Source organism: Ornithorhynchus anatinus, chromosome 6, assembly GCF_004115215.2.
Source record: "Ornithorhynchus anatinus isolate Pmale09 chromosome 6, mOrnAna1.pri.v4, whole genome shotgun sequence".
In the NCBI taxonomy this organism is placed as follows: domain Eukaryota; kingdom Metazoa; phylum Chordata; class Mammalia; order Monotremata; family Ornithorhynchidae; genus Ornithorhynchus; species Ornithorhynchus anatinus.
Window position 1 is genome coordinate 31,439,828 of NC_041733.1, and position 72,089 is coordinate 31,511,916.

At 41.8% G+C, this 72,089-nt stretch overlaps 1 long non-coding RNA gene and 2 other non-coding genes across 3 annotated transcripts; 2 read left to right on the plus strand and 1 right to left on the minus strand.

Annotated features, from left to right (window-relative positions):
• Window positions 1-20,529: 20,529 nt before the first annotated feature.
• LOC114813110 lies at window positions 20,530-20,667 on the plus strand. Its single transcript, XR_003760721.1, has one exon. It is a non-coding gene; the product is annotated as a small nucleolar RNA SNORA7 (small nucleolar RNA).
• A 13,491-nt stretch (window positions 20,668-34,158) lies between these two features.
• LOC120638457 lies at window positions 34,159-45,077 on the plus strand. The gene is made up of 4 exons (XR_005660129.1): window positions 34,159-34,189; window positions 43,386-43,485; window positions 44,417-44,473; window positions 44,858-45,077. It is a non-coding gene; the product is annotated as an uncharacterized LOC120638457 (long non-coding RNA).
• On the minus strand, window positions 44,484-44,622 carry LOC114813083. The gene has a single exon (XR_003760694.1). It is a non-coding gene; the product is annotated as a small nucleolar RNA SNORA7 (small nucleolar RNA).
• Window positions 45,078-72,089: the final 27,012 nt, after the last annotated feature.

Sequence of the window (72,089 nt, forward strand, 5' to 3'; positions counted from 1 at the left end):
ATGGGGATTAAGACTGTGAGCCCCACATGGGACAACCTGATCACCATGTAATCTCCCCAGCGCTTAGAAAAGTGCTTTGCACATAGTAAGCACTTAACAAATACTATCATTATTATTATTATCATTATTATTAGTCCTAGAAAATCTACATAATTGTGACCTTCGAGAGTTCCTGAGGCTCCTTAAAAACTTAACTGGATCTGAAATGATTACTTTGTATCTATGTTAGTGCCTAACACAGTGCTTGACATTTAGTAAAGGTTTAATGCTTGTAAGTAACTAACCTACCACTTGGACTGAGTTAGGAGCTGAGCAAATTCAGGTTTACCACGTGTCCTCAGGGTGTGTGGTATTGGACTGATTTTTCAAAAATTGGATTAGGAACCTGTAAGATTATTACTTAAATTACCTCATCTTTAAAATGGGGATTAAGATTGTGAGCCCAGGGGGGCAGGGACTGTGTCCAATCTGATTAGTTTGAATCACCCACCATGCTAAGAACAGTACTTGACACATAGTAAGTACTTAATAAATGCCACTATTATTATTGTCACAGCACAGAGCCACCTCTTCACAAAATTGTTCCCACCCATTCTTTTGTAAATCAGTACAATCATATAGTCTATTCCATCCCCTCCCTTCACGTAATTACAGTATTTATAAATATATGTTGACTGTCTTCTTTTTCTATTCCATTTTCCTTATTAGACTGTAAACTTCTTGAGGGCAGAGGCCATGTCTATTCTTTTCAGTATAACCTTAACATCTTGTACAGCGTTATGAGCCCCAGGTGGGACAGATTGTGTCCAACCTGATTTACTTGCATCTATCCAGCGTGGCTCAGTGGCAAGAGCCCGGGCTTGGGAGTCAGAGGTCGTGGGCTCTAATCCCGGCTCTGCCGCTTGCCCAGCTGTGTGACGTTGGGCAAATCATTTAACTTCTCTGTGCCTCAGTTCCCTCATCTGTAAAATGGGGATTAAGACTGTGAGCCCCACGTGGGACAACCTGATCACCTTGTATCCCCCAGCGCTTAGAACAGTGCTTGTCACATAGTAAGTGCTTAACAGATACCATAATAATAATAATAATAATAATAATAATGATGATGATGATAACAACAGTAATGGGGCAGAGGCAGTCTCATTACAAAGGCTAGCTATGGAACCTGTCATATAGGCGTAGCCATAATTCCTCAACTTCTCATCTGAATACCTTACTTACCGACCCCAGTCATGGACTGCGTGAGGCCTTTTATGAATCTGTGTTTCAGTCCAGCTACCACCCACTTTTCAGTTCCCGCCTTTAAATCGTCCTCCTTCTCTGATTTTTGATTTTCAGGTTTCTTCGGTTTCCAATCTTCCACCTCATTTCTAGCAATCTATCGATGACCACATCAAGAAACAAACGCGTTACTCCTGGTATCGGCTCCTGTGCTGTCTGGGTAAGTCCCTGAAACAACCCCATCGGGGATAAAGCAGTGGCCAAATAATAATAATAAAAAGAATGTCAGAGCATGGTGAATGTGAACTCGAGATATTTATTCTCTTCTTGTGGTAACTGGACACTCTGGGGTTGAACTCACACTTTCAAATTATTTGCCTAAGCCAACAGTGCTTGATTAATTTTCAAAATTATTCAGGACAATTCACTGTGGAAACTTCTAGGTAGACAAAATAATATTTAATTAAAAATTCTTACAACCATCTCAGAATAAAGGATCTAATGACAGCACTGATTTATTTCAAGATTTGGATGGTCATTTGATTGCTGATGAGACAGCAGGGACATTCAGTAATACCCAATAGTACTAATAGTATTTATTAAGCACTTACTGTGTGCAGAGCACTGAAATGATAATAATAATAATGAGAAGCAGCTGCTTAGAGAAGCAGCATGGCTCAGTGGAAAGAGCCCGGGCTTGGGAGTCAGAGGTCATGGGTTCGAATCCCGGCTCTGCCACTCATCAGCTGTGGGACTGTGGGCAAGTCACTTCACTTCTCCGTGCCGCAGTTACCTCATCTGTAAAATGGGGATTAACTGTGACCCTCATGTGGGACAACCTGATTACCCCGTATCTACCTCAGTGATTAGAAGAGTGCTCTGTACATAGTAAGAACTTAACAAATACCAACATTATTATTATTAATAATAATAGTATTTGTTAAGCACTTACTATGTGTCAAGCTCTCTTCTAAGCACTGGTAGATACAAGGTAATCAGGTTGCCTCACGTGGGGCTCACAGTCTTAATCCCCATTTTACAAATGAGGTAACTGAGGTACAGAAAATTAAGTGACTTGCTCAAGGTCTCCCATCAGAGAGGTGTCGGGGCCGGGATTAGAACCCATGTCCTCTGATTCCCAAGTCTGTGCTCTTTCTACTGTACTAAGTGTTGGAAAAAATCACCAGGTGAAATAACTAGGTGCCCGAGCAGGCCTATTTCAGAATGCTCTGCTCTTCCATAATAGGGCAGATGCCAAAAAATTATTCTGCCTTACAAATTCAAAACTGGTTCATGGGAACTTTAATCTTGTGGTGCAGTCAACCATACTCTAAGACCAAGTTAGCAACTCAGCAGGTTGCACACCGGAATCCTAATGTTCTCCTTACAAAATGCATTTTGGCCTTGTTTAGAATTTTCAGCATATTTTTTTCAAAATGGTATTTGTTAAACACTTACTATGTGCCAGGCACTGTACTAAGTGCTTGTGTTGATAGATATTACTCAGGTTGAACACAGGCCATGTCTCACACTGGGCTCACAGTCTTTACCCCCATTTTATCCAAGAAGTAACTTGAGGCACAGAGAAGGTAGTGATTTACCCAAGGTCACACAGTAGTCAAGTGGCGGAGTCTGGAATAGAGCTCAGTCCTTCTGACTTCCAGGCTCCTGTTCTATCTACTAGGCCACACTGCTTCTCTAATGCACAGATTCTCTAATCTGGAGTAGGATTTGGCTAATGAAAAGTACCTGTAAGTGGAAATTCCTTTGGGAATTACTAGCATCGGCAAAGAGTTTATGTAAGGCTAACACTTGCACTTATCCTGCAGCTTTATTGATAGAAGGATGGGTTCTGCTACCATCTAGTAAGTTGATTGGTCTTATGATGTTGCTAACATCCCAGAGAACGTCTTTTCACCTGCCTCCTCTCTGAATGTTCAAAAAGTACATCATATACTAAAGACAAATGATGAGATGAAGTATTGTGCAACAGTAAATATTGAGAGAACCTCCTGTGGTTTCTAGAGATGTTATGCTAGGTAACTATTTTTTTTTTAATCGATCCAGGGATGGGGAAGTTTTGAAGGAAGATTGGCTGAAAAGATTATGCTGCTCAGTCTGGAAATGCAAAGGCTAAGTGGAGGTATAACCGGTGTATGCAAAAATCATGAAGAGACGGCAAAGCAAAAACCAAATTGTTGCTCGCTAAATCCCACATCCACAGGACAAGGGGATCATAGGAGCTAATGGCCCAGGGACAATGGGGCTGTTGACCTCCATGCCTTTTTGAGCTGGATTCTCACACTTGCTCATCCCAGCTTTCTTTTCCACACCTAAGAAGTTTCGATTAGGGCTGAAATGATCCCAAATGGTGACTTTCTGGCCAACTGACCCTTTGAAGCCTTTTTTCTTCCAGTCTTCATGCCTTCCCCCTAAAATCCCCGTCCCCTGTTGCCCCCTTACACAAAATGAAAAGTTGGCACCCGTAGCACCCATTGCAAGGGGAAAAAGAAATGAAGGAAAAAAATTCTTCACACATTGGGTGGAAAAATGAAGGGAATGTGTTACCCCTGGCAGTTGTGCAAGTAAAAATTAACAGCATTTTCAAGGTCGGTTAGGATAAATGTTTGAATGAGCCGATCATAATGGCTTATTAGAGGCCAAATTTGGGATGTCAGATGGCACATTCCCTGAACTCTAAAATGGAACTCAAGGAGAGTAATCAGAATACATTTCCTCCAATTATCCCATTGCCACTGGCAGAAACAGAGTGCTGGGCTGGATGGACTATTGGTCTGACCTACTAATGGTTTTCTCATGTTCTTACGGTCTTATGAGGACGAAGTTAGCAGTAAAGAATAAAATAAAAAATACGATTCCTGAAATTGTCTAAAACTGATCTATCATCAAAATCTTGACTCTTTGAAAAGAGTCGTCTGGGAGGTAGACTGAGGTGCATCCATGTAGAAAATAGAGGCAGAGATGAGAATAGTGATTTTCCAAGCGCTGTATTGGTGAGAAGGACACTAATAGATATATAGATGGGTGACGAGGTGCTATCAGAGACAGTGTGGTGAAGAGATGAGAGGGAAAAAAAGGCATTGTAAAAGATTTGAAGGAAAGAAATAGCTGGATCCATAGGGTGAGAGGGAGATGACAAGGAAAAGATGGAGTTAGAACAAATCCACAAAAATAAGTGGCTATTCTCTTTTCTGTCATGGTCGATTAACGTTTCTGTGAGAGAACAACTCAAGAAGACTCTCAACAGAGACAACTATTTGTTAGCTCTTTGGTCCTTACCTTGCTAACTTAAGGTCTCTTTGTATAAGGTGATTAATAATAATAATAATAATGGTGATGGTATTTGTTAAGCACTTACAATGTTCCAGGCACTGTTCTAAGCGCTGGGGTGGATACAAACAAATCGGGGTGGACACAGTCCCTGGCCTAAATTGGGCTCACACTCTCAATCCCTGTTTTACAGATGAGGTAACTGAGGCATGTCACTTAACTTCTCTGTGCCTCAGTTGCTTCATTTGTAAAATGGGGCTTGAGACTGACCTCCAGGTGGGACAAGGGACTGTGTCCAACCCGATTTGCTTGTATCCACCTCAGCGCTTAGCACGGTACCTGGCACATAGTAAGTGCTTAAATACTATTATTATTATAGAGGACTCTACTGTTACCACTACTAGATTTCTTCTTTATCCATACTGTAACTGAGCTGGGGCAGGCTATTACCACTGAGATGGGGTGACACAATGTCAGTCAGTCAGTCAATCATATTTATTGAGCACTTACTGGGTGCAGAACACTGTACTAAGCACTTGGGAGAGTACAATATAAAAAAAGACAGATTTCCTGCCCACACTGAATGTCTCAAAGACCCTTTGCTACCTGGCCCTGGGGACCAATTTAAACCTCTAATATCCATATAAAATGGCTCATGGGTCATGATTTGCCCTCACCTGACCTATTTATCCACTCCTCAAGTTCTTCCAGCTTCCACAATCCATATTTCTTTCCTCTTTTACTTATCCATCTAGTCTCTGCCTCATAGAGAAGTATTTGAGAGTACAAAGTCTAATACACACATTCCCCACTTGAGGTAAAGTCAAGCTATTACTCCATTTTGTCCCAGCAACAATTGAGCTAATATTTAATATGCTCTGACTGCTTCACCAATCAATTGGATTATAACACAATATGAAATTACCTTGTTAATTTTTATAAAGTATCCTCCACAAAGAATGATGAAAATCCTTTATCATCATCTTATTTTATTAGCTTTTAATTTTCAGTTTTCCATCAAATGATCATAAAAATGATTCTCCTTTTTCTAACTGCCCCACATAAGATAAATAATGGCTTTTTCAAAAGGAGGAAAGGTTTTCTTCTTCATTGCATAGGAAATGTAAAGGTTATTCAAATCCATGAGAAGCAGATTGGCCTAGCAGAAAGAGCACAGGCCTGAGAAGCATCAAGGCCTAGTGGAGTCAGGATGACCTGGGGTCTATTTCCAGCTCTGCCACTGGTCTGCTGTGTGACCTTGGGCAAGTCACTTCACTCTTCTGTGCCTCAGTTACCTCATCTGCAAAATGGGGATTAAGACTGTGAGCCCGATGGACTCACAATGGACTGTGTCCAACCTGATTTAGTTGTATCTACCCCAGCGCTTAACATAGTGCCTGCCACATAGTAAGACTTAACAGATGTCATTTACAACAAAATTCGGTTTCATGTCATCGGTTAGAATAAATGCAATAGAGTTCAAGTTTCTCCTGAAAGAGAACAACCATTTCGTTTAAAAAGAAACTCTGGTTAGGATTCTGTGAGTTTAAATCTCCCATAGCAAGGCTGTAGCTGCTTATCTTTTCATCCTGAGTGCAGGGGCAAGAAAGAGGCGACAGTGTTACTTGAGTGGGAGGGCAGGAGAAGGGGCTGGGGTTGGGGGAGAATAGGGGCAGGGTTAGGGACACGTTTAGAGGAGTTAACAGGCTAGAATCTGCGTATTTTCAGCCCTTTGGGAAACTCTCAATAAATATGACTGACTGAATGAATAAAGAGCACAAGATAAGCTGTGATTTGAAGTCTATCTAAACATCCGGCAGACTATTACATCGGCACCGAAGGCATTTTATGCAGGTGTAGACTTTATGAAAAAGGTGCCAGCAAACAATTCTGTCATGTTCCTTTAGGAAAACAATTTACCACTTGGGATAAAAATGAAAGCGTATCGTACTGTTAACAACTCACTGTGTTCGGAATGACTTTCCAACTTCTGTATGATGACTGATCTTATTTTGGATCATGTTGAAATTTAAAGTTAGGCCTTGGATTCCCTTCACTCTACTGACTCTGAACTCTCTAAGGTGACTACTGACTTCCTTGCAGCCAAGGCTTTCTATGGGCATTTGGCAAGGTTCGGTTCTGGGTCCCTTATTCTCCTCATTCTAGAAGCAGCATGGCTTAGTGGAAAGGGCACAGACTTGAGAGTCAGAGGACGTGGGTTCTAATCCCGGCTCTGCCACTTGTCTGCTGTGGGGCCTTGGGTTAGCCACTTCACTTCTCTGTGCCTCAGTTACCTCATCCATAAAATGGGGATTAAGACTGCGAACCCCATGTGGGACAACCTGATCACCTTGAATCAGGTGCTTGACACATAGTAAGTGCTAAAAATTACCATAATTTTATTATTATTATTATCTTTACCCTCTTGGTGAACTCACCCACTCACATAGTGTCAAGTCTCTAATCTCCCTCTACCTCTCTCTCTAACCCTGGTCTCTTATCTCTCCTACAATTCAGCATTATGCTGCTGAAATAACAATTCAAATAAAAACAATTCAAAATTCAGAAACTCCAGCAGTTTTATTAATTCACTATCATTGCTTCAAACTCCATTACCTGCTCTAAAGTCAGGAGATTTGCCAGAATTTTAAAAAGAGCGTATTAGTTTCGTGCGATAGCTTTCCAACATTAACATAAAATGAATAAGCATTGACAGGACAATTAGATTAATTCACCCCTTATAGCTCACTTGTTCTAAGCTGACTCATCAAAAATGGTGTTAAACTGTTCAGTTATACAATGAATCTATAAAAAGCTGACATAAGATATTAGATTCAGTTTTTTTTATGAAGCATTGTGTTTTAACATTATTAAAGTGCACAGCTAAAATATTATTCATGAAAGGATTTATATTAATTTAGAGTGATCATTCATGCAATAGCATCATTAAACTTACAAAATATGTGTAACAACTTTAAGGGTTTTGCTCCTAACTTGGCTTGTTTCAAGAATCTACCAACTGTAGCTTAATCCTGAGAAGTCCATTAGCATAGAATAAGTGGTTGTTAATTCAACTGAAACAAGATCTTTGTTTAATATTAAAAAAAACACAACAGTTGTCCATACGAGGATCGGTTAGAGAGAATAATGTCACTAGGATATTTTCCTATGCTGCCTTAACACTCGTCATCACAGCTAAAAGAAAATGTTTCAATAATCAGTGGGCAGGGACTGTCTCTATCTGTTGACGATTTGAATATTTCAAGTGCTTAGTACAGTGCTCTGCACATGCTAAGCGCTCAATAAATACTACTGAATGAATGAATAAATAATCTTCATCAGCTATAAAAGCAGCCACAATGAAACTGCCTTCTGGAGAATAAAAAAACTCTTATCAAATAGCTTTTTGCAAAATATACTTCATGACTGTAAATACTCTCTTTCTCATCCATTACCCAAATGGTCAGTATCCCACTCAGATCAAAATGTTTTTAACGTCTACAAGTTTCTCACAGGATTTAATGAAATTGTTCTTTAGACTATAAGCGGCTTGGGTGCAGGTAACCAACTCTATTGCACTCTCCCAAGTTCTTAGTAGAGTATTCTGCACACAGGAAGCGCCCAATAAATACTATGGATTGATTGATAGGACTCATTTGACAGCTTCAGTAGCTTTAATACCCTGCTATGACCTTCCATCTTGCTTCATATCTCATGATCAGGGCAGAGAGGAACAATTCTGTTTCCTCTCCTGCACTCTTCTCCCCACAACCTTGGTTTGTAGTCCCTCTGGTAATGGTTACCTGGTGGGGAGGTCAAAAGGGATGATTCTGAGGCACAGGTGGAGTAGGTGAAATTTGAAAGCATGTCATAAAATCCTGAGAGCGAGCAAAGAAGAATTAGGGAAGGTAACTGTGGGGGTGGGAGGGAATGGGGAATCAAAGAGAGAACATTAGGAATCTAGGGCCTGAGGATATTGATTTTGTCCATGAAGTACTGGGCAACATACTGAAACATAATGAAATTCAGTCGACTGAAACATATGTATTAGGATAAGAATCAATTACAGATATACCATCCTTAGAGGAGTATGAAGATGGTGTTTTGGTTTAAGATAAAGTAGTAGATCGGGGCAACCTGCACCTACATAACTAGCTCGTGGTAGGCCAGATGCTAACACAATTACAGTCATTCTTAGCTTTAAAAGTATTAAAAAAAGGAAACCAAAATAATGTTATCATTAATAATTAAGACCTGTGTGTGCAGAGTTAGTTATCAGTGGATAAAGACATAACATTTCACTACTGCAGTGCTCTAAATGGTAACTTAATGGCCTGGAAGTGTTCATGTTCTTCTCCTTCTTCCCCTTAGTACTTAACTTGCTACAGTACCAGAGAGAGACTTCAACTGCTCTGTCAGTTATTTATTAAATGACTGCCTAGATCCTAAAAGACTATACACCTTCCAAAAGTGCCTCCTGTATCCTTAAGGAATGATTTCCTTACTGTGAGATCCTAGCTGAATGCACTAATAATATCTATAAACATACTTTAAGCCTTAGATAATGTTCCCAATTCTTCCCTACATGGGTCAAGAGCAGGCTGTCTCCGTGGGGTTTAGTGGTATGGTTGCTTCAGAGAGAGATGAAAGAAGGGCCCAGAGGAAGTTTGCATTCTTTTCCTCAGCTCCAAAGGATGCAGCATTAGAAATTCTGGAAGATGTGAATTGGGCTCATCGCTTTGTATTTGGAGAGCATAATGATGTTGATGAAGCCTCCTCTTTGAAGTGACAGACAAGCCTCCTCAGTCCAGATATGAAGCATCTGGGACTGAGAATGTGTGTGAAAGATCTGAAGATAGGAACAGTGATTTGGGGAGGGCCTCATACATTCACTCACCCCAACCAGTTGTGTTCCCAGGGGTCAGTGGTGCAATGCATGACAGGATGCATGCGAAAATATTTTGTCCAAACTCCATTTCAGCCAAAATGACCTCAGCATAGATCTTTATGCTGGGCTGTAACGACAGAGACCAGCCAGTGGCTGTCAGAAGAGTTGAAGACTGTAGGAATGTGGCATCAGGAAAAAGAAGGTAAGACAGCATGGGACTCGTAATTGCTACTGGAGGACCTAGTAAGTGCATCAAACAATATTAGCTGCTAAAAATGAGAATGCATACCTTGAACTCATTGCTTAATAGGGGCCAAGCTTTTAAATACAGGCTTACCTCCCAGCACATCTGTAACTATGTTCCTCAAAAACATGGACATATCATGAGTGAACAAATCACGGTGCAGGTTTTCCTATAGCGTTACGTGCAATCAGTTAAATTTTGTCCTCGAATCAGCTGACGCAATAACTAAGTTCTATAGGCAAGGAAAAATTACACTGTAAATCCCTTCCACCTACTTTGTCCCTACAGGTTTTCTTGACTTCTGGGACCACAGACTTGACCCCCTCCAGTACTGTGCTTTTTCTTTCTTTAAAAACCGAAAAACAAAACAAAAACAGGGAGGCATGCAGCACCCCATTGAAGCTTCATGCTGCTGCCAGTTGGGGAGGAAAATAATTATGGTGGCCGTGATTGAGATCACTCCCAGTGGCCAGACCATTAGGTCCAGCTCCTTCCTCCTTGTTCCTGGTTGCTGGGAGCCACCTCCCCAACCTTCTCCATCCTCTCCCTACACACGCCTCCTTCCTTGGTTTCTGGATAAATGGAACCAACTGCTTCCTGGGTCTCTGCCTGGGAGCATCCAGTAGCGGAGATTAGAAGGTCAGAAATGAAAGAGAGTAATGAGAGGAAGGGACAGGAATCCCTCCCGAAATCTGCTGCTGCCCCTATTATTCTGAAGAAGCTGGACTTCAAGCCAGGGATTGGGGAGGGGTAGGAACTAAGATGAAGTAAGCAAAGAATCGGGGCAGAATTGAAGGGGCAGCTTAATCTGATTTGCTTGTATCCACCCCAGTGCTTAGAACAATGCCTGGCACATAGTAACCACTTAAAAAATACCATAATTATGATGATGATGATGATGATTATTATTAAGTCAGTCTAAGTCCTCTGCCTTTTCCATCCCAACACCAGGACCCCAGCTGAAGCATAGAACTCAGCCTGCAAATCACTGATTTGGAAGCAGTGAAGTAGAGGTGGGGCAAGGGAAAGAGGGAGGGGGAGAGAATTGACTTTCCTGCAGCAAGTGGCTGTAATGTGGGGTGGGCCCTTCTAGCTCCTTTTGGCCTCATCAGTAAAGAGTGCATGATGGATCACCGGATTTTATGTATTGCATTGTTTGGAAGTGGGAGATGCTGCCTGAGCAATTGCTATATTTTGGGGAAAGCCTTTAAACCTGGCACTGTTAAAATGAAGTTTCACCTTGCTTAAATGTAAATGCATTTGGAGGGATTCATCGATTTTTGTAAAATAAGTTGAAAGCGGGAAAACATTCTCGCAGTTTGCCCTTGCTTTCCCCGAGTAAGATGATTGGGACATGAGTTATCAGGGGAGTAAGGGAGGATTTCAGAATGTAGAGTAGTGGGGTTGTGGGGAAGGTCGGCCTGGCAGGAATTTTGAAACAAGGCATTCTTAACCTCCTCATAAAATCCATCAGAACAATTGGACAGCCCATTAAGATCTGGAACAGTCCCAGCCAAATCAAGCCACCGAGTGAATTTACCCTTAGCCATCAGCAGACACCAAAGGACACTATGTCCTGAAAAAAAATGCAGACACCATATAGTAATGGTAACTTTAGGGCAGGAATGCGTGTGTGAGTGATGGGGGGTGGTGAGGGAGGGAGGAAGGGTTTGCTCCCCCTCCATTTCATGTTATCTCAAAGAGTCCCTGTTAATCACACAGGTATTAAAGAGGATCTGACGGATACTTCCTGCTTCTGTTCCTGTAGAAACTCCCATATCCAGATTCCACATACTCAGACACTCGGTAATCCAGGCTGGCAGGGATGTAGGTAAACTAAGATTAGACTTCTAAACACCTCTGAAAAATCCCGTGGGGTTGGGAACCTGACATCTGGTATCCCAGACACTGTAACAGCAGCAACTGGGACAGAGTCAGCTTGCTTGGAGTTTGCTTTTCTGCAAACAGCACTCAGCCACTGCTGATTCAGCTCATGCCTTTCGTGCCTCCAGAGCAACAACCTGAGGTCATCGTAGGAATAAGAGAGATACACCTAAGGGACCTCGGTACGCCTACTGAGGTGACAGTCCAGTGCTTAGAACAGTGCTTGGCACATAGTAAGCGCTTAACAAATACCAACATTATTATTATTATATTCTTCTGGCAGGCAGGCAGGCAGGATTTGGCATGCTTGCTGATTGCTGATCCAGACAAGAAGAAGGAAGGAGGAAAGAGTTGGAAGGAGAAGACGACGACTATCTAAGTACTTTCTACATGCCAAGCGCTATACTGAGCACTGTGATAGCCGAAGGTGATCAGGTTGGACACAGTACCTGCCCCACATGGGGTTCACATTCTAAGGAGAGAACAGATAAGGAATCCGAGGGGCAGATGAGTCAAGTGACCCTGAAGTTGAACAACACAAAGTAAGTGGAAAATGCTTCATAAACCTCAGAGAAGGTGATGATGATGGTATTTGTTAAGTGTTTATTATGTATCAAGCACTGTTCTAAGCGCTGGGGTAGATAGGAGGTTATCAGGTGGGACACAGTCCCTGTCCTAGGTGGGGCTCACAGTCTTAATCCCCATTTTACATATGAGGTAACTGAGGCACAGAGAAAGTACAATGACTTTCCAAGGTCCCACAGCAGACAAGTGCAGGAGCTGGGATTAGAACCCAGGTCCTTCTGGCTCCCAGGCCCTTGGTTTATCCACTAGGCCATACTGCTTCTCCGATTCTGAAGAAGAGGGGAAAAAGCTATAAAGAGCAGCATCAGCGTAAAGTGGGGTTTTTGGAAAGCTGTCTGCTCCCCAGAGAAAGGGTACTTATGATGATTAGAGTCCTGAGCATGACTGGGTGTGTGGGGAAAGAAAGCTGGAGGTCAGATTGCGTGAGCCTGGATCCATTTTTCAGACACTGAAGTCATGAGGGTTGGCTTTCAGTTGGGAAGCTTCTATCGTTGAAACCCACAACCCCCTAAAACATGGATCCCTACCAGGTGGCAAATAAACCTTACTGAAACTTATCTCTGGCTACTGCCTGCTCAATTTGAGTGTTGGGGATTGCTGTGTGTCAGGGAATCCTTCAGTCAGCATATTATTTAGTAAGCATAACCTGGCTCTGCTGCTTCTCAGCTGTGTTACTTTGGGCAAGTCACTTAACTTCTCTGTGCCTCAATTACCTCATCTGTAAAAAGGGCATTAAGACCGCGAGCCCTACGTGGGACAACCGGAGTACCTTGTATCCTCCCCAGTGCTTACAACAGTGCTTTGCACATAGTAAGCACTTAACAAATGCCATCATTATTATTGTTATATCCTGATGAGGCACAAACACTTGCAGACAATTCAGGCTGCTGGAAGTCACCCCCTCTGTGATTCCCAGTATCTGGAGGCTTGTGATGACCCCCACACACCCTGCCACACACACACACACACACACACACACACACGCACACACTAATCTCGGCTCCGCCTTTTGTCTGCTGTGTGATCTCGGATACGTCACCTAACTTCTCTGTGCCTCAGTTCGCTCATCTGTAGAATGGGGATTAAGACTGTGAGGTCCATGTGGGACAGGGACTGTGTCCAGTCTTACTGGTTTGGATCTACCCCAAAGTTTAGCACAGTGCCAGCACATAGTAAGAACTTAACAAATACCACTGAAACACACACATACACATCTTGCAGCAACTGTATCTTGAATGTCGGCCATTATCAATCTAATTTGGTTGCCACTTTTACTGCTGCGGTTCCAAGAGCTTTGCAGCACGATCCATGCTGTGGCCATCCAAAGAATCTAAGAACTGTCTTTTAAATACCTTGAGGTCCCTGCAGCAGCCATGTGGAATACCCTACTATTTAGAATATCGGGGTTTCTAGAGAGGTCTCATTCCCGATTATTTTGGAAGAGGGAACTTTCATTTTACTTGGATTATACTGTAAGGGGAATTCTTTGGGCGTACTGTTTTCACATGATTTTTATCGTGAGGGGAGGGGATTAAAAACCCCAAATAATTTCATCAAAGGGAAAAAAGCGGCTCACACTTCATTATTTTCATTTCTGTCAGTATGAAGCAGGGTCACTTCATGTTTAAAGGTCTTCTTTTCCCATACATGGGTTGTTCTTGCGGAATTTATGAACTGGAAATGTGCAGCAAGTAGAAATATTTAGGCTTTCTACAGGTCATTTCCAAACTATGTCTTAGAGAATGGGTCAGTAACTACCTTCCCAGCTGTTCAAAAACAATTTTAACTGTAAAAATCATTAAGCCTGGTCTGAAAGCAAGTTTGCTATTTAATGCATTCCATTAACTATGATACATGTGGCTCGCCGGTGGGTCTCATTGCCCAAGGTGCCGACCCACAATGACCTCCTGTTGGTTGAGTAATTGCCGCCAGTGCCTATGCACCATTTCCCATTTGCAAACCCCTGCACTCGTTGTGATTTTTCTCCCCCTCCATTTTAAGGTTAGACTTTTAAAAGAAACTGTTGTTATTATGTACGGCCCTGTTGCCTCAAGCACCCTGTATTTAGCTCCCAGACAGCCGATTGCACTTAGGAAGCACTTATCAGATCACTGACCTAGTTTTCTGCCTTACAGAATGGATGTATAACTGGAGCAAACCTCCAGTCCATTCACATACTTCACGGTACTAGAGCATTGGGTACCTTCAAAGACACATCCGTGTTTATGTGGCGGTATTTTAGTGTGTTGTGGCTAATGAATACAATCCCTTATAGTCACATAATCAGCCAGTTTCTCCCAGTAGCCTACAAACCATTAGACTGTCAATTTCTTGCGGTCAGGTACCGTGTCTTTTATTTTGTTTACTCTCTCCCAGAGGCCTAGTACAGTCACAAAGTAGGGGCTGAAAAAATACCAGTGAATGAAGAAAGGCTTTTAGGAAATGCTCTAGCCTTTTTCTTCTGAGAATGGCACTAACTAGGTATCTCACTTCTCCCCTGGGCACATTTGGCTAAGAAAGAACTATGTCAACATGGGAACTTCTAGAAAAGCAAATGTTTCTGTGTAGGATAGTATTTCATTTAACTAGAAGAGAGGTGGACCAGTAAAGGGGCTCTTGGTAAATTTTTGCCACTCTATTGAGAGCAAGATATTAGACAAGCACATGCTTGGAGGTAGCATCATATTTGGGTTTATCTTTCCCCTCATTTTTCATGTGTTACGGTGGTTCTTTTTGAGGAGGGGTAATTGTCGATGCTTCTTCTGGAAGGAATCATGGCATAGGAGTTAAAAGACTAGGGAACTCGAAGTCGGCTTTCTCTTTATGGACCGGCTGCTTTCTTTTCTGAAATTGATAGTTAACATAATTCTGGGAACCTGGTTTTGCCCAGAACACTCCCTTTGGTTGCTGGAAAATATGGGGTCAGTCCTTATGCCTATTGAGAAAAACAGTTTTTATTTGCCTTCTCTGCAATTCCTCCGTCCCCCTCCTCTAAGAGATTTGAAAGGATTTAAATGCAGTACAGTGCCAAGCAGAGGTTGATTGGACTGTAAATTCATTGTGGGCAGGGTGTAGAAAGATGCTGTAGTATTCTCCTCTCTTATTAGAGAGGGATGATAAGAGGAGCGGGGAAGAGCAAGAATTAGAATTAACCGTGTGATCTGAACTTACTTCTCTCTGTCCCAGGTTTCCATAGCCAAATGATCAGTTAATTCCTTCTTATTATTTCAGAAGGATGCTATGGGTTTCAATTAGTAAACAAAAGCTTCCTGGATCCTTGGGACAAAGCACTGCTTCTCTTGTCTCTTAGGCTGAATTTTCTCCTTAAATAGATGTCTAGAGTCAATTGAATCGAGCACATATTTTAGAAATCCCTCAAATAAATAAATCAAGGGGAAATGTGAGTGCTTAGTGTTATAATTTCCTTCCATGTACAGAAGGATGCAAGTAGTTTCTTTGGGAACTTGGGTATTAAGTAAAGAAAAAAAAAGCCTCTTCTGACTTCTGAGCACAGCTAATACAATAGAAAGTAATTTAAGGTACCTGTTGGCCTCTTGCCCACATAGATACTGCCTCAATTGCCAATAATGTTTCCTGTCAGCATGGTAAATCGCCTTAGGCATTCTCCTGAATATGCACTGGGAACATCTGATAATTAAAAACTTTGGGGAAAATGTCAATGCCTGAATACTAATAGTTTTAGGTTTTCCATTCCCGTGAGTCCAACTTTTCCTTTCCCCAGCTTTCATCTGAGGCAATTTATCTATTATGGAAGAGTTCCTAAGCTTATCCAAAGCAGTTTTCTCAGCATCAAAAAGCTCACCGTTACAAAAATGTAATAACCGGGAAATCCTTCGAGTGAAAGTAAAACCTAGAAGTCCAACTCCTGACTTCAAAAGATCCTGATTTTGGATATACTAAGACAGAATTTCTCTCTTTGGTGATGTAGTTTCACCAAAAAGCACAGACCAATATCCCTCCATTGTTCAATAAAAATGAATCTTCACACTGCCTCTGACGAGGCAGAGGTTATGTGGGCATGTTTGGACATAAGCAGCACGGTCCAAAGCTGTTGAGGCCTCGTTCATGAATCTGACTTACCCATCATCGCTGTGCATCGCTTTCTTAGTGCTTTCACTGTCAATGCCTTCACAGGGATAGATCTATCTGGAGAAGGAAAGTCCAAATAGAAGAAGGTTTTGGCCCAGAGTATGGAACGATGTGTGTCTCATTCATCAAAAAAACGAAACGGAGCTTTACCCACATCACAAACCTAAATTAAAGACTAGTTTGGATGACGGTGAATAATGTCCCTAAGGGCAGACGTGATGGTTTAGAAAGGCATTTCCACTGACAGTTCTCATCAAACGACCCTGGAAATTTGTGTGTCCCGACTAATGTCACAAATAGGTTAAACAACTTGCAATCACAATGCATAATGACTTCACATAAGAATCAAGTGGCGCTTCGAGATGCCCATCTGGAAATCACCTCATCAATCAATCAATAAAATTGTGTGCCTACTCTGTGCCGAGCACTGGACCTGAGCCCTAATGCAGCGTGGCCTATTTTGGCACAGTCACTCTTCCAATTAGACGTTTGTCAATCTAGCAGTCAAACATCTGTCTTGTCAAATAATGTTTGAAGGAATCTCATGGCCTGGAAATAGCTGGCTGCTCAGAGAATTGAAGGGCATATCACACATAATTTCATCCTCATTTCTGGGGGTGACATTCTGCCTCTCTTCCAGGCTATGCCCTGCATATATTAAGATATGCAAACTCTTGTGATGTGGGTTGCCTGCATATCCATTTTGTGTTTAGTAGTGTGCTGAAAAGATGAATTTTACCACAGTAATGAGTTGGTGGAGTTAGATATTCAAATAGTTTCCTCAGTAAGAGATACTGTATTTCAAGACGGATGAGAAACTTAAAATGAAAATACTTCTCATTTCTCTGACAGACATTTCTGTGTCACGATCATTCATTTTGATTTTAAACATTACATTACATGAAACCAAATTAAAAATGTATAATATTTAATTTAGACGGCAGGGCAAGGAGCCAAGGAAGAAAATCTTTGCTCTCTCCTTGCCCCATCCACCGAATCTTAACCTTGACCAAATTACACCTGCCCTTGAAAATCACTCCCCACCCTGATCCTCCTTTCCCCTTCCCTAGACTGGCCTAATGACTGTGGAGCCTTTACAGGGATACACAACAGAACTCAATATAATTGGGAGTCTTGCCCGTACAGCAGCATGGCTCAGTGGAAAGAGCCCGGGTTTGGGAGTTAGAGTTAATGGGTTCGAATCCCAGCTCTGCCACTTGTCAGCTGTGTGACTGTGGGCAAGTCACTTAACCTCTCTGTGCCTCAGTTCCCTCATCTGTAAAATGGGGATCAACTGTGAGTCTCATGTGGTACGACCTGATTACCCTATATCTACCCCAGCGCTTAGAACAATGCTCTGCACTTAGTAAGCGCTTAACAAATACCAACATTATTATTATTATTACCCCTAGCAAAGCCGAGTTATAGCATTTTTGAGACCTACATGTGGCAGATATGAAACAGTAACGAAAAGCTCATTAAAAGGTGCTCTGCTTTTTCACGGGAGACCGCAGAATCCTGCATTGGGCACCCAGGCCTGGCCCACTTAAGCTCTCCCATATCTAAATATCCAATTTTCCTCTTCCCCCCTCCATGATTTTAATGTCTGTTCCAAACACCCCTTTATGTTTTCCCCCAGACTGTGGACTCTTTTAGGGGCAGGAATCCTTTCTAAGTAACTCTCTTGTGCGCTCCCAAAGGCTTAGTACAGTGTTCTGCATAAAACAGGTGCTCAATAAATACTACTGATTGAATGGATGACTATACATTTAGGGTCTTCCTCTTCACATCTACTCCAGAATGTGCTAAGTAAAAATTGAAATTACATCTTGGAAGGTGTTGATGTATAGTCAGTTTATAATAATAAAATGATAATCATAATAATAATAACGATATTTGTTGAGCGCTTACTTTGTGTCATGTACCATTCTAAGTTCTGGGGTAGATACAAGATAATAAAGTTGGACACAGTCCCTGTCCCACATGGGGCTTCCAGTCTTACAGATGAGGCAAAGAGAAGTGAAGTGACTTGCCCAAGGTCCCACAGTAGACAAGTGGCAGAGCTGAGTTAATAATGTTGGTATTTGTTAAGCGCTTACTATGTGCAGAGCACTGTTCTAAGCGCTGGGGTAGACACAGGGGAATCAGGTTGCCCCACGTGGGGCTCACAGTCTTAATCCCCATTTTGCAGATGAGGTAACTGAGGCCCAGAGAAGTTAAGTGACTTGCCCACAGTCACACAGCTGACAAGTGGCAGAGCCGGGATGAAAGGAACCTTGGTGTTTGAATCTGGGACAAGCATAAGTATATTTGATCTGTGAATAAATGATAAACTAGCAGCTGAACTCAAGAAAAGGAAAGTTTCATTTTTAACCAACTCTTGATTGTTCATGGTAATGGACTCTGAATAGACACTGAATAAAATCCACCCGTCACATTTAACCAATAGTCATTCAATAGTATTTATTGAGCGCTTACTATGTGCAGAGCACTGTACTAAGCGCTTGGGATGAACAAGTCGGCAACAGATAGAGACGGTCCCTGCCGTTTGACGGGCTTACAGTCTAATCGGGGGAGACGGACAGACAAGAACAATGGCACTAAACAGCGTCGAGGGGAAGAACATCTCGTAAAAACCGATGGCAACTAAATAGAATCGAGGCGATGTACAATTCATTAACAAAATAAATAGGGTGACGAAAATATATACAGTTGAGCGGACGGGTACAGTGCTGTGGGGAGGGGAAGGGAGAGGTGGAGGAGCAGAGGGAAAAGGGGAAAATGAGGCTTTAGCTGCGGAGAGGTAAAGGGGGGATGGCAGAGGGAGTAGAGGGGGAAGAGGAGCTCAGTCTGGGAAGGCCTCTTGGAGGAGGTGATTTTTAAGTAAGGTTTTGAAGAGGGAAAGAGAATCGGTTTGGCGGAGGTGAGGAGGGAGGGCGTTCCGGGACCGCGGGAGGACGTGACCCGGGGGTCGACGGCGGGATAGGCGAGACCGAGGGACGGCGAGGAGGTGGGCGGCAGAGGAGCGGAGCGTGCGGGGTGGGCGGTAGAAAGAGAGAAGGGAGGAGAGGTAGGAAGGGGCAAGGTGATGGAGAGCCTTGAAGCCTAGAGTGAGGAGTTTTTGTTTGGAGCGGAGGTCGATAGGCAACCACTGGAGTTGTTTAAGAAGGGGAGTGACATGCCCAGATCGTTTCTGCAGGAAGATGAGCCGGGCAGCGGAGTGAAGAATAGACCGGAGCGGGGCAAGAGAGGAGGAAGGGAGGTCAGAGAGAAGGCTGACACAGTAGTCTAGCTGGGATATAACGAGAGCCCGTAATAGTAAGGTAGCCGTTTGGGTGGAGAGGAAAGGGCGGATCTTGGCGATATTGTAGAGGTGAAACCGGCAGGTCTCGGTGACGGATAGGATGTGTGGGGTGAACGAGAGGGACGAGTCAAGGATGACACCGAGATTGCGGGCCTGCGGGACGGGAAGGATGGTCGTGCCATCCACGGTGATAGAGAAGTCTGGGAGCGGACCGGGTTTGGGAGGGAAGATGAGGAGCTCAGTCTTGCTCATGTTGAGTTTTAGGTGGCGGGCCGACATCCAGGTGGAGACGTCCCGGAGGCGGGAGGAGATGCGAGCCCGAAGGGAGGGGGAGAGGACAGGGGCGGAGATGTAGATCTGCGTGTCATCTGCGTAGAGATGGTAGTCAAAGCCGTGAGAGCGGATGGGTTCACCGAGGGAGTGAGTGTAAATGGAGAACAGAAGAGGGCCAAAAACTGACCCTTGAGGAACTCCAACAGTTAAAGGATGGGAGGGGGAGGAGGCTCCAGCGTAGAAGACCGAGAATGATCGGCCAGAGAGGTAAGAGGAGAACCGGGAGAGGACAGAGTCCGTGAAGCCAAGGTGAGATAAGGTATGGAGGAGGAGGGGATGGTCGACAGTGTCAAAGGCAGCAGAGAGGTCAAGGAGGATCAGAATGGAGTAGTCAATACTCTTTGTCACCAGCCTTGTACCAGATCTGTTACCAAGTAGTAAAATCTGATTATTTGTGTTCCACTTCCTCTATCTGCCCTGCCTGATCCCTAGAAGAAGTACTGATAAGCAACGTGTCAGTGGGATAAGGTAGGGTCTTGTATAGCCAATGATAATGAGCACCTAAATAATGATTCATCTTCCTCTTTAAAGAGGTGCTTAATTTAACATGGGCTTAGTCTTTCACTTTTAATGAGGAATTTAGTGTTATGATAAAAAAAAAAGAATAAAAAAGGATTGAACAGGACTGACTTAGAAAATGTCATTTTCTATGTGGCTACAGAGAGAACGACCCTCTCAGGGTCGTACCTGGAGAGTATCCAGTACTCTATCGGTCTTGACTACGGGAGGGAGAGTCAAGAAGAGGCCTAACCATTCCATTCCTAGCTTGGGCAGTGGCTAGCGAGTGGAAGGCAATCTGCTACATGTCAAAACTCACCTGTGCTTGGAAGCAGCGGCATGGGAGAGAGTCAAGGGTGGAGACTCGAGTTTACTGCGCGGAAGGCGGCAATGATCAACCAGGTCCGTACTTTTACCAAGAAAACTCTCAGGATCCACTACTAGAATGATAGCAGATGGACAGCGGGGCGTTCTGAGAGAGATACGTCCGTGGTGTCGTTATGGGTCGGAAACGACTCGACGGCAAAAGACAGGGAGAACAGCTGAGAAATACACCATCGGCAGGCCTATAGAAGCCTGTAGAAGGCTGTAGAAGCAGCGTGGCTTAGTGGAAAGAGCCCCAGGCTTGGGAGTCAGAGATCATGGGTTCTAATCCTGACTCTATCACTTGTCAGCTGTGTGTCTGTGGGCAAGTCACTTAACTTCTCTGTGCCTCAGTTCTCTCATCTGTAAAATGGGGATTAAGACTGTGAGCCCCATGTGGGACAACCTGATGACCTTGTATCTACCCCAGTGCTGAGAACAGTGCTTGGCATATAGTAAGCGCTTAACAAATACCACCATTATTATTATTATATAAGGAAATAAATCAAGTTTCTCTTTGCCCTAAAGCTTCCATGTAATTTCTTAATCCTTTAACCTCCATTGGACAAGAAAACCAAAAAACGAAAATAGAACTGCTGGGAGAGTCTCCCTGATGCTATCCCTACACTTACCGAAGGCAAAATGGAAACTTTCATATCCTTGAAGTACACACGAGTCAAGATTTTGTGTACTTTAAAATAATCTCATAATTTTCCTCAGAGAGGACTCCATGAGACTGCCTGATGAAGAGCCACTTGGTTTTTCAGGCACGTGCACAGACAACACTAAGGGAAAATACAGCACTTTATTGTCTGGAGACCTGAAGTCCACCACTTCTCATTCTTTTCTTCACCACGGAGAAGGGGTGCACTTCGTTTCCAGGAAGAGCCGAAGTGGTTTCACAGCACCTATAATGGAGGACTAAGAGGGCAGTGTTGCTTTTCAGATTAACTTGGAAACAATTTGTGAGATAAATGAGCATCTTCTAAAGTTAATGTGATGCATTAAATTAGTTTAATAGCTGTAAGAATTTCATTCAGTGATTCTGATTGGTTCATAACCATGTCCAAGGAGTATGCAAATAACCACAGACTCATCAAGGTCAGTCTCAGAGTTTCAAGCTTCTCAGATATTCTTTTTGGATAAAGTGCACTCCAGTTCATGGCTGTGTCCAGAGCGTGGCTCAGTGGAAACAGCCCGGTCTTGGGAGTCAGAGGTCATGGGTTCGAATCCCGGCTCTGCCACTTGGCAGCTGTGTGACTGTGGGCAAGTCACTTCACTTCTCTGTGCCTCAGTTACCTCATCTGTAAAATGGGGATTAAGACTGTGAGCCTCACGTGGGACAACCTGATTTCCCTGTATCTCCCCCAGCGCTTAGAACAGTGCTCTGCACATAGTAAGCACTTAACAAATACCAACATTATTAAAAGGGGCAATATTTCTTTTCTTTCATGAAGGATCTTCTAAGTGATCTGCTGAATCGTACTTTCCAAGAGCCTAGTACCGTGCTCTGCACACAGTAAGCGCTCAATAAATACGACTCAATGAATGAATGAAGTGATTGGACCATTTACACAAAAGGATGGAACCGGTTGATAGGAGCTCTGGAGGAGCCAGTCAACTGGCACACCCAAAAGACCTTTTACAGTCAGGAAAGGTGGGGGTCTTCTGCTCAATCCCTCTCTCCCTCTGCAGCTTGAATACCCGGGCATCTTCCTCCAAATGGTGAACTATTAGTATGAGTCAAGTGCCTCCTCATGAAAGTTTGGGAATTGAGTGAAACTGGCATTCTGTCATGAAATCCTAACTTCACAACATCTCTAGACTGCCCTTTCCTTCCCATCCAAACTGCTAACAGGCTGATCTAAATATTTATCACACCCCACCTTGACTACTGCATCTGCCTCCTTGCTGATCTCCCTGTGTTAACTGTCTTTCCCCACTCTGCTCCCCAGATCATTTTTCTAAAAAAAAACACTCATTCCACATCTCCCCACCATTTATAGAGAAGCAGTGTGGCCAGTGGATTGAGCATGGGCCTAGGAGTCACAAGGACCTGGGTTCTAATCCCAACTCCGCTATTATCTAGTGTGTGACCTTGGTCAAGTCACTTCATTTCTCTGTGCCTCGGTTACCTCATATATAAAATGGGGATTAAGGCTCTGAGCCCGATGTGGGTCAGGGACCGTGTCCAAAGTGATTATCTTGTACCTACCCCAGCGGTTAATACAGTGCCTTGCACAGAATAAGCGCTTAAATATAATAAATAGTAATGTTGGTATTTGTTAAGCGCTTACTATGTGCCGAGCACTGTTCTAAGCGCTGGGGTAGACATAGGGGAATCAGGTTGTCCCACGTGGGGCTCACAGTCTTAATCCCCATTTTACAGATGAGGGAACTGAGGCACAGAGAAGTTAAGTGACTTGACCACAGTCACACAGCCGACAAGTGGCAGATCTGGGATTCGAACTCATGAGCCCTGACTCCAAAGCCCGTGCTCTTTCCACTGGGCCACGCTATAAAGTAAAGAACCTCTAATGGTTGCCCATTCACCTCCACATCAAAATGAAAAGCCATATCGGCTTTAAGGCACTCAATCGGCTCTCTCTTCTTCCTACTTATTCTCACTCACCAACCTACCCTATGTACCTCAATCTCATCTATTCCACCATAAATCCTCTTTACTCATGTTCTCCCTTGGGGCTGGCACTCCCTTCCCCCTTCACAGCTAAACGTGTAGAAGGTTGTGGTGCGAAGGGAACATGTCTGCTAACTCTGTTGTACTGTACTCTATTAAGCACTTAGTACAGTCCTCTGCATATAGTAAGCGTTCAACAAATGTAACTGACTGATCTCTGACAGACACCACTCTCGCCACCTTCAAAATCCTCTTAAAATCACAACTCTTCCAAGAGTCTTCCCAGATTAAGCCTTTTGTTTCACCAGTCCACCCTCTGCTCTGCATCAAATATGCAGTTGGATCGTGACCCCTTAATAATAATGTTGGTATTTGTTAAGCGCTTACTATGTGCCGAGCACTGTTCTAAGCGCTGGGGCAGACATAGGGGAATCAGGTTGTCCCATGTGGGGCTCACAGTCTTGATCCCCATTTACAGATGAGGGAACTGAGGCACAGAGAAGTTAAGTGACTTGCCCACAGTCACACAGCCGACATGTGGCAGAGCTGGGATTCGAACTCATGAGCCCTCACTCCAAAGTCCGTGCTCTTTCCACATTGAGCCACGCTGCTTCTCCACTTTGTTATTCACGCAGCCCCACTGTACTAATGCAAATATTCTTATACTCTACCATTTCCCCTATCACTAGTCAATCGATCAATCTTTGGCATTTATCGAGCATTTACTATGTGGACAGCACTGTACAAATCGCTTGGGAGAGTATTAATGCCACCGAGTTGCCACATGTTCTCTGCCCATGAGGAGTTTACTGTTTAATCTGTTTTATCATTTGTCTCTCCCGTAGACTGTAAGACCCTTGTGGGAAGGGATTACATCTACCGACTCTGTTGTATTGTACTTTCCTACACACTTAGTAAATAATAATAATAATAATTATCCTATTTGTTAAGCGCTTTCTATGTGTCATGCACTGTTCTAAACACCGGTGTAGATACAAGGTAATCAGGTTGTCCCACTTGGGGCTAACAGTCTTCACCCCCATTTTACAGAGGAGGGAACCGAGGCACAGAGAAGAGAAATAGCTTGCCCAAGGTCACACAAGGGGTGGAGCCAGGATTAGAACCCCCGTCTTCTGACTGCCAAGCCAGTGCTGTTGCCAACAAGCCAAGCGGCTTCTCTGCTCACAGTAAATGTTCAATACATACCAGTGATTGATTAAAATGATCAGATAATAAGAACTTGCTCCCCTCCTTTGCTGTCTCTTTGCATTAAAACTCAATTTCTGTCCTTAAAAAACTTCAGTGATATTTGGAATGTCTGGACCAACTATTAATTTATCACTGGTTTCTTCACCATTAATCCTGATTGACCATCTTTTAACTATTGTCACTTGGATTATGCTTGTAATCCTACGGTGTAGATCCCTGGTTCCCTGGATTTTGAGTTCCTTAAAATTCTAATCGTATATCATAGATTTTTGTGGGATTATTTTCCAGGCATCTCAAAGTGCTGTGTATTCCTTTTGACACATAGTCTTGAAAGTATATTTATTAAGCCGCTCATTTTTCAGGCCGAGAAATAGATTTCAAGGGAATAATTACTGGTTAGTCCTAAAGTGTACACAGCTAATTTGGAGCAGGGCTGGGACCAAGATTCAGGTCAGGTTAAAGATTTGAGTGAAATTTGATCTTCTTTCTAAATCATGCCGGAACGAAGTATTCTAATACATCAAATTCAATTGCATACATTGTTCCCTAGGTCTTTGAGAAAAGACTTGGCTGTCAAACCTAGTGGAGGAGAGGCCTCATAATTCTGACTTCCAAACAAATACTTTCAAGGGTGACTCCTTCTTGTGCCTGATCCTGGTGTCCAGGGAGGATAAGAAGGGGCAGAGGTTATAAACGACTAGGTTCAGGGTTCGGGTGGGCTCCTCTTTCTCCCCTTCTTTCTCTCCCTTTCCCTCCCTTCTTCTCCCTCTGCTCTGACCTCCCTGTTTTCCTCCCTTCTCCTCCAACATTTCCTCCCCTATTGCCCTCCAGTCCCATGCCTAAATTCGCCTCCCCATCCCTGCCTTCAAGTGATTTCATACATTGGTAGTTTAAGCCTTGATTTTTTTTTCCCCCCGAAGTTTCACTGCAGATACCAAAGGGATGCAATTCCCCTCCAGAAGAAAAACCCTAACTGAATTGTTATAGCATCTTCCATGCTGATCGATCAGATGAAGGGAGTTGAGGCATCACATTCAGTAATGTTACAGTGATAACACCATTACATAACCCAATGTGATCGACATAATTAGATGTAGCACATTATAGCAATAGTACATTATTGCCTTCCTGGAATAAACAAATGCACCATTTTACTGTGTGCCTGTTCTTGTCAGTGACCCACACCAGATGTTCTGGAGAAAGGCATAACCCCTGGTAACAAACCTAACTGTGCAATACGATACCACTGGGGAAACTTCATCTTGACCGCAGCTGGTGATGAGGTTATAACCGGAAGCTGGAGGATTCACAGCCCTTATTTGATCACACACGATATAACTGCAAATGCTGTACTTATTCTTGAAATCGAATTCTTCTTCGCACTGTTCTCAGGCAAGAAATTCACAAAGATGAAAAATTCCATAAGCTCTATTTTGGATATCTGTGGCATTTAAAGTGACAGAGATGTTCGTAAAGGTCCACTACTAGCAGGGCAAAGCCTTTCCTATCCTATCAGGTTATCTGTCCCTTTAACCCTGTTGCTGGTCCACGTTTTGAAGCTAGCTAAGGTGGGCAAAGACCATACGTGTACTTTGCAGTGCGCTGCATCTTGGCCCGCTTATTTGTCTGTGCCATGCCATACCCCGGCAGGTATTATGGCTCTCAATCAAACAGTCAGTCGATCACTGAGCCCTTACTATGTGCGGAGCACTGTACTAAGTGCTTGGGAGACTACAAGGCAGCAGAATTAACAGACATGTTCCCCGCCATGAACGAGTTTACCAGGGACAAGATAGGGTAAGAGAGCTTCACAGGCCACTGACTGAATAATCCAGTTTTTCTCGGCAGGTTCTCAGTCCTGTAGCAGGAGGACCGAGATTGTCCCATTGCTACTGATAGGAAAACTCAAAACAGAACTCCTCATCTTCCACCCAAACTCTGGTTTCCCCTGTCTTTCTCATCACTGTAGCCAACACCACCATCGTCCCTATCTCACATGCCCATAACCTCGGTATTAACTTCAACTCATATCTTTCATTCAACCCACATATTCAATCTGTCACCAAATCCTATCGGTTGTACCTTCACAACATTGCTAAAATTCACCCCTTCCTCTCCATCCAAACCGCTACTATGCTGTTCCGAGCACTCATCATATTCCTCCCGGTCTACTGAGTCAGTCTCCTTGCTGATATCCCTGCCTCCTGCCTCTCCCTACTCCAATCTATTTTTCATTCTGCTGCCCAAATCATTTTTTGAAAAAAAAGTTCAGTTCACATTTCCCCACTCTTCAAAAACCTCTAGGGGTTGCCCAACCACTTCTGCCTGAAACAAAAACTTCTCACCATTGGATTTAAAGCTCTCAATCAGCTTGCCTCCTCCTACTTTACCTCACTGATTTCACTTCACTCCTTCAAATACTCACTGTACCTTAATCTTGTCTAATTCACCATTGACTCCTTGCTCACATCCTCTATGGCCTGGAACTCCCTCCCGCTTCATAGAAATAGACCTCCACTCTCCCCCCCTTTCAAAGCCTTAGAAAAATCACATCTCCTCAGAGAGGCCTTCCCTGACTAAACTCTCATTTTCCCTACTCTCTTCTGGGCATTTGAATATATCCTCTTTAAGCATTTGATATTTATCTCACTCCTCATCCCCACAGAACAGATTCACATATCAAAAATGTATTTCAGTGTCTATCTTCCCCTCTCCTGGTGGGCAGGGAATGTGTTAACCAACTCTGATGTATTCTTCCAAGTGATCAGTTCAGTGAGTGCTCAATAAATGCCACTGATTGAGAACCCATCATCATCATCAATTGTCACTTAATTCTGAGTGATAGACCACTTGACACCTTTCCTGCAGAAATTAAAGAACATCCAAATGGCTTGTAGCAAAAATTACAGTATGGCTAGTAATAAAATGCAAAATTTTGCTGAATGTCAATTAAGCAAAAACCTGATATTCAGTATACATGTTTAGAGAAAGTACAGAAATAAGATGTGTACTAGACTTCATTTTCCAATGAAGAGTAGGATTTCCTGTGAAATAAATGTTAGTCTCAAACTTTTTTTACCATTCCCTTAACTGCACCTTGCTTTTGCCATTAAATTCTTTGTTCCTTGAATGAGTGCACAGATTTTTTTCCCCATGCTTTCTTTACCCTCTCTTAAATTGTCTCTAAGGCAAAGACATCTCTATTTATCTTCTATTTTCTATTACTTCTGGGGAAAAAAATCCATGTTCAAACATATGCTATTTTAAAATCAATCCCTTGTGATAGAACCATTATCCATGATTCAATCATTTTAGGAATAGCTGGGATTATTAGTGCACTCATAAATTATAACCCATTTCTTCTAAGAATAGAAACAAAACATTTTCGGTGCAATTCTCCTGTCAGGAAGTTATGAGAGTTTCGATTCCTTTAGTTCATCATTCTGTTCTACCCTAGCAACAAGAAAACGAGGGAAGGATTTCATTGGTTAAGGAGGATCACATTCTAAATTCACAATAGAAGCGCTTCTGATGGAACACGAGGAACCTCTATAGCATTCCAAATTACGTCAAAAGAGCTAAAACTAGGATATGGCGGCACTCGGTTGATGTTCATGTGCAAGAGAAGCAATGCCCCAAACAGAGGATACTGAGGGTGAAAGGTGAATTCTAGAAAATCGTTTTAAATATTTACATGACCCAGAAAGACACACCACTGATGGATACTGACTAGAGAAACTCAGGCCAGCGAAAGAAGGCAAAACCTGATCCCTGGGTGGATGAAGATGGGGAGGAGGAAAGGGAAAACTGTTTGTTTTTATCCAGGCTTCACCCCACTATGGCCAAGAATGTTCAAAGGGACTAGAGGAGCCAACCACTGAATGGATTCTCTGGTTCTGGCCTGAGTCTAAACCCTTTCCTCGAAAGCCACACGAAAACTGCTGTTGCATCTGTTCATGAGCTCTTCTGGGTACTTTGAGAAAAGTGGAGCAATAGAGAAGGTTCTTTATCCTAGAGAGTGGAGGGGAGAATACATGAATGCTACCTTCGGTCTGCCCTTTGAATGAGAAAAATACAGAGTGCTGATTTAGACTCCGACAAATAAAATTAACACGATAATGGCTTGAATATGTAAGGATAATGAGCATAAAATGAGGCCAGATATTTCCAGAGGATTGTTTCATCTGGATTATAAAGGAGTTGTAGAAATTAAAATATTTTAGAATATTACATTCTCTAAAAATGGCTCCTCAGAGGGTCTAATGTCTTTCATTATTTGGATCTGTGTTTTATCCTCTCTATGTTGCCAGTAATAATGCTCAACTGAGCTAAACCAATTCCTAGTGTCATGGATGCTAGTGCATAATGATACTAACAAGAAACAGGAATGTGTTCCCTGATCCTGGAAAGAAGAAAAATCTGAATGTTTTTGCTTTCAGCAGCAATTTTGATAGCTTTCCATAGTTTTACGTGGAACAATTATAATATCTTGAATAGAAGAAAAGCTCACAGTGCCTTCAACAGGAGCCATTTTCTTTTTTCAATGCTTCTTTCTCAGTTTTCTTTAGTTTCTGGGTCTCTATAGCAAAAAAATCAGAGGTTTTTTTAACAGAAATACCCTTCACTTTTGACCGCTTCATCTGTGTTCATTAATGGCACTAACATGTGCTGACAGATCTTTTTCTAAATCTACCTAATTGCACAGAAGGGATTCATGATTAATCATCAGGTTATGCAGATCAATCTTCTTTACCTGGATTGTAAATAAGAGTTAAAAAATTGGTTGTTTCAAAGAACATTTCATTCTAGATGATAAACAGGTACAAGTCTCCCTTAACCTAAAAATATCTTCTCTGGACCCCACAGCTATCACCCCATCTCCCTCCCATTCAGGTCAAATCTCGTTTTCAATACACCTGTTGCCTCCACTGCCTCTTCTCAAATTCTCTTCTTGACCTTTTGCCCTCCAGTTTCATTCCCCTTCACTCTCCATGGCCACCAATGACTTCATTCTTGTCAAATCTAACATATTTTTCTATCCTATTGCCTTCTGATTTCTTTCTCAAGTGCCTTTTATACCGTGGATCATTTGCCTCTCCTGGAAAGACTAACCTAATCTTCCATTTCAGTATTCCTGCACTATCTAAATCCTTAATTAAGCATAATCCTAAACAGAACTTAGGTAAATTTGAATTCTACTACTTCCTTCTATCTATAATTTATTTTATCACAATAATGACACCAATAATAACTGGCATTACTCTTATGGTATATATTAAACCCTTACTATGTAGTATGTGCCAAGCACTGGAGGCTGATACAATAATCATTAAAATCGAGAGGAGGCTCTTTGCAGCCTACACAATAATATGAACAGAATCAATGTTGAATTTATCGAGCTCTTACTGTGTGATGATATGTTCCCTGTCCAGAAGGTAAAAAGGGACTGAGTTTGACATTTTAGAAAGCTCCAACGAAGCCTGAATATCAAGAACTATGAGTTGCTTAAAATTTTCTCTGATGTCCCTCCTGTATTCATCCTTCTCTTTGTTTTAGCCTTCCTATCAGCACTGACTCCTGCTACTGTATAATGGAGAGAGGTGATAAGGAAGAGTGATTGCCTTATTTGCTTTTGCTCCTGAGTGAAAGAAGCAAAAGGAAGTGAAATAACTTTTCCAAGGCGGCATGCCAAAACAAAGAGACAGAGTAAAAACAATAATAATGGTATTTGTTAAATGCTTACATGTGCTAGACACTATATTAAACTCTGGCGTACATACAGGATAATCAGGTCAAACACAGAGTCACACATAGGGCTCACAGTCTAAGGCACAGGGAAGTTAAGTGACTTGCCCAAGGTGTTATAGCAGATAACAGAGCAGGGACTAGAATTCAGCCCTTATGACTACCAGCCTTTGCTCTTTCCACTAGGTCATGCTGATTCTAGCCCGTTGTTTTTAACTATTTAATAAATTCCCACTGTCTTTTCTAAACTACTCCTTTTGCAATTCTGTCATTTGCATGGCCACCTTCAAGTTTAGCACAAGTAAATAGTGGAGGAAAGTCTATTAAATCACTTAGATATTCAGGAAGGAAATTAATGACGATTCATACTTTACAACGTAAACTACACGTTCAGAGCCACTGATATAACCATAGTAATATTTGTTGAATTCGTTTTCAATTAGTAACTTTTATACTTGATCACTCTTCATAAGCAGTTGTCTAGGTGTTAACCGAAGTTACCAGGAGATTTGAAAGCAAAGGAAATTGATAGATAAAATGCTTCCTCCACACTTGCTATCTTAAATTAATAAAAACAGAAAGTCTAACAGTGGAATTTACTAATTAACAGAAACTTTTTGAGGAGCATTGTGATCCCTACTTCTGCAGCACGCTGTCTCATTAAATCTCCATGTCTCAAAACCCCGAGTTAATTAAATATGAGTGAGTGAATAGCCTCGTTCTAGCCATCTGTAATACTCTCCTCACCACCTCCACTAATTAAACTAAGAACTGTTCAAAGTAATTTACAGGTAAATCATCGGTTTCAAATCAAATCAAAGCAAAGCAAATAAAAAATCTGAAAGCTTACCAATAGTTAAAATATATGTGGGTGTGGGTGTGTGCGTACTTCATCTTATTAAAAAAAATGATTCCCTGAAGTATAGCCTCATGATGTCTTAATCTCTTAGGATTTGAGGCACTTTTTAGTGACTATGCAAAAAAGATGGCCCCTGATGGAAAGATAATCTTTTCTCCTGAGCTAGAAGAAACATATCTGTGTTAGGTCACCTGCATTATGCCAGGGACTGCATCCCCCGATTAGACTGTAAACCCGTCAAAGGGCAGGGACTGTCTCTATCTTGTTACCGATTTGTACATTTCAAGCTCTTAGTACAGTGCTCCGCACATAGTAAGCGCTCAATAAATACTATTGAATGAATGAATGAATGAATATCAGCTCCAAACCCTCCTAGTCTGCTCTGACACCGTTAATGCAGGGCAACCATATTAGAAAGTCTCATACGGGAGCCCCCTTAGAGTGACCAAAGTGGTGGGCATCTCGACAGGGTCAGGAAGCACAAGATTATCATTTGATGCTGGCTGTGGGCATAATAATCCAGGTTGGGAGATGGGACAAAGCTGTTCGTAATTAAGTTTCATTTCCTATTATTTGCCGTCTCAGCTTTTCTCACCAGAACCACCACCAAAGTAGAGAAAACATACCCAAATGAAGGCATCTTTTGGAATTCTGGCTTTAAGAAAATAAGGGGAATGCAAGTAAGAAATCCTTTCCTTATTGGTCATTATAACACTTGAGCCAGTGGGATTCTATTGCCTAAATGAGCGCTCATTGTTCAGTTTGTATTAATCCAATACTACCTTTTCGTTAAGCATTTTTAAGTCCAATAATGCTTGTTAAAATATTCATTCAGCAAAACTGAAGGAACTTTACCACAATCTAAATCCATTTTCAGGAAATTAAGCTGGATAATGAAGTGATGATGTTTGCGTTGCTGAGGCCTAATTCTTGCTTCTTTCAAAATAGAATATAAAATATTCTCTTTTTCAATTAAAGCAGTTACATGGGACATAAAAAGGCTTTTATAACTTACGGAGATGTTACAAGATTGTAGGGACTTACGCAACACCTGACAGCGGGAAAATCACATTTCAATAAAAGGAGACATCTACTAGAATTAGATACTTGACCTTTAAAGAGGTATTTTACTTGAGTTATTCTTTTTTACTTGGTTCTCTTATATTGAAATAAAGCCTTTTAAAGGGAAATAACCTATCCTCCCCTCAACTTAGACTTGACTAAATTTTCTCCTCAAATCACTCCATTGTCTTTAAAGGATAGCTTGTTTAAGCTACATAGTTCCACTGCTTTAAAATGCAGTCAACAATTTACCTAGTGCTGAGGTTTTGTAAATTGCTTGCTTATTACAATGAACTATTATTACAACTGACAGCATATAATCCTGTACTCTGTGGGACATGTGAGGAGAATGGATGATACCAGGATACTAAAGATCTGTTAAATGGTGAGCTGAATTTGAAAAACTGAAAGCAAGAAGGAAAGGAAATGTTTTAAAAATTCAGTAAAACAAAACCTTAGACATGCTGCAACCTAGCAGATAATGGAAGTGAACTGTTGCAGATCGACTAGCATGACAGTCTGCCATCCAAAAAGGAGCGATGCTTTCAAGTAGAGACTTTCTAAATAAATATCATGAGACAAAAAGGCAAAAAATGATAACAGTGTCGGGTACTAGAATCAGCAAACACAACTGCAAAATACAGGATGATCTTTAATGATAATAATAATAATAATAATAATAGTGTTGGTAGTTGTTAAGCGCTTACTATGTGCAGAGCACTGTTCTAAGCACTGGAGAAAATACAGGGTAATCAGGTTGTCCCACGTGAGGCTCACAGTCTTAATCCCCATTTTACAGATGAGGGAACTGAGGCACTGAGAAGTGAAGTGACTTGCCCACAGTCACAAGTGACTTGCCCACAGTCACACAGCTGATGAATGGCAGAGCCGGGATTCAAACCCATGACCTCTGACTCCCAAGCCCGGGCTCTTTCCACTGAGCCACGCTAGGGGGAAAGAGGTTTTTTGTTTGTTTTTAGTATTGGTTAAGCGCTTACGAGTGTGAGACCCATGTGGGACAGGTTATATCTACCCCGGCACTTGTGACACATGATAAGTACTTAACAAATACCATAACACCATAAAAAACTAACAAGCAAAAGAGCCCTGCTTTTCTTTCTCTAGTCACCAGCAGAAGACACCCTGGGTGAGTGTCCGGCAGTGTTTCCATTATCTTGTCCTAGGCCGTCGAGTCGTCTCCGACCCAGAGCATTCCATGGACAGCATGGCTCAGTGGAAAGAGCCCTGGCTCCCCGTCCCTCGGTCTCGCCTATCCCTCCGTCGACCCCTGGGCCACGTCCTCCCGTGGTCCTGCGATGCCCTCCCTCCTCACCTCCGACAATCTAATTCTCTTCCCCTCTTCAAATCCCTACTTATAGCTCACCTCCTCCAAGAGGTCTTCCCTCACTGAGCTCCCTCCTTTTCCCTCTGCTCCCTCTATCCCCCCCCCTTCACCTCTCCGCAGCTAAACCCTCTTCTCCCCCCTTTCCCTCTCCTCCTCCCCATCTCCCGTCCCACCCCCTCACCACTGTACTCGTCCGCTCAACTGTATATATCTTCATCACCCTATTTATTTTGTTTAATGAGATGTACATCACCCTGATTCCATTTATTTGTCATTGTTCTAATGAGATGTTCTTCCCCTTGACTCTATTTATTGCCATTGTTCTCGTCTGCCCGTCTCCCCCGATTAGACCGTAAGCCCGTCAAAGGGCAGGGACTGTCTCTGTTGCCGATTTGTACATTCCAAGTGCTTAGTAGAGTGCTCTGCACATAGTAAGCGCTCAATTAATTCTATTGAATGAATGAATGAATGAATCTACAATCATTCTGGTAGTGTAACCATAGAGTTTTCTTAATAAAAATATGGAAGTGGTTGACCATTGCCTTCTTCCTCACAGTGAACACGAGTCTCTGCCCTCGACTCTCTCCCACACTGCTGCTGCCCAGCACAGGTGAGTTTTGACTTGTAGCAGATTGCCTTCCACTCGCTAGCCGCTGCCCAAGCTAGGAATGGAATGGATATCCCTCTGCTTGACTCTCTCCCTCCCATAGTCTTGATTCTATTTAGTCTTGATTCTATTTAGTTGCCACTGTTTTTACGAGATCTTCTTCCCCTCGACTCTATCGCCATTGTTCTCGTCTGTCCGTCTCCCCCGATCAGACCGTAAGCCCGTCAAAAGGCAGGGACCGTCTCTATCTGTTGCCGACGTGTTCATTCCAAGCGCTTAGTCCAGTGCTCTGCACATAGTAAGCGCTCAATAAATACTATTGAATGAATGAATAGTCGAGGCTGATAGAGTACTGGAAACTCCCCAGGTGTGACCTTGAGAGGGGGTTCTCAGATTAAAGCAGCATGGCTCAGTGGAAAGAGCACTGAGAAAGAGCATGGCATAGGACAAGATAATGGGAACACTGTCACACACTCACCCAGGGTGTCTTCTGCTGGTGACGAGAGAAGGAAAAGCAGGGCTCTTTTGCTTGTTTTTTTTTATGGTGTTATGGTATTTGTTAAGTACTTACCATGTGTCACAAGTGCCGGGGCAGATATAACCTGTCCCACATAGGTCTCACACTAGTAAGCGATTAACTAATACTAAAAACAAACAAACAAAAAACCTCTTTCTCCCTAGCGTGGATCAATGGAAAGAAACCGGGCTTGGGAGTCAGAGGTCATGGGTTCCAATCGCGGCTCTGCCACTTGGCAGCTGTGTGACTGTGGGAAAGTCACTTCACTTCTCTGTGCCTCATTTACCTCATCTGTAAAATGGGGATCGAGACTGTGAGCCTCACGTGGAACAACCTGATTAACCTGTATCTACCCCAGCGCTTAGAAAAGTGCTCTGCACATAGTAAGCGCTTAACAAATACTAACATTATTATTATTATCGTTATTGAATCATTTCACTTCTCGGTGCCTCAGTTCCCTCATCTGTAAAATGGGGATTAAGACTGTGAGCCTCATGTGGGACAACCTGATTACCCTGTATCTACTCCAGCACTTAGAACAGTGCTGGGCACATAGTAAGCGCTTAACAAATACCAACATTATTATGATTACTATTAAATCCCCATTTCACAAATGAGGTAACTGAGGCACAGAGAAATTAAGTGACTTGCCCAAGCCCACGCAGCTGACAAGTGCTCGGGCGGGGATTAGAACCCACCACCTCCGACTCCCGAGTCCGTGCTCTTTCCACTAAGCCACGCTAACGTAGGGTCCCTTAATCTTGACAAGAAGGTCATTGGCAACTGTGGTGAGTGCTCTCTCAGAGGCGGGAAGGGATGGAAGCCATAGTGTTGCAGGCCAAGCAGGGAACTGGAGGAGAGGAGGAGGCGGCATTAGGCAGATAGGACTCTTCGAAGAGGCTAAACGACGTAACGTTATCGGGCCCGTGTGAGGAAATAACTCTTCCACTGGTCAGAATGTTAGCAGAGTAATCGGAAGCAGCGTGGCTCAGTGGAAAGAGCCTGGGCTTCGGAGTCAGGGGTCATGAGTTCGACTCGATTAGACCGTAAGCCCGTCAAACGGCAGGGACCGTCTCTATCTGTTGCCGACGTGTTCATTCCAAGCGCTCAGTACAGTGCTCTGCACATAGTAAGCGCTCAATAAATACTATTGAATGAATGACTCCCGGCTCTGCCACTTGTCAGCTGTGTGACTGTGGGCAAGTCACTTCACTTCTCTGGGCCTCAGTTACCTCATCTGTAAAATGGAGATTAACCGTGAGCCTCACGTGCGACAACCTGATTACCCTGTATCTACCCCAGCGCTTAGAACAGTGTTCTGCATATAGTAAGCGCTTAACAAATACCAACATTATTATTACTAAATCAGTGGCATTTTTTGAGCATTTTCTGGACACAGAGCATTGCACTAAGCACTTGGGAGAGTACAATACCACAGAGTGGGCCCACAAGGACCTTGCAGTCTAGAGGGGAAGACAGGCATTTAAATAAATTACAGTTATGAACGTAAGTGCTATGGGGTTGTGTTAACTATGGAGATTAGAGGATCGAAGGAGGGGAGATGAGAAATTAATCAGGAACACCTCCGGGAGCGGCATGGCTTAGTGGAAAGAGCCCGGGCTTGGGAGTCAGAAGCCGTGGGTTCTAATCCCGGCTCTGCCACTTGCCAGCTGTGTGACTTTGGGCAAGTCACTTAACTTTTCTGTGCCTCAGTAAACTCACCTGTAAAATGAGGATGAATAATAATAATAATGTTGGTATTTGTTAAGTGCTTACTATGTGCAGAGCACTGTTCTAAGCGCTGGGGAGGATAGAAGGTGATCAGGGTGTCCCACGTGGGGCTCACAGTCTTCATCTCCATTTTACAGATGAGGTAACTGCGGCACAGAGAAGTGAAGTGACTTGCCCACGGTCACACAGCTGACAAGCGGCAGAGCCGGGATTAGAACCCATGACATCTGGCTCCCAAGCCTATGCTCTTTCCACTCAGCCACAGTGAGCCCCACGGGGTACAACCTGATTACCCTGTATCTACCCCGGGGCTTGGAAAAGTGCTCGGCCCATAGTAGGTGCTTAACAAAATGCCACCATTATTATTATTATGTGATTTCTGAAGGGTTTTGAACATGGGCATGAGTGCGGTCTGTCAGATATGAAGGCAGAGGGAATTCCGGGCATGGAGGAGGATGTGAGCAAGAGGCCAGCCACGGGAGAGATGGAAATGAGGCACCAAAAGTGGGTGAGCTGGAATATTATTTTCCTTGAAAAGACCAGCTGGACTCCTGTGCATCTCTCGTCGTGGGCAGGGGATGCGTCTACCAACTCATTTAGGTCGGCCAGTTCCGAGTGCTTAGTACAATGCTCTGCATATGGTAAAGGCTCAATAATCACCTTTAGGTCGGCCAGCTCCAAGCGTTTAGTACGACGCTCTGCATATGGTAAGCGCTCAATAATTACCTTGGATTAATCTCTAAAGTGATGTCTCACTTGCACTTGTGATTTCTGGAAACTCATTTATAGACTTGCAGATAGACTCTCCCAGAGATGAGAGTCGAGATCCCCTACACAGCGTGGCCCAGTGGAAAGATCATGGGACTGGGGGTCAGGAGCCCCGGATCCCAGCTCGGCCACATGTTTGCTGTGTGATCATGGGCAGGTCACTTAACTTCTCTGTGCCTCAGGTCCCTCATCTGTAAAATGGGGCTTCAATACCTGATCCTCCTCCTACTTAGACCGTGAGCCCCACGTGGGACAAGGACTGTGTCCAAGCTGGCTGCATCTAACCCAGAGTTTAGACCAATGCCTGGCACAAAGTAAACACTTCAACAGATATTATTATTATCATTACTATTATATTTGCTTTTTTACTTGAAATGGAATTGGACCCAGCCCTAACTTTAGACCCCTTTCATCATACAGATTTAGTTGATCCCGTGGCAGGCTCAAACCACTTCATTCTTTTTACTAGATTATGAGCTCACTGTGGGTAGGGAATGTCTCTGTTTACCGTTGTATTTTTTCAAGTGCTCAGTACAGTGCTCTGCACACAGTAAGGGCTCAATAAATAGGACTGAACGAAAGAATGAATCTCAGTTTGGTTCAAAGCCTGAACTGTGCTAACTGGGGAGAATGAACATGGTGGGGGCAGGGCTTGTATAAATCTGAGCAGATCACTTCATGCCTCAGATCTCTCATGCTTGATTTGATGAAGTCTACTGTGATAGAGATGGAAAGAAAGAATTCTGCTCAGCTTTATTGCTCAGTGACTAATTTTGGTATTTTTCTTCCGTTCAATTCGGCTAATGTTAATATTACTTCATAATGTTGCTCTGATTTCTTTTTTGCAGGGTTCTTTATGTTTTCTTAATGACCAGAGTAGCAAAATGATTATTACATGAAGAAATTCATTAAAAGACTTAGAAAGTTAGTTCTTTGAGAGATGTGAGAGGCGATGACCAGGACCAAACAATCTGTGAACACTAGGAAAAGCACCAGGTTGCAGTTCTGTCAGTTTCTTAACTTTTTACTTTGTTACTGAACATAATTATCCTCAGCTTCTAATGGACTTTTGCATTGCATCCAAATGCTGTTCTTTGCTCTCCTTCAATCAAGAATATTCAGAGAAATTTTTTACCCACTTGGAAGAAGAGATGTTTTAGGAGCAAAGACTATTAAACTAATTTTAATTGATTCTCTGGTTTCATGTATATAGAGCTTATTACCAGCTATAAACCAAAGGCAAAATAAACTTTTAATTCACTCACAGTGATAGAAAGTCAAATATGAAAATCAAAAAACTGCATTAATTGTAGTCTAGAGAATCAGATGATTGTCAGCATGTGACCTATAACCATTTTAAAGGACCCCATTTCAGTGAAATAATTTCTCAGGCATGTGAAGACCTAATTTACCAAATGAAAACTCTTTGTAAATTCCAGGTAGCCTCTAATAGTTGGAGTATTTTTGTAATATGGACAGTATTGTAATCTACGAGAAGACATAATTAAGCCTTAAGCTTCTGAATTTATCAAAAGTAATAAAGGAATGCAATTAGAAAGTAACTGGGGAAATAATCATAGTGTGTGTCTTTAATGAAGACTGAGTGAGACCCTCTAAAAAAACTCTTCTTAATTAGTTTTTGTTTGCTAGAAAGTCTTTTGAACTCAGTAAAATTATAGGGCTATTTCACATTTGAATGTTACTGATGCTGTTCTATCTCTCACACAGAGTAATTAGGAGAGATGGCAAAAAGAAATGCTACTGAGGTAAAAATAGAAATAATTGAAAACTGAAATGAGAGTCATTTCCATTGTCAAAAAGTGGGATAATGGAATGCAGCAGATAATATACAATTCTTCATTTGGGTAATTTTGTGATATAACACCAGATTAGTCAATGGAAGACTTCATCCATCATACTATGCTTAATGTTCCTCATAACCAAAATAACTGCAGGAGGCAATATTAAGGGATTCGCTCCTGAAAGATTTAAACGTTACTGTAGGAAAGATAATACCAGTATGGGCATTAAATTCAGAGTCTCCCCAAGAGTGTATCTGCTCTGTATAAACAGCCTAAACAACACTATATCTCATTCCTGGGAAAAAAAAATTCCGACAATTCCACGCATACAACATGCACTTAAAATGTAGCAAACATTCTAAATGATCTTCAACAACATTTTGTGATTATGTAAAAAGTACATTCTCCCCAAAAAGGACTTCTATCATTTCACTTGGTTTAAATTTAGCTATATTTCTTAGTATAAACAATTCTACTGATGATATAACTTCTCCTTAAATTGTAAATTTTCTCATCACAATGCATGAAAAATAGGTGCAAAATTCTGTTCTCACATATGCCTCTATGCTCACTGCACATTGTAAATGTTTATTTATTTAGAGCCTCTATGTTTTAATAATAGCTCACTCTCCACTTATCTGTACCCCTCAGGACTTTTTTTCTATTTGGAACTCATTTAAAAAGGAGTTTGATGCTTTTCCCAATCAATCAATGGTACTTATTGAGCAGTTACTGTGTGCAAAGTGCTTGGAAGAGTATAGTGCAAGAGTTGGTAGATACATTTCCTGCCCACTAGGATCTTACAGTCTAGAGGGGGAGACAGACGTTAAAATAAATTATGGATCTGTGTATGTGTTGTGTGAAAGAAGGCAATGGTAAACAACTTCCATTTTTCTTTATGAAGAATACTCTATGGATATACAGACCAGAACGGCAACAGATATGGCAGAAGATAGAACGTTCTGGAGAAAATATGTCCAGAGGGTCACTATAGAATGGAAACGACTCGACTCGGTGGCATTTGATGATGATGTTAAAGGGTAGAGATTCAAGTAAATAGGTGATACAGAATAGAGAGGAGGTAGAGGAAAAGAGGGCTTAGTAGGGGAAGGCCTCTTGGAGATGAGATTTTAATAAGGCTTTGAAGATGGAGAGAGTATGGAGGGGGAGGGGTTTCTGGGCCAGAGAGAGTATGTAGACAAGAGGTCAACAGCAAGATATTTGAGATCAAGGTACAGTGAGTAATTAGGCATTAGAAAAGTAAAATGTGTGTTCTGGGATGTAGTAGGAAATCAGTGAGGTAAACTAGGAGGGGAGTGAGTTGCGTGGCTCAGTGGAAAGAGCACAGGTTTGGGAGTCAGAGGTCATGAGTTCTAATCCCGGCTCCGCCACTTGTCAGCTGTGTGACTCTGGCAAGTCACTTCACTTCTCTGTGCCTCAGTTACCACATCTGTAAAATGGGGATTAAGATTGTGAGCCCCATGTGGGACAACCTGATTTACCTTGTGACCCCCCCAGCACTCAGAACAGTGCTTGGCACATAGTAAGTGCTTAACAAATGCCATCATTATTATTATTATTATTTTCTCTAAAGTCAGTGATATCTGCCTGATGCAGAGGCGCAGAGGATCCTGATGCTCAGGAACCTGAGCGGTGGGGAGATGTGAACTGAAAGTAGCTTTTTTTAATATTTAATAAAATGATATGAGCAGCAGAAGGAAGGATGGACTGAACGGGAGGGAGACAGGAGGCAAGGAGGTCAGTGAGATGGCTGATGCAATTGTCAAGATAGGATAGCATAAGTGTTTGGATCGGTGAAGTTGAACTTTGGATGGAAAGAAAAGAGTGGATTTTAATGATGTTGTGGAGTTGGAACTCAATCAGTCAGTCAGTTGTATTTACTGAGCATTTACTGTGTGCAGAGCACTGTACTAAGTGCTTGGTAGAGTACAATATAACCATAAACAGAGACATTCCTTGCCCACAACGAGCTTACAGTCTAGAAAGGGGTGGAGATTGACAATAATATTATTAAATAAATTACAGATATGGACATCAGTGCTGTGGGGCTGGGAGGGGGGATGAATAAAGAGAGCAAGCCAGGGTGATGCACAAGGGAGTGGGAGAAGAGGAAAGGAGGGCTTTGTAAGGGAAGGACTCTAGGAGGACATGTGCCATCAATAAGACTTTGACGGGTGGGATGAAAGAATTAATTTTTGGGTTGCATAATAATTGTGACATTTGTTAAGCAATTACTACATGCCGATCACCTTATTAAGAGCTGGGGTAATTACAAAATAATCAGGTCCCTCATGGGTCTCACAACCTAAGTAGGAGGGAGGACAGGTATTGAATCCCCATTCTGCTGCTGCAGGAATTGAGGCACAGAGAAGTTAAATGACTTGTCCAAGGTCACAGAGCAGTAAGTGGCAGAGCTGGGATTAGAACCCACCTCCTCATACTCCCAGGCTCATGCTCTTTCCATAGACTACACTGCTTCCCTAATGAGAATGAGAGAGATGTGTTGAGGATAATGCCAAGGTTAAGGGCTTGGGTGACCGGAACGATGGTGGTAACACAATGGGAAAGTCAAGGGGAGGAGCAGGGTTTGGTGGAAGATGAGGAATTCTGTTTCAGACATGTTAAGTCTGAGGAGTCTATGGGTGTCAACTGCCGCATGGGGACAGGTTCGAGGATTGGTGCGGTGAGAGGGACGGACTGGAGCCAAAAAGACTGAGCCATATTAGATTTATTCTACATGGGGAATTGCATTTCCCATTTGGGAGGAATACGCTTATTTTAGCTATTCACAAGGGGCCAACTGAACTTCCCTTCTGGAAGGAATACACCGAGGCGTAACTTGTCTGTGGCGAAGAACCTAGCCCCCAACCATGAATGCCTTCCACTCGGGAGGAATTCACATATGTGTTACTTGCACGTGGCGAAGCAGGTAGCTCCTGACCACGAGCTCCGTGAACCACACAGCTCTCCACTCTCCCCACCTTCAAAGCCTTACTAAAATCAAATCTCTTTCAAGAGGTCTTCTCCAGTTAAGCCCTCTTTTCCCCAATTCCCTCTCCCTTCTGCATCACCTCTGCAGTTGGATCTGTACCTTTTAAGTATTTGACATTCATCCCACCCTCAGCCCAACAGGCCTTACGTATTTGTCTGTAATTTATGTATTTATTTAATATCTGTCTTGCCTTCTAGACTGTAAGCTCTTGAAGTCATCTAGTGACTTTAAATAAAGTGCTTAAAAATGACTCCCCTGTAAAACAAACCGCTTTACTAAAGGTGGTAGAATTAGGGAAAACTTTGGTGACAACAAAAAGCAAAGATGGAGAATGACCAAGAAGATGCTTAATAATAATCAAAATAATAGTTATGGTATTTATTGAGCGTTTATTATGTGCCAAGCACTATACTAAGCTCTGAGACAGATACAAGGTAATCAGTTTGGACACAGTCCCTGTCCCACGTGGGCCTGACAGTCTTAATCCCCATTTTACAGATGACTTAACTGTAGCGTGGAGAAGCAGCGTGGCTCAGTGGAAAGAGGCCGGGCTTGGGAGTCAGAGGTCGTGGGTTCGAATCCCGACTCTGTCACTTGTCAGCTGTGTGACTGTGGGCATGTCACTTAACTTCTCTGTGCCTCAGTTACCTCATCTGTAAAATGGGGATTAAAAACTGTGAGCCCCACGTGGGACAACCTGATCACCTTGCATCCCCCAGCGCTTAGAACAGCGCTCTGCACATAGTAAGCGCTTAACAAATACCAACATTATTATTATTATAACTGAGGCTCAGAGGAGTTAAGTGACTTGCTCAAGATCACACAGCAGACAAGTGATGGAGCCACTTGAATCCCATGCTCATGCTCTTGCCACTAGACCACACTGCTTCTCTACCGGGCCATGCTGAGCATTCACGTGAGTACTTGAGAATCTCTTTGAGGATTTCATTTGACTGTCAGAAGTCCCAGAACTGTATTTAGACACTCTGGTTTCCAGACATAGTGTTCCCAAAGCATTAAAAGACCTCTGATTCCCTATACACAGCAGCACCGGCTGCCAGAGGAGATAAACGAATGGATCTAGTAGGTCAGCTAGAAGAGAGCCTCAGCTCTTGCCTCTTATTTGTAGCCAACAGTGGCAGATGCAGACGCTCACAAAATGAGAGGAAAAAATTCCCAAAGCAGGAGGAGTCAGTAAAATACCACATTTTCATAATTTTCTAAAAATGCAAAACATGTTGTAGATTCGCCACTGAAAATTATTTGTGTGAAAATACCCCTCTAGAAAATGCTCCATCAAACACACATTCACTAACATTTTGATTTTAAAGGGGCTTTGAAATAACTTTTCGGCTTCTCTTTTTATAGGGTCAGACAAACGAAGAGAGCATCAAAAGTTATGAGGCAATGGATGTCAGGGTCAACTTTTCATTTTGTGTCCTGGAGCAGATCATTTGACTGGGGAGTGGTAAGTGGGAGAGGACCATTCCAAAGATCTAACAGGACAGAAAACCACCATTTTGCATCTTTTCCGGCTGAGAACTCTCAAGTTTTATCGGAGACTTGGGATGAGAGAGGTCTGACAGACAGACAACTCCAACTGTTGTGGGGATGGCCAGCTCATGACCTCTAAGGAGTTGGCACACAGGGCTAGGCACACAAGAAGTTTACATCAGCATGGCCTGGTAGAGAAGCAGTGTGGTCTATTGGCAAGAGCACGGGCTGGGGAATCAAGTGGCTTCACCATTTGTCTGCCGTGTGATCTTGCACAAGTCACTTAACTCCTCCGTGCCTCTGTTAGCTCAACTGTGAAATGGGGATTAAGACTGTGAGCCCCATGTGGGACAAGGGACTGGATCCAACCTGAATACCTTGTATCTAGCACAGAGCTTAGAACAGTGCATGGCACTTAATAAGAGCTTAATAAATACCATAATTATTATAATGATTACTATTAAGCATTTTTTTGATCATTATTAAGTCAGAGCCCCTGATATTATAGCCATAGAAACAGTGTGGTCTAGTGAAGAGAGCATGAATCTGGGAGTCAGAAAGACCTGGGTTCTAATCCAGGCTGTGTCCTGGGTGACCTTGAGCAAGTCACTTAAGTTCCCTGTGCCTCAGTTACCTCATCTGTAAAATAAGAATTCCTTAACTAATTAGCATGAGACTGTGAGCCCAATGTGGGACACTATGTCCAACCTGATCTGCATGTATTATCCCGGTTCTTAGCACTGTCTTGTCTTACGCTGTCGAGTCGTCTCCAACCTGTAGCGACTCCGTTGACACGTCTCTCCCAGAACACCCTACCTCCATCTCCGATCGCTCTGGTAGGGGTATAAATAGAGTTTTCTTGGTCAAAATATGGAAGCGGTTTACCATTACCTCTTTCCGTGCAGTAAACTTTTGAATCTCCACCTTCCGACTGTCTCCCACGCCGCTGCTGCCCAGCACAGGTGAGTTTCGACTTGTAGCAGATTGCCTTCCACTCACCAGCCACTACCCAAGCTAGGAATGGAATGGATAGGCCTCTGCTTGACTCTCCCTCCTATAGTCAAGACTGGTAGAGTACTGGGAACTCTCCAGGTGTGATCTTGAGGAGGTATCTTAGTACTGTGCCTGGCACATAATAAGCACTTAATGAAAACCATTAAATAAATAAAAATAGGTTCTGTTTTTTTTATTGCCTTGGCACTATGGGAAAAACTTTGGGAACATCTCTTTCAGACCCCCAAACTTTCTTCTACAGCATTACAGTCGTGAAAAATGGTTCTTTTATAAGTCTGATGGAATTCACCCATTTCCTTCACCTCTGACCCAATCGCCCATCTCACTGCTAGGGTCCTGGGGAATGAGGACATCTGAAATATGGTTTGTGACAACAAGAAAGCAGTCTCATCGGGACAACGGACGCCAGCTACACGTACCAACGTGACCCACGAATGACTGCTTTGGGCAGTCATCAAATCCGTGGGCCTAACGCCATCAAAACTGGTTTGATGAAAACAAATCAGAAATGAAAAAAACTCACTGCAGCAAGGAAATAAATGCATCATCAACAGCTTGCAGCTCATTCTGATCTAACCAAAGGGAAGCCTGAGAGAATACTAACAGGGCAAGCAAACTAAGGAACATGCATAACCATTCAGTAGTGGGATGCGACAGGCTAAAGGGATTTAGGGCTTTTCTGAGCTCCACTAAACCAATGGCTTCTATTCAACACAAACAAAAACTACAGGTTCCCATGCACTTTTCCATAGCACCTCTGAAGAAGGCAGATGTTGCTGAACAAGGAAGGATTTCTGCAGAGATGGCAATGTGCACTCTAAATAACCAACACATATTTTTGAATAATGATGTGTTATCATGCACAGTCTTTTTTTTTCAGCTACATCCATTTGCACAGATAGGATCTCACTGACAGTTATGTCATTTTCAAACTCAAAGTCAAAATATATTTTTCACACAACATACATTCATACACATTGCAACAACATTTGTGCTTGTTCCCTTGTTTCCAATCTCTCCCCTCTCCAGTCCATCCTGTACACAGTATTGATCCAAAATGTAAGTCCTGTCACTCAAAACCCTATTTTTTATGGTATTTGTTAAATGCTTTCTTTGTGCTTGGCACTGTATTAAGTGCTGGGGCAGATACAGGCTAATCGGGTTGGACACAGTCCATGTCTCTCATGGGGCTAACAGTTTTAATACCCCATTTTACAGACGAGGTAACTGAGGCACATAGAATTACATGACTTGCTTAAGGCCACACGGCAGATAAATGGTGGAGCTGGGATTAGAAACCAGGTCCTTCTGACTCCCAGGACCATGTTCTAACACTAGGTCGTGCGGCTTTTCTATAGTGGACCTATATCTATCTCTATCTATCTGTATTTATATATCCCGGTCCTCTTGTCGTTAATGTAAATTCTTGATCTTCAGGTTGCTCCATCCTTAAGTAGCTATCCTACTACAAGCCAAGTTGTTTTCTCTCATCTGCCCAAGTTAATTTCCTATTTAGACTCTATACCTGTTGATTCTTGCTCACACCATTCTCGTTTACTGGAACACCCTGCTTATTCTATTTCTGTCAATCTGATATTTATTGAATGCATGTTATAATAATAATAATGTTGGTATCTGTTAAGCGCTTACTATGTGCAGAGCACTGTTCTAAGCGCTGGGGTAGACACGGGGGAATCAGGTTGTCCCACGTGGGGCTCACGGTCTTAATCCCCATTTTACAGATGAGGTAACTGAGGCACAGAGAAGTTAAGTGATTTGTGCAGAGCACTGTAGTAAGTGCTTAGCAAGTTCAATAGAATAGAATTGGTAGACACAAACCCTGCCCATAAGAGGCTCCCAAACTAGAGAGGAAGATAGATACAGTAATAAATTAGAGATAGGAGTAATGGTAGAGTATAAGGCTATATAGTAAGTGCTGTAGAAAATCTCTCCACCTCCATTTCTACTATGGCACCAAATATCCTTCCCTAACTAATTCCCAGCTGCCCTGGTCATGCCATACATCTCTGCTTCCTTGGCACTTTTTAATGGTATTAGTCAAGCAGGATAGTGTGTGTCAAGGCATGGGGTAGACACGAGTTAGTCATATTGGGCATAGACACTGTCCCATAGAGGGCTCACAGTCTAAGAAAAAATGAGAATAGGTATTGAATACCCATTTTACAATTAGGGAACCTGAGACACAGAGAAGGTAATTTACTTGCCCAAGGTCATAACAGCAGACGATGGGCAGAGCCGCATTTAGAATCCCGGTGTTCTGACTCCCAGGCCCGTGGTCTTTCCATTAGGCCATGCTGCTTCTTATGCATTTAGGCAGAGTTGTAAATTTATGTATTTATTTCATATTGTCTTGTCTCCCTTTGAGAGGAGGACAGGCATCTTAGACCAGTTATGCAATTACCACATAATAATAATGATAATGTTGATATTTGTTAAGCACTTACTATGTGCAGAGCACTGTTCTAAGCACTGGGGTAGATACAGGGTGATCAGGTTGTCCCACGTGAGGCTCACAGTCTTCATCCCCATTTTACAGATGAGGGAACTGAGGCACAGAGAAGTTAAGTGACTTGCCCACAGTCAGCTGCCCAGTGGCAGAGCCAGGATTCGAACCCATGACCTCTAACTCCCAAGCCCGTGCTCTTTCCACTGAGCCACGCTACCACCTAATAGGTCACTCCAAATATGTTGTTCAGGAAATATTGATGATTTTGATGACTGTAAAGATTTGTGCACTGGGGGGGGTCAAAGAGACCTCGCTATATCTTAAATTGTTCAAATCTGAACCTGGGATTTATTACTCCAGTCAAAAAGAGGCTGGTATATGAAAGATGCAAACTGCCTATTGACCCCATTATGAGATCTGCATATTTGGCCTAGTTGTAAAATAGTCTCCAGAGGGAAAGCCTGAATTGGCGCTAAGACAAAAACACATGCTCGACTACACCCACCCACTCTCAAGCGGGAGTTCATACCGCAGTTAGTAAGTCTTCGTTGTGTCTGCTCATGGTACGTTACCTTGCAGCACTCCCTTTCCTCACTGAACTGGGCACTCTTCCCACCAGCTCGAGCATTTAAAGGAAGAATGCACCAAAGCGAAGTTGTCAAAAATACTACAGTGCACTTAAATTAATTGGATTTTCTGTTCCGCGTCAGGAACATGAGAGAAATCTTAAAGGGAACATGCTAAAATGCTAAGGCAACATGAGGCACATCATCTGTCACAATATTTTTTGGGTTATTTTTAATCTCTTGCTCACTTGAAATTAGGTTTGCTTAGAGCTTTTCATAGAGGCAATTTCTCAAAACCAAGAGATGCTTTATTCATTCCTTTCTCATTAATTTCCCTGAGCTTCTCTGTAAAATGTATTGCGACTGGGAAAGAACTCAGGTGTTTCGACTGTAAGCTCTACGTGGGTGGGCAATGTACCTACCAACTCTGCTATACTGGACTCTCTCAAGCGCTCAGTACAGTGCTCTCCACATAATAAGCCTTCAATAAATACAGTTGATTATGAATTATTTAAGAATCACTTGAAACGTGCCCAAAATTAAGAGGAAGATTGGAAATTAAAAGAAAGGCACTTGAGAAGGTGTGGTAAACTAAAGGTATATAACATTCAAATGGATTAGAAAAATCATTATTAGTAGGAATGATCACCAAGCCAACGCTGTCTTGCCTGCCTTGAAAGGACTGAACCAATTCTTATTTTTTCCTGATTTATTCTTAACTTCCTATTTCCTCCTAGTTAAGTATTCATTTGCTTATCCTATCAGTTACTAAGTGATAAAAACCTGCCTTCAAATAATAATGACAATAAATAATTGTGGCATTTGTTAAGTGCTTACTATGTGCTAGTCACTGTACTAAGCACTGGGGTAGATTCAAGAAAATTAGGTGGGACACAGTGCTTGTCTACATGGGGCTCACGGTCTTAATCTCCATTTTAGAGGTGAAGTAACTGAGTCACAGAGAAGGTAGGTGACTTGCTCAAGGTCACACAACAGATAAGTGACAGGATTAGAACTCGGGTCCTTCTGACTCCCAGGCCTGTGATCTATCCACGCTAGGCCATGGTGCTTCTAGTTATTCTAGTCCTATATGAATTCAAGTTTCTGTATTGGAGCTATTTATACTTGAGTAGTGGCACCCACCAGTTGAATACATTTAAACAATGACACAGAACCAGTCTTCTCAAAGAATCAATATATAGCAGTTGTTGCTATCGAAGGAATGGCTTGAACCTACCTCTGATGAAGCTATCGGGACTATACCAAAACGCGAGCGGCAAAAAAACCAGAATCCATTTAAATATCGTTGGTTACCTGCAATGTAAAATGCAAATTGTTCATTTGTAGATAGAAGTTAAACCCTTTTTTTTTAGTATTAGCTTGGCCTCCAATTTCTATGAATTTTTGAATGCTGAGCAGCTCACCCTATAAACTTCATTCTAGGGAAAAGGAGTGGTGAATTGGACAAAAACTAGAGATGGAAACAACTATTCCAGCTGTTTTTGTTCACTTTTAATGTTTCAACTTTATGTCAAAGCTGGAGCACTGCCATTACATAAGGTTAAGGTTCCCCAGAATCATCTCCTGTCTCTTTTATAACCTTGGGATGCTCTCCCAATACCCTGGTTTTCACTCAAAATATCCCCAATGCCTTGGGCTTAAACAAAAAAATAATGGTTGGCTTACCTACACCTATCCTTGATCCCTGCTGTAAAACTAAATATTCCAAAACAAACAGAACAGTGAGAAAAGGGAAACATAACAGAGAGAACTAAATGCCTGCTGTGAAAAGGTACAGGCTGTAAAAAGATTACAAAGCACTCTCTGTATTCTCTTATGTACACGAAACTGACAGTTTTTCATTACATACATCATTTACGCCATGATACAGCAATGCTACAAAACCACTAGAATCTAAAGAGCAACTGAGACAGAAACTTTTCTCTGTGATTTTGGAATGTGCTATTAGAGTGTCTAAGGGTAGGTACCTAGGTCATTGAATTCCATGTATTTTGTATTACAAGTACAGAAAATTTATCTATCTTGGTCGATCGAAAAGGAGAAACAGAGAGATATTGTGTATCAGTCTTCAATGATATCATTTTTCTTTGTAAACTGAAGAATCTTGGGTGTCTCGGTGTTAACAAAATCAATGTTAACAACCTAGCTCGTAAAAAGGGATCTGGTGAGTATTAATATTAAAACTAGACAATCATATTCATTGAAAAACTACAGACCTAATTGATATGTAACTTCTACAGTATTTTTACACACTACAATTGGACCTAAGTTTGGATGAGGAGTAATGTGGACTGGTGAAAAGCGCAGAGACCTGGGAGTCAGAAGACCTGTGTTCTAATCCCGATTCTTCCATTATTATTATTATTATTACTATTACTGTATTTGTTAAGTGCTCATTATGTGCAAAGCACTGTTCTAAACACTGGGGTACACACAAGGTTGTCTGCTGCGTAAACTTGGGCAAATCACAACTTCTCTCTGCCTCAGTCTCCTCATCTGTAAAATGGTGATTCACTGACTTTTCTCCCTCTTAGACTTTGAGTCCCGTGGGAGACAGGGGACCATGACTGACCAGATTAATTTGTACCTATCCCAACACTTAGAGAACAGTGCTTGACACATAGTAATAATAATAATAATGATAATAATAATGATAATAATAATAACATGAATTTCAGAAAGTTCACCCACTTCCCATTTCCATATTCTTGGGATAGAATTTTCTAAAAGAGTGCTAAATCTTGGAATTCTTGAAGATTATAGTTAGCATGAGAAACTGATTTGGATCTCTGAGACCAACGAAGATACACTTTGGCCATAATTACAAGTGCAGTTCAAATCATCGAATCTCAGAGGTGAAATGTATACCAAAAGGTGATTAGATCAGCTGGTCGAGCTCTCAGTCTGCAGGTGGGCGAATGACTAAAACATTCAGGATGCATGTAACCTATTATTCCCTTAAAGGAATAAAGATTGAATAAAATATCTTGGTATTCTACAGTTTTAATTCCCTAACCAATGTTCTTTATATCCCTCTGAACTCTTTCATCACTTGAGTAATTTGATATTTATTGAGCACTTACTTTGGGAAAAACACCGTACTAAGTGCTTGGGAGAGTACAGCAGAACTAGTAGGCACGACGTCTACCCTCAAGGTGTTTCCGATCTAGTGGGCAAATCCAACAATGAATAAAATGAGAGCTAAAGTGCACTTGGGGATAAATCAATCAATCGACGGTATTTACTGAGCAATTACTATGTGCAGAGCATTACAATAATAATTGTAATTGTGGCATTTGTTAAGCGCTTACTACATTCCAAGCACTGTACTAAGCACTGGCTAAGGAAGAAAGAAGAGCATTAGGTCCCACGAGGAAATTGCATTTTCAGGATGAGGTAAAACAGGCATCGAATTCTTATTTTTTTACATATTCAGGAACTGAGACCCAGAGAAATTAAGTGACTTGCCCAAGGTCACACAGAAGGAAAATGACAGAACCCAGGTCCTTAGACTCCCAGGCCTGTGCTCTTTCCAGTAGACCACACTGCTGTTGTGCTCGGGAGAGAACAACACAAAAGTGTTGGTAGATGAGTTCTCTGCACACAAGGAGCTTACAATCTGGGGGCGGAGCGGTTGTTGGGCTTCTGGCCACGCTGGCGGGCCAGTTTAGAATCTAGTAGCCACAAGCTTCCCAATCTCCTAAAGACCTGTACCACTGTGCTTCCACTGGGCTTTGAAGGAGGTGGCCAGCAGTTCTACGGTGAAGTGGAGGGAGGGAGAGCTTTGTGCGGCCGCTGTTCCCGCGGTCCTTCCTGCCCTGCTCCAGTGGGATGGCCGAGGAACCTTCCGGGGAACCCGGGGAGGCGGGAAGAGGGCAGCATCTCTCCCGAGCAGGGAGATGCGGCACTCAGGTGGAGGCGGAGGAGCTGATGTCTTGTTTCGTTCTCTACAACTTCTGTGAACTGGGAGAATAATTTCTCCTCACAGAACCCCTTCAGCTATTAAAGCCACCCCTCCCCTTAGCTTTCTCTTCTCTAAGCTACACAACATCAATTCTGTTGGACTTTCCCTCTGGAACAATTTTTCCCAACCACTAATGCCTTTTGATTCCTCTCTAACTTCTCTCGATACATTTTTTTTAAATGTCTTCTCTAATCTTGCATTTTGTCTCACTCTAGTTTCTCATAGACTTTTTAATAATGGCCCTTTTTTGGCTGGTATGTTGACCAAAGATGATGATGATAATAATAATAATAATAAAACACCAATAGTAATAGTATTTATTAAGCACTTACTATGTGCTAAGTTAAGTGCTAAGAATTGGGAAAGATCCAAGATCATCAAGTGGGAAAGACCAAGTCCCTTTCCCACATGGGGCTCAGAGTCTGAGAGAGGGAAATCAGGTATTCTATCCCCATTTTACAGATTAGGGAACTGAGGCATAGGGAAGTTAAGTGATTTGCCCAAGCTCACACAGTAGAGAGGGTGGAGTTGAGATTCGAAACGGGGTTTTCTTGCCTCCAGTCCCATCATCTTTCTGCTATTCCACACTTCTTCCTGTGATGCCTCGTGATAACTCCTTGTAATAACAATGTTGGTATTTGTTAAGCGCTTACTCTGTGTAGAGCACTGTTTTAAGCACTGGGGTAGATATAGGGTAATCAGGTTGTCCCACGTGAGGCTCACAGTTAATCCCCATTTTAAAGATGAGGTAACTGAGGTCCAGAGAAGTGAAGTGACTTGCCCACAGTCACACTGTTGACAAGTGGCAGACCCATGACCTCTGACTCCCAAGCCCGGGCTCTTTCCACTGAGCCACGCTTGTAGGCAAGGAAAGTGTCTGCTGATGTGTTTCCAAACACCTAGGACAATACACTGCAATCAGAGGGCACTCAATAAATACCACCACTACTATTACTCTTCTGGGCTTTCTTTATCTGCTCAACTTGCTCAAAACAGTAATTTCAACCAAAGCAAACAGAACTGCCAAACTCCTCCAAATCTGGAATGCCTGATGGGCTGTGATTGAAACATCTGCCCCACTGATTATCATATTTACACACCCAAACATAGGAAACCACTACTGGGGTGGGGAGTAGATAGAATTTAACTGGATGCAAGTAGCCACTTTCCTGCCCCACCCATTCCTATGTTTATTCCTTCAAAGGTGACTGGGGCAGGGATATCAAAGAAGCCTCTCATCTGTGTGAGGGACTAATATAATTCTATCACTCACTCTCCTACTTGGCATCCAGCATTGTTTTACATAGGTCAGCTCCCCTTATCAAAGGGAGACGACTTCAGAACAGGTAGGCAATATATGAAAGTGCCATTTCGACAGATGCAATCACTACAATAAGCCATTCACCTGCACAAACCGTTCAGACGGCCTATCCCTCCTATAGTCTTCCATCGTGATCTTGGAGAGAGCTACTCCAGGGCCGAAGGCTGGCTGGGTCTCTCTGTTTCATCGGTAATGATTGGGACTGGGTCAATTGGCAAGTGATTATTCTGTGAACACCTGCCTTTCAAAAAAAGGACTCAGGCCATTTTTGTATTCATAGAAACTAGCAAGCACTGTGTAATAACATTTGGTCCCGGGCCCAGATGGGAATCGGTAGACGCGATTCTGGGAAGACCATTATCCGTTCCCTTTTTCTATATCGTTTATATTTCCTGTTTTCTTTGGGAAAGAAACGATGCACTGTACTAATCAAAACAGATAAAATGAGTCCATCAATCAATGCTATTTATTGAGCTCTTGTTGTGTGCAGAGCACTGTACTCAGTGCTTGGCACAGTACAGTACAATAGAGTTGGTAGACAATCACTGCTCACAAGAGGCAGTGTCGCCTAGTGAATAGAGCCTGGGCTCTAAAGACTTGGGTTCTGCCACTTATCTGCTGTGTGATCTTGGGCAAATCACTTAACTTCTCTGTGTCTCAGTTATCTCATCTGTAAAATGGGCATTAAGCCTGTGAGGCTCATGAGGGATAGGGACTGTGTCCAATCTGATTAACTTGTATCTACCCCAGCGCTTAGTAGAGTGCCTGGCACATAATGAGCATCCAAAAAATATCATTTAAAAAAGGAGACTGCAGTCTAGAGGGGGGAACAGACATTAAAATTAATTTCAGATAGCAAGAGAGGCAAGCATACATATAGGTTCTATGGAACTGAGGGTGAAATAATAAGTGTTTAGGGGGTACAAATCTAAGTGCATAGGTGACCCAGAGAGAGGGATGGTAGGAAAAGGGCAGCATTTCCTGCACTACTGTCTTATTAAGGTGACATCTCCTCCAAGAAGTCTTCCCTGATTAATCCCTCTTTTCCTCAACTCTCCCCCAGTCAAAGTCATTTACTGAGCGCTTTTTAAGAGCAGAGCACTGTTCCAAGTGCTTGAGGGAATATAATTCAAGAGAATAAGCAGACATGTTCCCTGCTCATACTTAGCTTACTTCTATCCACTTGGATCTGTACTCTGTGGGTAGTTGGTATTCACCCCACCCTCAGCCCCACCACACTTATGTACTTATCCATAATTTATTTATTTATATCGATGCCCGTCTCCCCCTCTACACTGTAAGCTCACTGTAGGCAGGGAACATGACTACCAACTCTGTTGCTCAGGGCTCCTAAGGGCTCAGTACAATGCTCTGCAAACATTGAGCACTCAGTAAATACCATTGATTTACTGATGATTGATCGCCTACTAGACTCTCTCCCTCTTTTACTAGCTTTCTCGTTAGCCAGCTGCTTTTCCTCTCAGACTATTTGGTTTTCCTCCCTATCTTTACGAAAGGGAAAAGATTTCACCCTAAAACAGTTCTATTTCCAAGATCCTTGGCCCATTGTAAAAATTCCATCTAAGTCATCACCTCCTCGTGATGAAAACCTAGCAGAGGTTCCTGTTTACAAGCTCATTTTCTACCCAGTTCTCAGCCAGAGGGGATGTTTGCCAAAGAACTGGTTGGCATATGGAAATACGTATATGCATTTTTATTCTTCCTAGTCCCTTCTGCAGTGGGACAAACTTTTCATTTTCTAAATCCTGCAAACCGATGCAGTCTAAATCTAGGTGAAAGCATTGAAAATGACAAAGCTATTCACTGCAGCTAAAATAAAGGCAATATGCCAGAAGTGCAGAAAAGAACTAATCAGCTGCTACTGCTGATGTTGATTCAATGATGATTATTGACTCACTGAGATTCTAGTGTGGCTTGAACTAAGTACTGGGGAATTCACAGTCATGGTAGAAGGCCCAGCCTTACTTTCAAAGATCTGAAAATTGAATAGGTGGAGACCATATGCATCACAGTAACTGAATTTTTAACAACTGCTTAACCCATGTTAAATCATTAATGTAATGAAAAATATTTAATAAGGTGATTATTGATGAATGGGATCCCTCTAAGCTGCACTTCTTTATTAATCAGGTCTTTATTTTTTTCAACATGTTCTATCAACATATTTATATAACCTTTTTTTTTTTTAAGAGACTGATTAAGATTAGTGGGTCCAGGGCAGGGAGAAAATCTTGAAGGACATCCAAACTAAAATTCACCTTCTCCCATCTCTACTAGAACGTATCCTGGCTTCCCATTTCATGATTGCTTTGTGTCCTTGGTCAGTTCATTAATTCCTCTGGGGGCTCAGTTACCACATCTGCAAAATGGGGATTAAGACTGTGTGGGACAGGAACTGTGTCCAACCTCATTAATTTATATCTACCCCAGGGCTTAGTACAGTGGTTGGCACATAATAATGATAATACTAATTGTTAAGTGCTTACTATGTGCCCGGCACTGTACTAAGCACTGAGGTGCATATTAGCAAATCAAGTCGGACAGTCTCTGTCCCACATGGGGCTCATAGTCTCAATCCCCATTTTACAGACGAGATAACTGAGGCCCAGAGAAGTGAAGTGACTTACCCAAGGTTACACTGCAGACACATGGGAGAGTCACAGTAGTAAATGCTTAATAAATTCCATCATTATTATTATTAGAGCCATGCGGCTTTCAGAGTCTTACAACTATATCACTTTTGTGTAGAACTCATTACCTGAGTTGCCAGTCAGTTATTTAGACTATTGAGCTATTTGACCTCTCTAGAAAATGAAATACGTCATCCTTTTAATTGCATGTCTGTGGATTTGGGTTGTCAACTCTCAAGTAATTAGTAGCGTTATTATAATGTCACAGCATTTTTTGCTAGCAAAGATTGTGGCTCAGTGGAAAGAGCCCGGGCTTGGGAGTCAGAGGTCGTGGGTTCTAATCCCTGCTCTGCTACTTGTCAGCAGTGTGACTTTGGGCAAATCACTTCACTTCTCTGTGCCTCAGTTACCTCATCTGGAAAGTGGGGATTAAGACTGTGAGCCCCATGTGGGACAACCTGATTACCTTGCATCTCCCCCAGCGCTTAGAACAGTACTTGGCACATAGTAAATGCTTAAACACCACCACCATCATCATCATCATCACAATGGCCTATCTCGTGTGTTTATAAATGTAAATTCTCTGCCACTGGGTAAACCTTCTAATTTTATATACTGAAATGAAAATATTGTTTATCATGGAGGACAAAGAAATATTATGTGTATATTTTCATCCCCTCTACTCATTATATCATGACAGTGATATTTAATTACTGTTCTAAAGATGGCTCTTGAGGTTAAGATTTAGTGCAGATTTTTGTAGATGCATAAGCTTAGACACAGCATTATACTGTCATAAAAATGGATATGTAATCAAGCAGACTCAATTCTTCTAAACACACGAAGTTGATTGTGTCACAGAAGATGAAAGAGAGAATGACAAACTATTGATATCTTAACTGTCAGTTGCCACTGCTGAAGCATTTTTTTCTCCTCAGAAAAGTCCTAAATTTTATACTTCTGGTATTTAAGTGCTTACTATATGCCAAGCACTGTTGTAAATGCTGGGATAGATACAAGGTAATCAAGTTGTCCCATGTGGGCCTTGCAGTCCTAATCCCCATTTCACAGATGAGGTAACTGAGGCACAGAGAATTTAAGTGGCTTGCCCAAGGTCACACAGCAGACAAGTGATGGATCCGGGATTAGAACCCACATCTTCTAACTCCTAAACCCATATTCCTTCCTCTAAGCCATGCTGCTTCACCAACTAAAATACTAAACATTGAATATTTTCTATCCCCCCCCCAACCTAATTCTAATAAAGTCCACTCAAAATGCATCCTACTTGCTTTTACTTTGTTACATTAAAATAATTTTTGTCATATTTACATTAGGGTGTTATCATCATTATGTACTATCAGTATTGTTTACATGCCAATACTGTGTTTAATTGTATATAGAAAATGTGTGTGTGGGTATATATATATATATGCATATATATATATATTCTGTTATTAATATCCATATGTGACATCTACCTAGACCTAGTAAAATATGTCAGTTTTCCACAAAAGATAAAAATAAAGCCTGTTATCTTATTTTCAGAATCAGATAACTATTTCCACAAAGATATAGGCTTAATGCACGGAAATTCCAGGTGTTGTGTGGAAATCAGTGGACATCTCATAATTAGGTGAGATTTTGTGGGGATTACATGACGCAGGGGATCACAGACTAATATCAATTGCTATTTCTTTCATGATAATCCTTCAAGAAATAACAGAATCAAAGTTTGTGGTATAAAACTTGTAAATTTGATCTCTATACATAAGTAGATTATATAATTAACTGTGTTCAGTCTCTTCACCAGAAATTATATAACTTGCATTTCCTTTGAGAGCATCGTTCTCTTCAAATACCCATAACATTGCCTTTTGAAAAGTAACATTTTCCTTTCTCCTTTTTCTTTTAGTCTGCCTTACTCTTCCTCTCCTATGGCTGAGAACTTTTACATGGAATCCCATTAGGCTGTGAACTTCTTAAGGACAGGGTTGTTTTTTTTTGAACACCACTGAACCCTTCCAAGCACTTAGTACAGTGCTCTGGACACAGTAGCCACTCAGCAAATACTATTGAAGCAGCGTGGCTCAGTGGAAAGAGCCTGGGCTTGGGAGTCAGAGATCATGGGTTCGAATCCCGGCTCTGCCGCTTGTCAGCTGTGTGACTTTGGGCAAGTCACTTAACTTCTCTGTGCCTCAGTTACCTCATCTGTAAAATGGGGATTAAGACTGTGAGCCTCACGTGGGACAACCTGATTACCCTGTATACCCCAGCGCTTAGAACAGTGCTCTGCACATAGTCAGTGCTTAACAAATACCAACATTATTATTATTATTGATCAATTAGGGTAAAGAAGTAGAAGCAGTGCCAGTCAGAAGCTAGCATGTGTAAGGTTAGGCACAGGAACTCTTTACTCATGGCTAACTTTGGAAGAAGTCTCTCAACAGCATATTACAGTCATTTATGTAACATAACAGTTTTAGTAAATGAAAACCTAGAACGGAAATCCCTGACACACCAAAGATGAGTCTAAACCAATTTGTCAAATGACTAGGGACTCTGTCTTTTATTGTGGTCTTCCAAGGGCTTAGAACAATGCTCTGCAAATGGTGCTCTTCTAATGGATGATTAACTCACACCAAAGAAAAGTACTTCGAAACTACACAGAGCAAAGCAACACTTGTTGTACCCCCCAAATCCCATATCAAATTTCTTCTCAACACAAATCCTTCCAGTTGCATGTTCAAGCAAATAAAAAAGGAAATTCCCATTCTTTCTTTCCATAATTCTTCTAAATCTGTAAAAATGAATTTGAGCAAATGAAGACTACTCTTTTATTTATGCTCTATCTGTTGCCAAATTGTACATTCCAAGCGCTTAGTACAATGCTCTGCACATAGTAAGCACTCAATAAATACTATTGAATGAATGAATGATTTACATTAATAGCATCTGTTTTTTTCCACTTCCCCCTTCCCTCTTTGGAAAAAAACAAACTGTAAAATTTGAAGAAAAGTTGCTGTTTCTCTATTAAAAAAATGTTACCAACGATGTTTTCTTGGCACTAAAATTATATGTACTGAGATCACTTGAAATAGCTCAGTTACTAATAGCTCAAATAATCCCTGAAGGGGAAGATTTGGTGAAGCCTGTTGAATGAGAAAAGTGGTATAATCTCTACTTTACATTTTTAATGCCATCTTGTCCCCGCTCCAGAGGGCCCATTAGTAGCTCTCTGTCCATCACTTTTGCAGTGTTTCCCATTTTTTAAAGTGCAGAGCTTCTCACTGCCTACGACTTATGTTTATCCCTTACCTTATGCTTGCTGTTCCCCATCTCCTCTATCTTTTCCTATCCTTCGGCAAAGAAGAAGCCAAAGAAAGTGTGGGGAAGATGGATGAGCAGTGTGGTCTAGTGGATAGAGACACAGGTCTGGGTACTAGTCCCGGTTCTGCTACTTGTCTATGTGACCTTGGGCGAGTCACTTCATCACTTCACTTCTCAGTTACCTCATCTGTAAAATGGGGATTACGACTGTGAGCCCCCTGTGGGACATGGACTGTCCAGCCTGATTACCTTGTATCTACCCCAGTGCTTAGAATAGTGCCTGGCACATAGTAAGCGCTTAGCAAATACCATAAAAAAAAAGAAGAAAAAGAAATGCTTTTTAGTCAAACCAGCAGGAATTGGAACAAATGAAGCCTCCAAAGCCAGCAGGAGCTCTGTCAAAAAAGTTCCCTGTGCTCCATCAGCCGGAGGGGCTACTGTGGCAGTGAACATGAGGAAAGGAGGGAGCAAGATCCCCCGCTTTCTGCTTTCATTTCTAAGTTACCTCTGAGGAACTTTCCCCTGGGAAAGGCCATCCAGCGAGAAATGCCCAGGAGTGTACCACAGTCACCTCAGACAAGGCAGAGAAACTAGGTTCAGTGGCAGGTTTGGCATCTGTTAAGTCCACCCACATCACTGGCATTTGAATGATGCGGAGACTGTGTGGCCTCGGTTTTGGCCTTCGTCTCCAGTGTCCAAATAATCCATGTTCACAAACTCGCTTGTGCGTGGTAATTAAGTAACTGCTATTCCTTTCCTGATCTCAGAAGAAGTCTACAGGAAGCAAGTGAATTGAAGAGTACTTCTCAGTCAATCATTCAATGGTATTTTACTGAGCACTTATTGGGTGCAGAGTACTGTACTAAGTCCTTGGGAGAACTTAGTAAAAATAGTGTTGGTATATACCATCCTTGCGCAAATGGAGTTTTCAGCCATAAAGGGAGAGACAGATATTTAAATAAATTGCAGATAGGGAAATGGCAGAGTATAAGGATGTGTACATAAGTACTGTGGGGGTTCATTGAGTGTCAGGTGCTCAAGGGACAAGGATCCAAGAGTTTAGGTGATACAAAAAGGAGAACAAATAGGAGAAATGAGGGCTCAGAAAGGGAAAGTCTCTTGGAGTAGATACGATTTTATAAGGCTTTGAAGGGGGGGAGAGTTGTGGTCAAATATGAAGGGGGAGGGAGTTCCAGGTCAGAGTGAGGCACAAAGTACTTAATCTAGGTTGTTTAAGTTATGTGCTTGGCCTCCAATGATCAACCCAGAGATTGAGAGGGGGTTCTTGTCCATTGACTGAAAAATCAGAAATTGGAGTACTCCAGCAGCAACAATGAGCTCTTGGTTAGTAGTTGTTGTCTACCATGGCTGGGAACATGGCCTGGCTTATTGAGAGAGAGAAAGAGAGAGTGAGATGATCCCTTTCCTTCCCACACGGAGGCTGAAGGAAAGCTAACTCCAGTCAGCATCAGGGTAGAATGGGGCTCAGTTGGAGTCACCGCACATTTTACAGTGTGGTCTTTTCAGTCCCCTTGGTAACATCTTAACTTTCTAAATACAGAGACTCCACCACGTCCCAGAGAGAGGCAAAGGTAACAGAGACTGAGCTGATAATTACGTGAAGTCAGTAGAGAAGGATTACAAAATCTATTCAAGTCTGTCACAGTAACATAATAGCATTTGGAAGCACCGTAAATTAAGGTTGGTCAGGCTATCTGTTTTAAAAGTATAATTTATAGGTGTGTATAAGTGGCCCGAGTCTGATGCTTTCCAAGAATTGGGTTATAACATTTTAATTCCATAAGGATACATTTATAAATGTGCTTAAAAAATGAGAAAAGTCTACTAGTTTGCTGAAAGAAAGGAGGATAAACTTTTTAAAAAATGATCATTAATCTCCAACTCTTAAGAAGTCATGAATAGGTTACCTGGAATTTCCCTTTGAGCTAGCTTCTACTGAAAAAATAATCTGTCTAATGATAATAACAAGCATGATTTTATTTCTTTCTGATAAATGAAAATTGAAAATAGAGCAAATAATAAAAATGAATGGTGATAAATTTGGATATTTTGTGTGGCTTCTCAAAAAGGGAAATGTAATTTGTGCAATTATAGGTATATACATCACTAGATATTGATCGCTCAGTGCAAAGCAAATGTTCAAGAAGTAAAATGAACCTAAATTCAGATAATATAATAATGATTCCATTAAACAGCACTGCATCCTGAATGAGAAATGGAAACTTGACTCAGAGAAAAGCTTTTCTAACATGCTTGATTCTCCACAACCTGCTCTGGATAGCAATACTTTTGCAGGGCATGTGAGATGGGGCATGTTAGAAGCAGCATGGCCTACTGGATAGAACACAGACCTGCGAGTCAGAAGGACCTGGTTCTAATTACAGCTCTTCCACTTACCTGCTGTGAGACCTCAGGCAAATCACTTAACTTCTCTGTGCCTCAGTTGCCTCCTCTGTAAAATGTGAATTAAGACTGTGAGCCCTTTGTGAGATATAGACTAGGTTCAACCTGATTCAACTGTACTTACCCCAGCGCTTAGAACAGTCCTTGATGCATAGTAAGCGTTTAATAAATGCCATATCATCATCATCGCCAAGGGCCTGTGTGATTCCCTATTTCTTCTTCTCCAAAATCCTCTATAAGTCAAGTTTGCTTCACACTCTAAAGGAGAATCTTAGGCTAAGTAGCAGCTTGCATGGAGAATCTGCCTGCAGGAGACAGGGTAAATATTCTACAGACTCCTGGCCAGGTTTTTTGGATAGGTTTATCATTCTCTAAACCTCTGTGCCCAGAAGATTTCTGAAGACTGTTGGCTTTATTTACAGAGGAAGAGTCTCACCCCCATCCACTCCTTTCTCTCTGTTGGACACAATTTTGGGAAACCTTGGTCTGCCTTTGTTTTAGGAGTTATGAGGATCCTTTCCTGCATACGATTAAGGAAGCCGGTGGAGAGAGTACCATGAGTTCAAAATGGGAAGGAAGAGTGTCTGCAAAACAAGGATCTGTATTAAACAAAGAAACATTGAATCTTAGGTATGTTTCCATTGACTTAAATGAGGCTAAGAAGAGCTGGCTGGATCTTTTCACACCTTTAATGTGAGCCACCGTTCACAAGACCTCACAATTACCTGTTTAGAAAAGGCCAGGCCTAGTCTATGGCTTACAGAGCACAAGGAATCAATAAGCACCTTATAAGTAGGCCTAGACAGGAAAACTAACAAAGTCTGGGAAAGCTTTTCTTTGATGTTTAAGTGATACATTAAATGGTTGGTGATTTTTTTTCCTACAATTTTCCAAGCAAAAATCCTTTAGCTCATTATTGAAAGATTAACAATCTTTGCGCTGGATCATACACTTGCCTGCCTCTGGATATTGAATATATGACACCATGCTTCTTATTCTAAAAGAATGGATTCCTCTTACTCTCATGGTACTGGTAAATCTTTCAGATCAGCTAGTTAATTCATTATGGTATTTCTAAGCACTGTGCTAAGTGCTGAGGTGAATGCAAGATAAAGTTCAGACAGGATCCCTGTCCCACTATGGACTCAACATTTTGTTACTGCTTAAGTAATAAGGCATATGAAACATGTACATAAGTGCTACAGGTGATAGAACACGGAGATGCTAACGTAAAATATGTAAGAATATAACCTGCGGACCTAAGAGATGAGATGGTTGTCATCTCCTGAAGTTTACAGGATTATCTGTATGATGATGATTTTGTATGATTTTGTCCCTACAACAAAATGCAACTGGGAAAGTAATAATTAGGGAAGTGTTTAAAATCATAAGCTTATGGCCTCTGGGTACACTTCCTATGATGAGGATCCTGAAGGACTAGCAAACTTACCATTTTATTCAGCAGAATTTTGGTAGAAATTAAAATAAGCTTTTACCTATAACATTTCCGTCATTAGAATTTAAGTTCAGTTCACAGTATCAAAGTTCTTGAGCAAAGGGTTGAAGTATTTTTTCAGAGAGGCAGTATCTAGTGCCACCTCTCTTTCGTCACTCTGACAAATCCAGCACTTTTCACAGCACTTCAAAGTGGTTATACTTTATATGATCTGTTTTGGGGGACTTGCATGTGCACTTATCTTGTCTTCCCATCTACAGTGTAAATTCTTCAAGGGACTGCTCTGTTCTCGCTGGTTGAGCTTCTATAGAGAGGGAATATGGAGTGAGAAAATGTCTCCTGTGTACTTTCTCAGAGAATTTATTCACTTGCACATCTTTAGTTATCACCTCTCTGCCAATATCTCCAATATCACCAGGCCTAGCCCCTCACCAGCTATAGAATCTCACATTTTCTCCTGTTGTTGGTACAACTTCTGTAGATGTGCAGTCAGCACCTTAAACAGAATGTGTCCAAAATGGAATTCATTTTCCTTCCTAAACTCATTTCTCCTTTTTTATGATATTTGTTAAATGCTTACTATATGTCAAGCACTGTACTAAGTGCTGGAGTTGATACAGTATAATTGGGTTGGACCCTGTCAGACATAGGCTCAAAGTCCTAATCTCCATTTTACAGATGAGGTAACTGAGGCACAGAGAAGTTAAGTGACTTGCCCAAGGTCATACAGAAGACAGGTGGCAGAGTCAGGCTTAGAACCCAGGTCCTCCGATTCCCAGGCCTGGTCTCTTTCTACTAGGCCACTCTGCTTCTCTAACTTTGCAATTTTAGTACAGTTCTTCGAATGCATTAAGTGCTCAATAAATATGATTGTCAACCCCATTATCCTGTCTCAGAAGAACACAACCTTGATGTAAGCTTTAACTCCTCCCTACCTTTCAACCTCTACAATGTGTCTATAACCAAATCCTCTGCTATTTCTCTGCTCCTCTCTTTCCCTCTCACTCAGATGGCCACCACCCTTGTTTAAACTCTCATTTACCCCAAACACCACTTTATTAGCCTTCCCACTAGCCTACCTCCCCTCTTCAATCGATACTACATGCTGCATCCCAGTTCATCTTTCTCAAACAACTCATTCACCAATACCTCCAAAAGCTACCCATGTCCCCCTGCATCAAATAATCAGCATAGCGTAGATAAGTATATTAGCAGTTTACATGGAGAGGAAAGGAAGGACTTGAGGGAAGTTGTGAATGGAGGATCAACAGAATTTGGAGTCGGATTAAATATGTGGGTGGTATGAGAGAGATGAGTGGAGGACAATGCCAAGTTTATGGACTCGTGAGATAGAGAGGATGGTAGTATCATCTGTAGTAATGGGGAAGAAAGGGGAAGGACAGGGTTTGATTAGGAAGATAAGAATTTCTGTTTTGGACATGTTTAATTTGAGGTGTCAGCAGAACATCCAAGTAGAGATGTTCTGCAGACAGGAGGAAATGTGAGTGACTGCTCTGAGAGAGGTCAGGGCTGGAAATGTAGATTTGGGAATCATCCACATAGAGAGGAAAGTTGAATCCAGGAGACCCAATGAGTTCCCAAAGAGAATGGATGTAGATGGAAAATAGAAGGGGAATCAGAACTAACACTTGAGGGATTCCCACTATCAGAAGGTACAAGACAGAGGAAGAACCTGAGAAAAAGACTGAGGAGGAACGGTCAGAGAGATAGGAGGAGAACCAAGAGAGGACAGTATCAGTGAAAACAAGGTTGGATAAAGTTGCAAGGAGAAGGGAGTGGGCCACAGTATCAAAAGCAACGGAGAGAACTAGGAGGATGAGGATGGGGTAGAGGCCTTGGATTTGGTGAGAAGGTCATTCATTACCTTAGAGATGGCTTTTCCATGAAGTGAGATGGGTGGAAGCCAGATTGGAGGGAATCATGGAGAGAATTGGAGGAGAGGAAGTGGAGGCAGCAGTTATAGACAGCTCTCTCAAGGAGTCTGGAGAAAAATGGTAGGAGGCAGATGGAACCATAATGGGGTCAAGAGGGCATTTTTTAGGATATAGATATATAAACGTATTTGAAAGCAGTGAGAAAAAAGCCACTGGAAAGTGAACGGCTGAAAATGGCAATCAAGGAGGGAAGAACGGCAGGGCTAAGTGTTTTAATAAGGTATGAAAGGGTCAGAAGTGCAGATGTAGGGAGTAGATTTTGAGAAAAGACAACACAAATCAGTATTTCAGAATTAGCTTGTCATTCTTATCCCATCTTGATTTGTGATGTTAGCAAAATTGTTCTTTTGTGTTGGCATATTACATTCTACACTTGTGCCTTATCTGCCATCTAAATGGTCTTTTCTGGGTACTGGTACTAACGAATCATTGCTGGTTATTAGCCTTTACATTCCAATAATCAATGATATTTATTGAGTTCTTACTTTGTGCAGCAGAGTACTAAGTGCTTGGGAAAGTACATTCAAGTAGGTAGACATGATCCATGCATTCAGTGATTTTCTCATCTAGCAGGAGATACTAAAATAAATTACCAGTAGGGGAAGCCACAGGATATAAGGATATGTACATAAGTGTCATAGGGGTGAGGACCAAGGTGCTTAGGACTTAAGTACATCAGTAATTCTGAAGGGAAAGAAAATAGGATGGGGGATGAAAGACTAGTCAGGGAAAGCTTCCTGGAAGAGATATGATCTTAGCAGACTTTTGAAAATGGGAAGAGTGGTGGTCTATAGAACTGAGAGCAAAGAGAGTTCAAGGCAGGAGAGCGGGTTTGAGCAAAGAGTAGACAGTGAGAGAGATGAGATGTAGGCACAGTGAGTCGGCTGGTGTCGGGGAGCGGAGTGTGCGGACTGTGCTATAATAAGGACAGAGAAGGCTAGGTAAAAGAAAAAGAACTGATTGAGTACTTTAAAGTCAATGAGGAGTTTCTACTTGATACAGAAAAGTATGGAGTGCTTCATGAAATTGCATGCCTTCCTTGTGTGGGAGCCATGCTAATCTTTATTATTATATGTGAATTAAAGTATGTAGCTACTAAGGTGGATTAGAAGACATAGACTTGAAAATGGGGAGTCAGGGTATCCAACCAAGTATGGTAACTAGGCCTGTCCTCTTGAATTCAATTAAATGTGAAATTATTTGGACCTTAAAACTTCACTCCCAAACAGAACACTAGCAGGTGATTCAGCTCTATTTATGCTAACACTTGAGCTTGAATCCATTAAACTGGGGATAGGAAAATTGGGTATTAGTATCCGATTTATACATTCACACTCACATGCAAGGGATTTGTATGAGACAGAGAAAAGATAATCAGAACTGGATCTTTGTCAGAAAAATTAGGAGGTGGGTTCTAATTCCTGCAGTGTGACCTTGGGCGGGTCACTTAAGTTCTCTGTGCCTCAGTTTCCTCATCTATAAAATGGGAATTCAATATCTACTCTCCCTTCTGCTTAGACTGTAAGCAACATGTGGGTCAGGAACTGTAGCAGATCTGATTATTTTGTATCTACATCAGTGCAGAGTACAGGGCTTGGAACATAGTAAGTGCTCAGTGAATATATGATTGATTGATTGAATAATAGTAGGAAAATACCATGGAAATAGAGAAGTCTTAATATTTGGTTGCAATGAAACCTCTCTTTGTTAAACAGATAGTAACTTTGTTAAGGAAATGGGAATTCAGTGATTCAAGCTATTTTTTTTTCCAGTGTATTCATATGACTTTTTAAAAAGGAAAATTCATCAAAGATTTTAGTCAGTGCTATTTAAATCTACCTTTCTCTTTTCAGTTTGTATTTTTATCATTAAAAGACAGTTCAAATGAATTTTCACTTGGACAAGGAAGTTTATTTTTAAAGTGACTGTGGATAATTTGTTACCATAGCAATAATTTCTCTCTCTAAATTATCTAACCTTAAAGCAATACACGGACTTTAAATGTCAAGGTAGTCCATATTTAGAATTGATGCTGTATTGATTGTACCCATAATTGAGTTGTTAAGCCATGTAAAGAGTTCCACACCTATTATAAGTGCTTGCCGTTGTGGAGGTATTTCATTTTACCACAACGACAGCATGTAGAACTCACATTCATGGAGCCCGTGCTATGGATGCCGAGGGGGCTGACTGTTTATCCGAACATCAGAGGGTTATGAGAATGTACAAATAGTCTCACGGTGCATATTTGCATATGAATAGGTCATGAGCTTTCTAAACTGTAATTGGAGCTTTGGCACCAGAAATAGTTGTTTGCTTAGAATGAGAAAAATATTCTGCTGGAAAATAATAATTCATAAAACATTCAGTACTATGTGGACTCTGCAGAGAAGAGGTATTTCAGTGTTGAGAATTTACCAAGGCAAAGTTGGGGGTTAGGTCCATGCCACCTTCCTGTAATCTTCCTTTGGTTGCTACTGTCACTCGGGTGCCTGCTATGAAGGCAACCAGGAGAGAAGGGGAGCTAGCCGTCATCAAACATCACCGATATCAGTGGTATTTATTGAGCGCTTACAGCATTCAGAGCACCGTACTAAACCCTTGGGGTGTACAACACAACAGAGTTGGTATACAGGTTCCCCCTCACCGAGAGCTTACAGGGTAATGAGGGAGACAGACATTAATATAACAAATAATTTATAATAGTTTATAGATATGTACATAGAGTTTGATACAATAGAGTTGGTAGACATGATTTCTGCTCTCAAAGAAGATGCAACATAGTTGAGGAGACAGACACTACATTAAATGACAGGGGATGAGTCAGAGAATCAGGTACGGTTAAAAATGCTTTGGGGCTGGGGTGGGTTGAGTTGCTTAAGCGCTTCCTGAAGATGGTGGCAAAGATGGCACCCCGAGATTCTGTGGCATTTCCTCAGGGTTCCATTTCTAGAGAACTAGTGAGAGAGAAAAGGACTAAGCTTTGAGGGAAGGTGGCCCAAGGAGCTCCTCCCACAAACATGTTTTCCCTTCCCTCTTCTTCTTCCCCCAACAGGTCATGATTTATCAAGTGAACGTCTGTTGTTGCCCCTATTTCATTAAGAAACAATTGGGGTGGGAGAGAATGGGAGAGGAAGGAAAGAAGGCAAAGACGATCTTCACCATTGGTAAAAGGTTGGTCCTGAACAAAATAAGTGGACTTGATTTAGTGTATCTTAGCAATTGATGGTGGTCGGAATCTATGCCCTAGAGGTCTGAAAGGATTGTCAGAATTGGGTATATTATAAATGGGCAAGTAAAAGGATCTGGGGATAATAATAATAACAACAACAATGGTATCTGTTAAGCGCTTACTATGTGTCAAGTGCTGTACTAAACACTGGGGTAGAGGCACGATAATCAGGTCCTTCCCGGGGATAACATACTAAGTAGGGATCTCAATAGGAACTGATAATTAAACTTGCAAATTGGATCAGAAAATTTTATTTGACTAGGATAGCCAATCAATATTTACAAGAATCACTGTCACAACTTCTCTATTTTCAACATATGCATATTTAGGCATGGATATGTTCATACCAACTATTTTAAAGCACAACATAGCCTTATTTCCAAATCCCCAAATGACAAAAATATATTCAATGATAACTTCATTTTATCCCCTGAAATCAATTTGATCTTAATCATCAGTTACTGGGTTGTTTCTGCCACAAGGCTTTCATTCAACATTTTTCAATAACATCACTGTTATGACCTTCAGGCACTTGATGGGAATTCCTTTCTGAATTCCTTTCCTTCCTCTTGACTTTGAGCTCATTGTGGGCAGGAATGTGTCTGCTTGTTGTTCTATTGTACTCTTCCAAGAACTTAGAGTGCTTTGCACACAGTAAGTGCTCAATAAAACGTTTGAATGAATGGATAAATGACAGATAAAGAGGATTGTGTTTGTTTGCTCCTCTTAATTTATTAATTATTTATTCATTATTGTTACTGTATTTGTAAATTTGATAACTCTACCATTGACATGGTGGAAAGAGGCAAGTTAGGCTTTATGATTTACCTTTCATGCCTTGAATGACAGATTTCATAGATAAAAAATAAAGTTTCCATACTATTACTGTACAATATCATTAAATTGGTCTAAAAAGAAAAGTACAACTAGTATAGCAGCATGGTCTGATCAGCGTGGATCAGTGGAAAGAGCCCGGGCTTTGGAGTCAGAGGTCATGGGTTCGAAGCCCGGCTCTGCCACTTGTCAGCTGTGTGACTGTGGGCAAGTCATAACTTCTCTGTGCCTCAGTTCCTTCATCTGTAAAATGGGGATTAACTGTGAGCCTCACGAGGGACAACCTGATTACCCTGTATCTTCCCCAGTGCTTAGAACAGTGCTCTGCACATAGTAAGCGCTTAACAAATACCAACATTATTATTATTATTATTAATAACAGCATGGGCTTGGGAGTCAGAGGACCAGCTTTCCAATCCTGATTGTACCACTTGTCACTGTGTGACCTTGGGGAAGTCGCTTAACTGCTCTGTGCCTCAATTATCTCATCTGGAAAATAGGGATTAAGACCGTGAGCCCCATGTGGGACAGGGACTGTGTCCAATCTGATTACCTCCTATCTGCCCCTGTGTTTATAACAGTGCTTGACAAATAGTAATCACTTAACAAATACCATAATCATTATTTGTGAAAACAACACATTTTGGAAAGCCCTATCTCACTTCGGACTGATGAACCATGATATTCAAATATTAAGACATAAATAATCTGGAATCTTAGAAGCTCTACTGAAGAATTAAGTCAGTTGGTTCTACTTCGATTCTGGCTTTTTTCTTTGATCAATAATACTTCTTTTTTATTTTAAACTGTTAAAACCTTTACAGTAAGGGCAATACTGCCCTGTCAGCTAGCTCTCAAGGAACAGTAGATCAGGGCTTGGAGTTGAAAAGTTCTATTTTTTAGAAAAAAGACAAGTTTCTGTAGCTTGGCAAATACAGTCACTTTAAAAGTAGAAATACCAAGGCAGCATAGAAAGATCCAGTTTTTTTTTATTTGATTTTCAGAGCACTGGGAGAGAATGAAAAGAAAGCTTAATTAGGGAGCCCAAGGGTAAATCTAGGGTGAGTTATTCTGTCTAATGCTCTCACTTATATTTCACTAGATTGTCTTTGATATCTTGCCGGAAAGAGTTTTAGGGTGAATATCTCAGAAAAGTGAAGTTTGGGACCATGATATGCAACCTGTTAAAAACTGTTATTAAACTCAGTTGTTAGCTTCACTTGCCTGGGGGCTTTTCATTCCTCTTTCTTTTGTTCTAAGCATGAAAACAGCTAAAATCAGATAAGAAAAAAAAAACCACCCTGGGTTTGGTAGAGTATGGAGTCCTGACTGGTCACCAGATACGGGACTATTCTTACAAATGTTGGAACTATCGTTTTACGAGTTGAAAATTTGATTTTTTTCTAGACATAACTCCTCATTTGAATAAATGCTTGGAGTACACTGAGAAGGAGAGCATCACACATAGGGAATAGAAAATTGGTTAGCCTAGCTGGAGGACATATGGGCTCATTTATGAGGCATTTCTGAGACATATGGGGCACATCTGTTGGATCAGTACCATATTTACTAGACTATCAGATGCTTTTTCTTTTTCAGATGAAGAACTGTTCTAAAATCTTCCTGCATCTGTTATCCCAGTATTCCCAACATTGTGAGGAGGCAATGGACTGATTCCACTGGGCTAGAAATAAAAAGATGTACCTAGCCACTCCTAACCTCTTTTCCCAAATGTTTTCCTTTCTTATAGACTAAGGTGCTTCTGGTAAATAACTCTGTAGTTGAAAGTTAGGCAGATTAGGAAAGCTAATAGAAAGCTCAAACCACCAAACAAAGAATTAGTTATTGAATCCTCTTCGGCATCCCGAAAGAGAGTTATTCACTTACAGATATGTTGAAGAAATGCAGAGGAAATAGCAAATTTAAGCCAGGGAATTTGTTCCTTATCCCTCAGTGGAATTTATTGTGGTATTCGTGGCATTTGTTAAGCACTTACTACATACCAAGCCCTGTTCTAAGCACTGGGGTAGATAAAAGGTAATTGGGTCAGACACAGTCCCTGTCCCACATGGAGCTCACAGTCTTACTCCCCATTTTACAGATGAGGTAACAGAGGAAGTGAAGTGACTTGTCCAAGGTCACACAGAAGACAAGTGGTGGAGCCAGGGTTAGAATCCAGGTCCTTCTGACTCCCAGGGCCGTGGTTCTATCCACTTGGACAAGCTGTACTAAGCACATGGCCTGGTGGAAAGATCATGGGTGTGGGAGTCAGAGGCCCTGTGTTCTAATCCTGACTCTACCAATTGCTTGCTTTGTGACCTTGGGCAAGTCATTCGACTTTTCTGTATCTTAGTTCTCCTGTTCTCTTTCTTAAACTGTGAGCCCCACGCAGGTCAGGGACTGTGTCCAACCTGATTAACTTGTATCTACCCCAGGGCTTGACACACAGTGTTTGACAAATAGTAAGTGCTTAACAAATACAATTCAAAACTAAACAACAACAAAAGACAGAGTTGGTTGATAAAATTCCTGCTCGCAAGGGTTTAAAATATCAACCGATATTCGCCCTTACAAGCACAGCCTTTGGGGGGTTTCTGACTGGTAAGCAAGTTATATGGTTTTAAGTAATCGGGACAAGTTATTGTATGCAGATCAGCTCTGCTGGGTTTCCTTAGTGAATAGTGTCACCATGTATCAGTGAGGATCATTTAGGATTCTACCCACTCAACAAGTTGCACTTTGTGAATTCTCTTTACACATCAATGCAAACTATCTCAGATTAGACCTCGATGTGCTTTTTGAGTTTCTGGAGCTCCCATCTCCTACAGATGGCAATAGTATATTGGCTTTTAAAGGCAGGAAGGGAGTTATAAAACTTGCATTTTAACACTTGAATTTTGTCCCTCTTACAAAGTCAAAAGGTATTTCATAATTATCTTCTTGTCCTTGGGAATGAGAAGAGACCTTTTAAAAAAAAATTCATGTATCTAAGCAGGGACAGGAAAACCTTAGCCCGGCAATCATTTACCTTCGATTTATTCCACATTTGTTTGTGGACAAAGTAGAGGTTGGCACTATTTTGATAAGCAGGGTGGCCTAATGAAAACAGCACAGAAGTCACGAGACTTGGTTCTAATCCCGGACCTACCACTTGCCTGCTGTTTAACCTTGGGAAAATCGCTTAAATTATCTGTGCCTCAGTTTCCCCATATGTAAAAATGAGGACGATACCTTTTGTCCTTCCTACATTTAAGTATGAAGTTTAATGTGAGCACCTTATAGGGTAGAAACTGTCTCTGATCTGCTTGTATAATATCCTTACTACAGTGCTAGGATCATTATT